The sequence below is a fragment of the Camarhynchus parvulus genome, unplaced genomic scaffold (genome assembly GCF_901933205.1).
Source record: "Camarhynchus parvulus unplaced genomic scaffold, STF_HiC, whole genome shotgun sequence".
NCBI lineage: Eukaryota > Metazoa > Chordata > Aves > Passeriformes > Thraupidae > Camarhynchus > Camarhynchus parvulus.
The window spans coordinates 15240-86606 of record NW_022148457.1 but is presented as its reverse complement, the minus strand read 5'-3'; the positions used below and the strand labels follow the sequence as shown (position 1 = coordinate 86606).

General features: G+C 56.1%; 2 protein-coding genes across 2 annotated transcripts; both read right to left on the bottom strand.

The window, feature by feature from the left end:
* Positions 1-6490: 6490 nt before the first annotated feature.
* On the bottom strand, positions 6491-14850 carry GIPC1 (GIPC PDZ domain containing family member 1). The gene is made up of 6 exons (XM_030970519.1): positions 14532-14850; positions 12988-13173; positions 10086-10191; positions 8926-9041; positions 7901-7982; positions 6491-6758 (listed from the first exon to the last, which is right to left on the bottom strand). The coding sequence occupies exons 1-6, from the start codon at positions 14799-14801 to the stop codon at positions 6607-6609; spliced, it is 912 nt and encodes a 303-aa protein (XP_030826379.1). The 5' UTR covers positions 14802-14850; the 3' UTR covers positions 6491-6606.
* A 5956-nt stretch (positions 14851-20806) lies between these two features.
* EVI5L (ecotropic viral integration site 5 like) lies at positions 20807-66520 on the bottom strand. Its single transcript, XM_030970518.1, has 24 exons — positions 66406-66520; positions 58999-59101; positions 55128-55211; positions 54963-55032; positions 54615-54725; positions 52613-52837; positions 51905-51979; positions 50087-50212; positions 48683-48826; positions 46386-46475; positions 43173-43270; positions 42483-42543; positions 41969-42022; positions 40202-40234; positions 34535-34666; positions 31032-31160; positions 28867-29043; positions 28157-28217; positions 27538-27659; positions 26593-26651; positions 24887-24947; positions 22775-22870; positions 21853-21948; positions 20807-21035 (listed from the first exon to the last, which is right to left on the bottom strand). The coding sequence occupies exons 2-24, from the start codon at positions 59091-59093 to the stop codon at positions 20841-20843; spliced, it is 2394 nt and encodes a 797-aa protein (XP_030826378.1). The 5' UTR covers positions 59094-59101; positions 66406-66520; the 3' UTR covers positions 20807-20840.
* Between the last annotated feature and the right edge of the window lie 4847 nt (positions 66521-71367).

Below are 71367 nucleotides of genomic sequence, written 5' to 3'. Positions count from 1 at the left end.
GGGGGGGTGGGGGTCCACATTTCTGTGCCCCAAAATCACCCTTAGGGACCCCCCACCAAAAATGGGGGCCTGGCCCCCAAAATGGGGTCTGGGACCCTAAATGGGGTCTGGGACCCCTCCCCCAAAATGGGGTTTGGGATCTGAAATGGGGTCTGAGACCCCTCCCCAAAATGGGGTTTGGGATCTGAAATGGGGTCTGGGACCCCTCCCCAAATAGGGGTTGATAACCCCCAAAATGGGGGCATGGAGACCCCTCCCCAAATGGGGTTTGGGATCTGAAATGGGGTCTTAGGGACCCCTCCCCAAATAGGGGTTGATAACCCCCCAAAATGGGGGCATGGAGACCCCTCCCCAAATGGGGTTTGTGACACTAAATTGGGTCTGAGACCCCTCCCCAAATGGAATCTGTGACCCCAAATGGGGTTTGGGACCCTAAATTGGGTTTGGGACCCCTCCCCAAAATGGGGTTTGGGATTCGAAATTGGGTTTGGGACCCTCCCCAAATGGGGTTTGGGACCCTAAATGGGGTCTGAGACCCCTCCCCAAATAGGGGCTGATAACCCCCCAAAATGGGGATATGGAGACCCCTCCCCAAAATGGAATTTAGGACACTAAATGGGGTCTGGGACCCCTCCCCAAATGGGGTCTGCGCCCACTTTGGGGTCTGTCCCCACCCCCTCCCCAAATGGGGTCTGCGACCCTAAATCGGGGTGGGACCCCTCCCCAAATGGGATTTGGGACCCCAAATGGGGTCTGGGACCCCTCCCCAAATAGGGTTTGCAACCCTAAATGGGGTTTGGGACCCCAAATGGGGTCTGAGACCTCTCCCCAGTGGGCTTTGGGACCCCTCCCCAAATGGGGGCTGTGCCCCTATTTCGAGTCTGGGACCCCTCCCCAGTGACCCCCAGGGGTTTGTTCCTTCCCCCCCTCCCCAAATGGGGGCTGGGACCCTAACTCCGTGTCCCCAGGTGTGCCCAGGTGTGTCCCAGGTGTGTCCCAGATGTCCCAGGTGTGCCCCAGGTGTGTCCCAGGTGTGCTCTGGTGTCCCCAGGTGTGTCCCAGGTGTGCCCCAGGTGTGTCCCAGATGTCCCAGGTGTCCCCAGGTGTGCTCTGGTGTCCCCAGGTGTGTCCCAGGTGTCCCCAGGTGTGCCCAGGTGTCCCCAGGTGTGTCCCAGCTGTGCCCCAGATGTGCCCAGGTGTCCCCAGGTGTGTCCCAGATGTGTCCCAGCTGTGCCCCAGATGTCCCAGGTGTCCCCAGGTGTGTCCCAGGTGTGTCCCAGGTGTGTCCCAGGTGTCCCCAGGTGTCCCCAGGTGTGCTCTGGTGTCCCAGGTGTGTCCCAGGTGGCCCAAGGGGTCCATGTGGGCTGGACATGGTGGCCCGGGGGGTCCAGGAGGGCTCCAGGAGCTGTCAGGGGTCTCAGGATGGACCCAGGTGCTCAGGTCCAGGTGGGCCCCAGGTGTGCAGGTCCTACCAAAGGTCCAGGCGATGACCCAGGACCTGTCAGGTGTCTCAGGACAGACCCAGGTGTCCAGGTCCAGGTGCTCAGGTCCTTCCAAAGCTCCAGAACGTCACCTGGACCTCTCAGGGGTCACTCAGGTGTCCAGGCCCAGGTGGGCCCCAGGTGTCCAGGTCCTACCAGGGGTCCTGGAGGTCACCTAGGACCTGTCAGGTGTCTCAGGACAGACCCAGGTGTCCAGGCCCAGGTGCCCAGGTCCCACCAAAGCTCCAGGAGGTCACCTGGACATTCCAGGTGTCCCCAGGGTGGCCCAGGTGTCCATGACCTATGGTGGGGATACCCAGGACATCCAGGAGACCCCATCCAGGCCCCAAAACCCATCCACTGTCCCCGGGTCACCTGTCATTCTGGTGTCCCCAGTGTGCCCGGTCCTGCTGTCACTCATGACCACCCCCCCCAAAACCCATCCCCCAATGTCCCCAGTGTCCCCAGTGTCCCCCTCTGTCACTCATGCCACCCCCAGTGTCCCCTCAATGTCCTCAATGTCCCCAATGTCCCCAATGTCCCCTCAATGTCACCCCAATGTCCCCAATGCCCTCCCAGTGTCCCCAATGTCCCCTCAATGTCCCCAATGTCCCCAATGTCCCCAGTGCCATCCCAATGTCCCCAGTGCTATCCCAGTGCCATCCCAGTGTCCCCGTCCCCAGTGTCCCCAGTGCCATCCCAGTGTCCCCAGTGTCCCCAGTGCCACCCCAGTGTCCCCAGTGTCCCTTCCCTGTCCCTCGGGCCATCCCCAGCTCTCTCCCCTCTGTCTCTGCTGTCCCCTGCTGTCCCCTGATGTCCCCAATGTCCCCCGTGTCCCTGCTGTCCTCTGATGTGCCTGCTGTCCCCCAGTGTCCCCACAATGTCCCCAATGTCCCCACTGTCCCCAGTGTCCCCCCACCCCCCCTGTCCCCCGTGTCCCCTGCTGTCCCCCCAGTGTCCCCAATGTCCCCAATGTCCCCAGCCCCCCCCCGCCCCCCGGTGTGTCCCCTCGTGTCCCCAATGTCCCCAGTGTCCCCTCAGTGTCCCCAATGTCCCCGGTGTCCCCTCAGTGTCCCCAATGTCCCCAGTGTCCCCTCAGTGTCCCCAATGTCCCCCTCGCCCGCCCCTTCCCCGCAATGAGCCCCCGTCCCTTCCCAGTCCCTCCTGACTCCCCTCAGCTCCTCCCAGCGCTCCCAGTTTCTCCCAGTCTGGCCCAGTTCCCCCATTTCCTTCTCAGTGTCTCTTCATCTCCTCCCAGTGCTCCCAGTTTGGCCCAGTTCCCCCCTCAGTCCCTCCCAGTAACCCCGCCCTGCTCTCTCCCAGTGCTCCCAGTTTGGCCCAATCGCTTCCAGTCCCTCCAGTTCAGCCCAGTCTGGCCCAGTTCCCCCAGTAACCCCGCCCGGCCCTCTCCCAGGCCCTCCCAGTGCTCCCAGTTCGGTCCAGTTCAGCCCAGTCTGGCCCAGTCTGGCCCAGTTCCCCCAGTCACCCCACCCCCCCTCTCCCCCAGGCCCTCCCAGTTCCCATTTCCCATTCCCAGTCCATCCCAGTTCCCATTTCCCATTCCCAGTCCATCCTCCCAGTCCATCCCAGTCCATCCTCCCAGTCCATCCCAGTTCCCATTTCCCATTCCCAGTCCATCCTCCCAGTCCATCCCAGTTCCTCCCAGTCCATCCCAGTTGCTCCCAGTAACATTTTTAACCCATTCCCAGTTTGACCCCGCCGGCCCCCAGGTGCTGTCCCAGTGCTCCCAGTTTAACCAGTTTAACCCTTGCAGTCCCAGGTGCTGTCCCAATTTGACCCTTCTCAGTTTAACCAGTTTAACCCATTCCAGTCCCTGGCACTGTCCCAGTTTAACCCAGTTTGACCCTTTCGGTCCCAGTTGCTCTCCCAGTTTGACCCCAGGTGCTGTCCCAGTGCTCCCAGTTTAACCCTTCCCAGTGCTCCCAGTTTAACCCATTCCAGTCCCAGTTTAACCAGTTTAACCCTTCCAGTCCCAGTTGCTGTCCCAGTTTAACCCATTCCAGTCCCAGTTTAACCCATTCCAGTCCCAGTTGCTGTCCCAGTTTAACCCATTCCAGTCCCAGTTTAACCAGTTTAACCCTTCCAGTCCCAGTTTAACCCATTCCAGTCCCAGTTGCTGTCCCAGTTTAACCCATTCCAGTCCCAGTGCTCCCAGTTTGACCCAGTATCCGTTTGTATTTTGGGTATTCAACACCTGTACAGATCAACGGGCTCTGGGATCACCTGGAAACTGCAGTGAGTGCCCCAGCTGTGCCCAGGTGTGTAATGGGTGTGCCCAGGTGTGTAATGGGTGTGCCCAGGTGTGCCCTATGTACCCCCCAGGTGTGCCCAGGTGTATCCAGGTGTGTCTGAGATGCACCAGGTGTGCAATGGGTGTGCCGTGTGCCAACTGTACCCAGGTGTGTCCCAGCTGTGCCCCAGGTGTGTAACGGGTGTACCCAGGTTTATCCAGATGTCCCAGGTGTGCCCTACGTACCCCCCAGGTGCCCCCAGGTGTGTCTGAGATGTCCCAGGTGTGCCCAGGTGTATAATGGGTGTGCCCAGATGTCCCCAGGTGTGTCCGAGATGTCCCAGGTGTATCCCAGGTACACCCTAGGTGCGTCCAGGTGTGTTTGAGATGTCCCAGGTGTGCCCCAAGTGCCCCTGGGTGTCCCCAGGTGTGTCTCAGGTGCCCCCAGGTGTATCTCAGGTGTGCAATGGGTGTGCCCAGGTGTGCCCAGGTGTCCCCAGCTGTGCCCAGGTGTACAATGGGTGTGCCCAGGTGTGTCCCAGGTGCCCTCAGCTGTCCCCAGGTGTGCCCAGGTGTGTCCCAGGTGCCCTCAGGTGTGTCCCAGGCATGCCCAGGTGTGTCTCCAAGTGTGCCCCAGCTGTGTCCAGGTGTGTTCCCGGTGTCCCCAGCTGTCTCCAGGTGTCCCCAGGTATGTCCCAGGTGTGCCCAGGTGTCCCCAGGTGTCCAATGGGTGTGCCCAGGTGTCCCCAGGTGTCTCCCAGGTGTGCCCAGGTGTACAATGGGTGTGCCCAGGTGTGTCTCAGGTGTGTCCCCAGTTGTGTCCCAGGTGTCCCCAGGTGCGTCCCTCCCCTCCCCCACAGCCGTTCCCGTTTCTCTGGTTTTTTATCTCCAAATCTTTCCCACGAAAATACAAAAATATCCCGGGGGGGGGAGGGGAGGGGAGGGGCCAGCAGGTGACACGGACAGGTGACAGTGACAGTGACACCCACAGGTGACACCGACAGGTGACAGTGACACCCATAGGTGACACGGACAGGTGATACCGACAGGTGACAGTGACACCGACAGGTGACAGTGACACCCACAGGTGACACCGACAGGTGACAGTGACACCCATAGGTGACACGGACAGGTGACACCGACAGGTGACAGTGACAGTGACAGTGACAGGCTCAGACGGCACTGGGGCCACGCCCAATTTTGGGGGGTCCCAAAAACGCCCCTTGGGGGGGGGGGAGGGGACGCCCGGTCCTGCCCCTGGGGGGGTCCCCAAAGATTTTCGGGGGGGGTCCTAAAAATTGAGGGGGGGACCCCAGGATGCTTGGAAGGGGTCCCCAAAAATTTGGGGGGGTCCCTGATGAGAGGGGGATCCCAAAAATTGAGGGGAGGGCCCAGGATGCTTGTGGGGGGTCCCTGGAGGATTTTGGGGGTCCCTGGAGGATTTTGGGGGTCCCAGTGGTTTTTGGGGGTCCCAGTGGTTTTTGGGCTCCCCATTCAGGAGGTGTCCCGGGGTTTTGGGGGTCTCGAGTTTTGGGGTCCCCATTTGGGGGTGTCCCAGGGTTGTGGGGTCCCAGCGGTTTTTGGGGTCTCAGGGTTTTTGGGGTCCCCATTTGGGGTCCCAGTGGTTTTTGGGGTCCCCATTTGGGGTCCCAGTGGTTTTTGGGGTCCCGGGGTTTTGGGGTCCCCATTTGGGGTCCCAAGGTTTTGGGGATCCCAGGGTTTTGGGGTCCCGGTGGTTTTTTGGGTCCTGGTGGTTTTGGGGCGTCCCAAGGTTTTGGGGTCCCCATTCAGGGGATGTCCCGGGGTTTTGGGGTGTCCCAGGGAGTTTTGTAGTGTCCCGCGGGTTTTGGGGTCCCGGGGTTTTGGGGTCCCCATTTGGGAATGTCCCAGGGTTTTGGGGTCCCGAGGTTTTGGGGTCCCAGTGGTTTTTGGGGTGTCCTGGGGTTTTGGGGTTCCCATTCGGGAGTATCTCGCGGTTTTGGGGTCCCAGTGGTTTCAGGGTGTCCCAGGCTTTTGGGGTCCCCATTTGGGGGTGTCCTGGGATTTTGTGGGTTCCAGTGGTTTTGGGGGTTCTGGGGTTTTGGGGGTCCCGGGGTTTTGGGGTCCCAGTGGTTTTTGGGGTCCCAAGGTTTTGAGGTCCCCATCAGGAGGAGTCAAGGGGTTTTGGGGTCCCCATTTTGGGGATCCCAAGATCTTGGGGATCCTGGGGTTTTAGGTTGCCAGTGGTTTTGGGGTCCCAGGTGGGTTTTGGGGATCCTGGGGTTTTGGGGTCCCCATTCAGGGGGTGTCCCAGCCTTTTGGGGTCCCAGCAGTTTTTGGGGTCCCAAGGTTTTGGGGTCGCAGTGGTTGTTGGGGTCCTGGGTTTTGGGGTCCCATCCAGCTGGGTTTTGGGATCCCAGTGGTTTTGGGGTCACAGTGATTTTGGGGCTCTGGGGTTTTGGGGTCCCAGTGGTTTGGGACCCACCCAGGCGGGTTTTGGGGTCCCACCCAGGTCGTTTTGGGGTTCTGGGGTTTTGGGGTCCCACCCAGGTGGTTTTGGGGGTCCCAGCGGTTTTGGGGTCCCATCTAGGTGGGTTTTGGGGTTCTGGGGTTTTGGGGTCCCAGCCAGGTGTTTTTGGGGGGGGTCCCACCCAGGCGGGTTTTGGGGTCCCAGCGGTTTTGGGGTCCCACCCAGGTGTTTTTGGGGTCCCAGTGTTTTGGGGGTCCCAGTGTTTTTGGGGCCCCCCCCAGGTGTTTTGGGGGTCCCAGTGTTTTTGGGGTCCCCCCCAGGTGTTTTTGGGGTCCCAGTGTTTTGGGGGTCCCAGTGTTTTTGGGGTCCCCCCCAGGTGTTTTTGGGGTCCCCCCCAGGTGTTTTGGGGTCCCAGTTTCGGGGGCTCAGCAGCGCCCGGCCTTGGCGTCGCCGATGGCGCCCCAGACGTCGAACACGAACTCGTCGGGGAAGGCGAAGTCGCCGAGCTGAGCGTCCAGAGCCTCGGCCAGAGCGTCGGGGTCACGCGCGTCGCGGCCCAGCTCCACCATGGTGGCCGCTGTGGGGACATCGGGGACATTGGGGACATCGGGGACATTGGGGACTTCGGGGACATTGGGGACATTGGGGACATCGGGGACATTGGGGACAATGGGGACATTGGGGACATCGGGGACATTGGGGACATTGGGGATATCGGGACATTGGGGATATTGGGGACATTGGGGACATCGGGGACATTGGGGACATTGGGGACATTGTCAGGGACATTGGGGACATCGGGGACATTGGGGACACTGGGGACATCGGGGACATGGTCAGGGACATCGGGGACACGTCGGGGACATCGGGGACATCGGGGACATTGGGGACATCGGGGACATTGTCAGGGACATCGGGGACATCGGGGACATCGGGGACATCAGGGACATTGGGGGGACATTGGGGACACTGTCAGGGACATTGGGGACATCGGGGACATTGGGGACACCGGGGACATCGGGGACATGGTCAGGGACATCGGGGACACGTCGGGGTCACGGGCGTCTCGGGCCAGCTCCACCATGGTGGCCGCTGTGGGGACATTGGGGACATTGGGGACATTGGGGACATCGGGGACACGGGGGACATCGGGGACATTGGGGACATTGGGGACATCGGGGACATTGGGGACATTGGGGACATTGTCAGGGACATTGGGGACATTGTCAGGGACATTGGGGACATTGGGGACATCGGGGACATTGGGGACATCAGGGACACGTCGGGGTCCCAGGCATCGTGGCCCAGCTCCACCATGGTGGCCGCTGTGGGGACACTGGGGACACATTGGGGACATGGTCAGGGACATCGGGGACACCATCAGGGACACGAGGACAGAGATGGGGACATCAGGGGACAGTCCAGGTGTCCCAGGGGGTTTTTTGGGGTCCCGGATTTTGGGGTCCCCGATTTTGGGGTCTCAGATTTTGGGGTCCCGGATTTTGGGGTCCTGGATTTTGGGGTCCCCCGGGATTTTGGGGCTCACCCAGCTCGCTGTCCCGGATGCCCATGGAGCTCTCCAGCAGAGCCCAGGGGGTTTGGGGTGATCCCATGGGGATTTTTGGGGGTTCTCTCAGGATTTTGGGGTTCCCCGGGATTTTGGGGTCCCGGATTTTGGGGTCCCCGGGGTTTTGGGGTCCCCGGGATTTCGGGGCTCACCCAGCTCGCTGTCCCGGATGCCCATGTAGCTCTCCAGCAGATCGTCCACCTTGGCCACGGCGCGCTCCTCGAACGCCGACGGCTGCGGGGGTTCGGGGAGTTTGGGGGAGTTTGGGGGTCCCGAGGGGATTTTGGGGCATCCCTGAGGGTCCCAAGGGGATTTTGGGGCATCCCTGGGGGTCCCAAGGGGGTTTTGGGGATCCCCAGGGGTCCCAAGGGGATTTAGGGGGTCCCAAGGGGATTTTGGGGGATCCCCGGGGGTCTCAAGGGGATTTTTGGGGTCCCAAGGGGATTTTGGGGGTCCCGAGGGTGATTTTCAGGGGTCCCGGTGGGATTTTGGGGGGCTCCCAGGCGATTTTGGGGTCCCAGGACATTTTGGGATTGCATGGGATATTTTGGGGTCCCCAGTGGGTATTTTGGGGGTTCCCAGGCTGGTTTCGGGGTCTCTAGGGGATGTTTTGGGCGTTTTTGGGGCTGTTTGGGGCCGTACCTGCTCCTGCAGTGTGGCCCATTTTGGGGTCACTAGGGGACGTTTTGGGGGTCCCCAGGCTGTTTTAGGGTCTCCAGGGGATGTTTTGGGGTTCCCATGGACACTTTGGGGTTCCCATGGATATTTTGGGGTTCCCATGGATATTTTGGGGGGGTTTTCGGGACGATTTTGTGCTGTTTTGGGTCCCTACCTGCTCCTGCAGCGTGGCCTGTTCTGGGGTGGTCTTGGGGTGACTTTGGGGTGTTTTTGGGGTGATTTTGGGCTGTTTTTGGGGTGTTTTTGGGGTCTTTTGGGGCTACCTGCTTCTGCGTGTGGCTTTTGTGCGGTAGTTTTGGGGTGCCTTTCGGCTGCTTTGGGCCCGTTTTTGGGGAGTTTTGGGGTGTTTTGGGGGTGTTTTTGGGGTGATTTTGGGGTGTTTTTGTGCCATTTTTGGTCCCTACCTGCTCCTGCAGCGTGGCCTGTTCTGGGGGTGTTTTTGGGCTGTTTTTGGGGTGATTTTGGGCCGTTTTGGTCCCTACCTGTTTTTGTTCCCTACCTGCTCCTGCAGCGTGGCTGGGCCCCTCGAGCGCAGCCTCAGCGTCCCCCGGCCCGAGAAGCCCTGGGGGGGCCCCCCCCGGGCTGAGACCCCCCCGGAGCGGGGCCCGACCCCGTCTGGGGACACAGAGGGGTCACACGGGGTCACACGGGGGTCACAGGGGTCACAGGGGTCACAGGGGTCACAGGGGGTCACAGGGGTCACAGGGGTCAGAAAGGGGACACAGAGGGGACACAGGGGACAGAGGGGTCACACAGGGGACACGGAGGGTCCTTATTGTGGCGGGCACCTTGGGACCCCCCCCAGTACAGCCCAGTGCTCCCAGTACAGCCCAGTACAGCCCAGTTCAATCCCGGTCCCTCCTGGGCCATCCGAGTTCGAGCCCCAACTGGTGCAAGCGCCCAGCTCCATTGACCCCAGTTCAATCTCGCTCAATCCCAGTCCCTCCCAGTTCAATCCCAGTTCAATCCCATTGATTCCCAGTCCCCCCCAGTATAACCCACTTCCCCCCCAGTCCCTCCCAGTCCCCCCCAGTCCCTCCCAGTCCAATCCCAGTCCAATCCCAGTCCCATTCCCAGTTCCATCCCAGTCCCTCCCAGTCCCTCCCAGTCCCCCCAGTCCATCCCAGTCCCCCCCAGTCCCTCCCAGTTCCCCCCAGTCCCCCCAGTCCATCCCAGTCCCTCCCAGTCCCCCCCAGTCCCTCCCAGTCCCCCCCAGTCCCTCCCAGTTCCCTCCCAGTCTATCCCAGTCCCTCCCAGTCCATCCCAGTTCCCTCCCAGTCCCTCCCAGTTCCCCCAGTCCCCCCCAGTCCCTCCCAGTCCCCCCAGTTCAATCCCAGTCCCTCCCAGTCCCCCCCAGTCCCCCCAGTCCCTCCCAGTCCCCCCAGTCCCCCCAGTCCATCCCAGTCCCCCCCAGTCCCCCCCAGTCCCCCCAGTCCCCCCAGTGCATCCCAGTGCCCCCAGTTTTCCCAATCCAGTCCCCCAGTCCCCCCCAGTCCCTCCCAGTCCCCCCAGTCCCCCCAGTCCCCCCCAGTCCCCCCAGTCCCCCCAGTCCCCCCGCCCCCAGTCCCCCCAGTCCCCCAGTCCCCCCAGTCCCCCCAGTCCGCCCCCCAGTCCCGTCCCAGTTCCATCCCAGGCCCCGCCAGTCTCTCCCAGTCCAGCCCAGTCCCCCTCGAAGTGCGCTGCCCAGGCTGCGCCCGTCCAGCGCCTCCAGCACGTCCCCCCGCCCACCCGCCAGTCGCGCCATCACCGAGCCCTCCCGGATCCGCTGGGGAACACCCAGGTCCCACCTGGGACACCTGGGCACACCTGGGGACACCTGGGGACACCTGGGACACACCTGGGCACACCTGGGACACACCTGGGGCACACCCAGGTCACACCAGTCACACCTGGGACACACCTGGGGACACCTGGGACACACCTGGGTCACACCTGGGTCACACCTGGGGACACACCTGGGTCACACCTGGGGACACACCTGGGTCACACCTGGGGACACCTGGGACACACCTGGGTCACACCTGGGTCACACCTGGGTCACACCTGGGTCACACCTGGGGACACCTGGGACACACCTGGGACACACCTGGGTCACACCTGGGGATACCTGGGTCACACCTGGGGCACACCTGGGACACACCTGGGTCACACCTGGGGATACCTGGGTCACCTGAGTCACACCTAAACCACCTGGGTCACACCTGGGGATACCTGGGACACACCTGGGTCACACCTGGGACACACCTGGGGATACACCTGGGGATACCTGGGACACACCTGGGGACACCTGGGTCACACCTGGGTCACACCTGGGACACACCTGGGGACACACCTGGGTCACACCTGGGGACACCTGGGACACACCTGGGTCACATCTGGGACACACCTGGGGACACACCTGGGTCACACCTGGGTCACACCTGGGGACACCTGGGGACACCTGAGTAACACCTAAACCACCTGGGTCACACCTGGGTCACACCTGGGTCACACCTGGGGACACCTGGGACACACCTGGGGCACACCTGGGTCACACCTGGGGATACCTGGGACACACCTGGGGACACCTGGGACACACCTGGGTCACACCTGGGGACACCTGGGACACACCTGGGGACACCTGGGACACACCTGGGTCACACCTGGGGACACACCTGGGGACACCTGGGACACATGGTCACATCTGGGCACTGGGACACACCTGGGTCACACCTGGGGACCCTGGGCCCCTGGTCACTCTGGCTGGGATTGCACACACTGGGGACACTGGGGACACCTGCACAACTGGGTCCACCTGGACACTGGGTCACACTGGGGACAGGGCACTGGGTCACACCTGACTGGATACCTGGCACCCTGGGACACCTGGGTCACACCTGGGACACACCTGGGGACACCTGGGACACACCTGGGGACACCTGGGACACACCTGGGTCACACCTGGGGACACACCTGGGGACACCTGGGACACACCTGGGTCACATCTGGGACACACCTGGGGATACCTGGGACACACCTGGGTCACGCCTGGGGACACCTGGGACACACCTGGGGACACCTGGGACACACCTGGGTCACACCTGGGACACACCTGGGGACACCTGGGTCACACCTGGGTCACACCTGGGGACACCTGGGTCACACCTGGGTCACACCTGGGTCACATCTGGGGACACCTGGGGACACCTGGGTCACACCTGGGTCACGCCTGGGTCACACCTGGGTCACACCTGGGGATACCTGGGTCACACCTGGGACACACCTGGGTCACACCTGGGACACCTGAGTCACACCTAAACCACCTGGGTCACACCTGGGGCGTGCGCGCCATCACCGAGCCCTCCCGGATCCTCTGGGGGGGGAACACACCTGAGTAACACCTAAACCACCTGGGTCACACCTGGGACACACCTGGCTCACACCTGGGACACACCTGGGGACACCTGGGGACACCTGAGTAACACCTAAACCACCTGGGTCACACCTGGGACACACCTGGGTCACATCTGGGGATACCTGGGACACACCTGGGGACACCTGGGACACACCTGGGTCACACCTGGGACACACCTGGGTCACACCTGGGGATACCTGAGACACACCTGGGGACACCTGGGACACACCTGGGTCACACCTGGGGGCACTCGGGGTCATCTGGGGTCACCTCAGTCACCTGGGGTCACCTGTTGTTGGTAATGGTGAGCCCCAGCACTGTCCCACTGCCCCCATCCTGCTGTCCCCAGGTGTGTGTCACCTGTCCCAGGTGTGTCCCACGTGTGTGTCACCTGTCCCAGGTGTGTCCCAGGTGTGTCCCAGGTGTGTCCCCAGGCGTGTGTCACCTATCCCAGGTGTGTCTCACCTTGATGAAGGCGTATCCTGCTGCATTGTCAGTGATGGTGAGCCCCATTGCCCCCACCCAGGGGTGTCTCACCTGTCCCAGGTGTGTCCCCAGCTGTCCCCAGGTGTGTGTCACCTGTCCCAGGTGTGTCCCCAGGTGTGTCTCACCTTGATGAAGGCGTATCCAGCGCCGTTGTCGGTGATGGTGAGCCCCATTGCCCCCACCCAGGTGTGTGTCACCTGTCCCAGGCGTGTCTCACCTATCCCAGGTGTGTCCCAGGTGTGTCTCACCTGTCCCCAGCTGTCCCCAGGTGTGTCTCACCTATCCCAGGTGTGTCTCACCTGTCCCAGGTGTGTCCCAGGTGTGTGTCACCTGCCCAGGTGTGTGTCACCTGCCCAGGTGTGTCTCACCTTGATGAAGGCGTATCCTGCTCCATTGTCGGTGATGGTGAGCCCCATTGCCCCCACCCAGGTGTGTGTCACCTGCCCAGGTGTGTCTCACCTGTCCCAGGTGTGTCCCACGTGTGTGTCACCTGCCCAGGTGTGTGTCACCTGCCCAGGTGTGTCTCACCTTGATGAAGGCGTATCCTGCTCCATTGTCGGTGATGGTGAGCCCCACTGCCCCCACCCAGGTGTGTGTCACCTGCCCAGGTGTGTCTCACCTGTCCCAGGTGTGTCCCAGGTGTGTCCCAGGTGTGTCTCACCTGTCCCAGGTGTGTCTCACCTTGATGAAGGCGTATCCTGCTCCATTGTCGGTGATGGTGAGCCCCAGCGCCTCCTCAGACTTCAGCACCTGCACGTCCTTCTGGCGGCCGCGCGTGTGCGCGAAGATGAAATCCTCGAGCCCGATCTGCCCCCCCAGCAGCTTCTCCATGTCCACCTGGGGCGTGTTCAGCGTGCAGAACAGCACCTGCAGGTGGGGACAGGTGGGGACATCACCTGGGGGGCAGAACAGCACCTGGGCCAGGGGACAGCATCAGGGGACAGAACAGCACCTGGGGACAGGTGGGGACATCACCTGGGGACAGGGGACATCACCTGGGGCAGGGGACAGCACCTGGGGACAGGTGGGGACATCACCTGGGGGGCAGAACAGCACCTGGGGCAGGGGCCAGCACCCGGGGACATTGGGGACACTGGGGACAGCACCTGGGGACACTGAGGACAGGGGACATGGGGACATTGGCATGTTCAGTGTGCCATCCCAGTCTAACCCAGTATATCCCAGTATATCCCAGTCCCTCCCGGTACATCCCAGTGCATTCCCAGTATAACCCAGTATAACCCAGTCTGTCCCAGTATAACCCAGTATAACCCAGCCCATTCCCAGTATAACCCAGTATAACCCAGTGTAAGTCTCACCTCGCTGGGGGGGATGCCGAACGCCTCCCCGATTTTCCCGTACAGCTCCCGCACGTTCCCGAACCCCTCCCAGCCCATCCCAGTATAACCCAGTATAACCCAGTATAACCCAGTATAACCCAGTGTGTCTCACCTCGCTGGGGGGATCCCGAACGCCTCCCCGATTTTCCCGTACAGCTCCCGCACGTTCCCAGTATAACCCAGCCTATCCCAGTATAACCCAGTATAACCCAGTATAACCCAGCCCATTCCCAGTATAACCCAGTATAACCCAGTGCATTCCCAGTATAATCCAGTCCATCCCAGCCCATTCCCAGTATAACCCAGTCCATCCCAGTCTCACCTCGCTGGGGGGGATCCCGAACGCCTCCCCGATTTTCCCGTACAGCTCCCGCACGTTGCCGAACCCCTCCCAGTGCATTCCCAGTATAACCCAGTGCATTCCCAGTATAACCCAGTATAACCCAGTATATCCCAGTATAACCCAGTATAACCCAGTCTCACCTCGCTGGGGGGAATCCCGAACACCTCCCCGATTTTCCCGTACAGCTCCCGCACATTCCCAAACCCCTCCCAGCCCCATCCCAGTATAACCCAGTATAACCCAGTATAACCCAGTGTGTCTCACCTCGCTGGGGGGAATCCCGAACGCCTCCCCGATTTTCCCGTACAGCTCCCGCACGTTCCCGAACCCCTCCCAGCCCATCCCAGTATAACCCAGCCCATTCCCAGTATAACCCAGTATAACCCAGTATAACCCAGTGTGTCTCACCTCGCTGGGGGGGATCCCGAACGCCTCCCCGATTTTCCCGTACAGCTCCCGCACGTTGCCGAACCCCTCCCAGCGCATTCCCAGTATAACCCAGTATAACCCAGTATAACCCAGTATAACCCAGTGTGTCTCACCTCGCTGGGGGGAATCCCGAACGCCTCCCCGATTTTCCCGTACAGCTCCCGCACGTTGCCGAACCCCTCCACGCGGCCGGTGGCGCTGCCGTGCGCCAGCTGCGTGTGGAACACCAGGCGGGGCCGCAGCGGCTGCGGGGGGGGCGCCGCCCCCGGGACCCCCCCCGGGGCCCCCCCGGGCTCCCCCGGGGCCCCCCCGCGCCCCCCGGCCCCCTCCTCGTTCTCCACCAGCGGCGGCGGCTTCTTGCGGCGGCCGAGCCCCAGCGGCATCGGCACGGAGCGGGGACGGGACTGGCGCCTGGGGGGGCCGGAGGGGTTTGGGGGGGCTGGGGGGGGCTGGGGGGTCTGGGGGGGGGCGGGGGGTCTAGAAGGGATTGGGAGGGGTCTAGGAGGGGACTTGGGGGGAGGTTGGGGGGTCTAGGAGGGATTTGGGGGGAGCTAGAAGGGGATTTGGGAGGTCTGGGGGGATTTGGGGGAGCTAGGAAGGATTTGGGGGGTCTGGAGGGGCCTTGGAGGAGTCTAGGAGGGGATTTGGGGGGTCTAAGAAGGATTGGGGGGGTTTAGGAGGGGATTTGGGGGGTCTAGGAGGGATTTGGGGGGTCTAGGAGGGGATTTGGGGGAAGCTAGAAGGGGATTTGGGGGGGTCGAGGAGGGATTTGGGGGTCTGGAGGGGATTTGGGGGGGTCGAGGAGGGGTCTTGGGGGATCTAGGAGGGGATTTGGGGGGGATTTGGGGGGGTCGAGGAGGACTGGGGGGTCTGGGGGGGTTAGGATGGGGTTTTGGGGGGGTCTTGAGGGGTCTGGGAGAATTTGGGGGGCTCCAGGAGGGGGTTTGGGGTGGAATCTCGGGGGGTCTTGGAGGGGATTTTGGGGGGTTTGGGGGGTCTGGTGGGGGCTTTGGGGGGGTTTGGGGGGGTTCGGGGCTTTCTGGGGGGGTTAAGTTGGTCTGGGTGGGCTCCCGGTGTTCCGGGGGGGTCCCGGTGTCCCCGGGGGGCTCTTTTGGGCTCCCGGTGTCCCCGGGGGTCTCTCGCTGCCCCCACCCCGGTGCTCCGGGGGGGTCCCGCTCTGCTCCGCTGGGGGCTGAAAGGCGAGAGGGGAAACTGAGGCACGCGGGGGGGTCCCCGAGCCCCGGTTCCTCCCGGTTCCCCCCGGTTCCGCCCCGGTTCCTCCCGCTCCCCGGGCCCGGCCCCCCCGCGGGACCCCCGGCCCCGCCCGGCTCCGGTTCCCGCCGGCCCCGCCCCCTCCCGCACGCGGTCCCGGCCCCCCCGAGCTCGGTCTCGGTCCCGGTTCCGTTTCCGGTTCCGGTTCCGGTTTCGGTCCCGGTTCCCCCTCACCGGCCGGGCGCTGCTGCCGGAGCGGCACTTCCGGGAGGGCGTGGCCAAGTCCCGCCCACACCAATCAGCGCCACCGCCCCGCCCCGCGCGGACCAATCAGTGCAGCCGCCCCGCCCCGTCCGGACCAATGGGAGGCGGGAGGGGCAGGAAAGGGCGTGGCCGCTCCCTCCTTCCCCCCTCCAGCGCCGCCGGCAATGGGCGCGCCCGCGCGCGCAGCCAATCAGGAGCCAGCACGGAGCGTTGTGAGGGCGGGGCCAGGAAGGGGAGGGGCTAAGAGGGGCGTGGCGCGAAGGGGCGGGGCCAAGAGCGCGTAGAAGCGGGGGGCGGGGTGGTGCCGAAAGGGGCGGAGCTCAGATCCCCAAAAGGGCGGGGCCAAACCCAAAGGGGCGGGGCTGAGACCCCAAGGGGGGCGGGGCAGGGATGGAGCCGGGGAGGGGATTGGGGGCGGGGTCACACACCCGTTACACACCTGTGCACACACATGACACACCTGTACACACCTGTGCACACCTGTTACATGGTACACACATGCACACACCCATTACACACCTGTGCACAGCTGGGACACAGCACTTACACACCTGTACACACCTGTGCACACCCATTACACACCTGTGCACAGCTGGGTCACAGCCCTTACACACCTGTGCACATCTGTGCACACACATTACACACCTGTTATACACCTGCCACACCTGTGCACACACATTACACACCTGTGCACACCTGGTTCCTGCTATACAGCCCTTACACACCTGTGCACACCTGTGCATACCTGTACACACCTGTGCACACCTGTGCACACACATTACACACCTGTGCACACACCTGTGCACACCTGTACACACACATTACACAGCTGTTATACACCTGCCACACCTGTGCACACACATTACACACCTTTACATACCTGTACACAACTGTGCACACACATTACACACTTGTCACACCTGTGCACACACATTACACACCTGTACAAACCAGTACACACCTGTTACACACCCGTGACACACCTGTTACACACCTGGGACACACCCAGTACACACCTGTGCACACCTGGGACCGAGCGCTCATTGGGCTCCCCCAGGCGCATTTTGGGGTCAATCCCGAAGGTTTTGGGGCCAATCTTGGAGATTTTGTGGTCACAGAAATTTGGGGGCAAATTCCTGAGGATTTTGGGGTGAATTCCTGAGGATTTTGGGACAAATTCCCGAGGATTTTGGGACAAATTCCCAAGGATTTTGGGGTGAATTCCCGGAGGATTTGGGGACAAATTCCCAGGATTTGGGGTGAATTCCCGAGGATTTTGGGATCACTCAGGGGGACCTGGGGGTCCCGGGCGCGGTTTTTGGGGTCACTCCAAGGAATTTTGGGCTCGACTCGAGGCTTTTTGGGGATCCTGTATTTCTGTACAGCGGGGGAGGGGCGCGGGGGGGTCCCCGCAATTGTCCCGGCCTGGGATCCGCCCGGGGGATCCATTTGGGGTCCGGGATCCATTTGGGATCTCAGATCCATCCAAGGGGATCCAGAATCGACCCAGGAGATCCATTTGGGATTCGGGATGATCCAGGGGGGTCCAGGATCCATTTGGGATCCAGGATCCATCCAGGGGCCCCACTTGGGGTCCAGGATTTGTCTGGGGCTCTGGGATCCATCCAGGGCTTCCATTTGGCATTTGGGATCCATCCGAGTGGTCCAGAGGGGGTCCAGGATCCATCTGGGATCTGGGATCCATCCAGGGGGCCCAGAATCCATCCAGGGGATCCATTTGGGATCTGGGATCTGCCCAGGGGCCCAGAGGGGTCTGGGATCCATCCGAGTGGTCCAGGGGGATCCGGGATCCATTTGGGATCCATAATTCAGGGTATTTGGAGGGGGCAGGGGTGGGATCCATCCAGGGGTCCATTTGGCATCTGGAATCCGCGATCCATTTGGGGGTCCAGGATCCATCCAAGGGGTCCAAGGGGATCCGGGATCCATTTGGGAGGTCCAGGATCAATCCAGAAGATCCAGGGGGATCCGGGTCCATCCGGGGGTCCAGGGGGATCCGGGATCCATCCGGGAGGGGTTCAGAGTCCAGGATCCATCCCAGAGACCCACAGAGGCCCAGGATCCATTTGAAGAGTCTGGGATCCATTTGGGGGATCTGGGATCCGCCCAGAGAGGTCCAGGATCCATTTGGGGGCTCCAGGGGGACCCAGGATCCGCCTGGTGAGTCCAGGGGGTCCAGAATCCATTTGAAGAGTCCAGGATCCATGTGGGGGTCTGGGATCCATCTGGGGGTGTCTGGGATCCATTTGGGGGGGTCTGGGATCCATCTGAGGGGTCCAGGACCCACCCGGGGGTGTCCAGGTGGATCCGGTCACGTCCTTGTTGGTCCCGCAGCATCCAGGAGGGAACCGAGCCTGGGATGAACAGCCCCGGATCCGGCCGTGTCCAGTGTCCAGGGCTGTCCTGGGATCTGTCCCTGTCCTGGGTCTGTCCCTGTCCTGTCCCTGTCCCTGTCCTGGGAGTGTCCCTGTCCTGGGTCTGTCCCTGTCCTGGGAGTGTCCCTGTCCTGGGTCTGTCCCTGTCCCTGTCCTGGGTCTGTCCCTGTCCCTGTCCTGGGAGTGTCCCTGTCCTGGGAGTGTCCCTGTCCTGGGTCTGTCCCTGTCCTGGGTCTGTCCCTGTCCTGGACCTGTCCCTGTCCTGGGTCTGTCCCTGTCCTGGACCTGTCCCTGTGCCAGGATCTGTCCCTGTCCCTGTCCTGTCCCTGTCCCTGTCCTGGGTCTGTCCCTGTCCTGGGTCTGTCCCTGTCCCTGTCCTGGGTCTGTCCCTGTCCTGGATCTGTCCCTGTCCTGGGTCTGTCCCTGTCCTGGGTCTGTCCCTGTGCCAGGACCTGTCCCTGTCCCTGTCCTGTCCCTGTCCCTGTCCTGGGTCTGTCCCTGTCCTGGGTCTGTCCCTGTCCCTGTCCTGGGTCTGTCCCTGTCCTGGATCTGTCCCTGTCCTGGGTCTGTCCCTGTCCTGGGTCTGTCCCTGTGCCAGGATCTGTCCCTGTCCTGGATCTGTCCCTGTCCTGGGTCTGTCCCTGTCCCTGTCCTGGGTCTGTCCCTGTCCTGGATCTGTCCCTCTCCCTGTCCTGGGTCTGTCCCTGTGCCAGGACCTGTCCCTGTCCTGGATCTGTCCCTGTCCCTGTCCTGGGAGTGTCCCTGTCCTGGGTCTGTCCCTCTCCCTGTCCTGGGTCTGGATCTGTCCCTGTCCCTGTCCCTGTCCTGGATCTGTCCCTGTCCTGGGTCTGTCCCTGCTCCTGTGTCCAGTTGTGTCCTGGGCTCTGGCCATGTCCAGTGTCCAGCAGTGTCCCTGTCCCTGTCCCTGTCCCTGTCGTGTCCAGGGGTGCCCCGAGATTGTCCCCAACCCCATCCCTGTTCCAGGTGTGTCCCTGTCCCAGATCCAGCTGTGCCCTGGGATTGTCCCTGTGCCAGATGTGTCCCCATCCCTGTCCCTTCTGTCCCTGTCCCCATCCCTGTCCCTGTCCCCGTCCCTGTCCCCTCTGTCCCCGTCCTGGGATCTCCATGTGCGGGATCAGCCAGGCCAGGGCTGTCCCTCGGTGTCCCCTCGCTGTCCCTCAGGTGTCACATGTGTCCCTCAGTGTCCCCCGACTGTCCCTCGGTGTCCCCTCGCTGTCCCTCGGGTGTCACATGTGTCCCTCAGTGTCCCCCGACTGTCCCTCGGTGTCCCCTCGCTGTCCCTCGGGTGTCACAGGTGTCCCTCAGTGTCCCCCGACTGTCCCTCGGTGTCCCCTCGCTGTCCCTCAGGTGTCACAGGTGTCCCTCAGTGTCCCCCGACTGTCCCTCGGTGTCCCCTCGCTGTCCCTCGGGTGTCACAGGTGTCCCTCAGTGTCCTCGGTGTCCCTCCAGGTCCCCTGATGTCCCCGAAGTGCCACAGGACCCACAGGTGTCCCACTGTCCCCAATGTCCCTGTGGGTCCCTGGGGTGGCCCCGGCCTGTCCCCAATGTCCCCTCAGGTCACGGTGCTGCGTGTGGCACCTCAGGCTTGGTGTCACTGCTGTCCCCAGTGTCCCCGATGTCCCCTGTGTGTCACGGTGTCGTCGGTGCCACCTCGGGCTCGCTGTCCCCGGTGTCCCCGGTGTCCCCGGTGTCCCCGATGTCCCCTGGGTGTCACGGTGCCGTCGGTGCCACCTCGGGCTCGCTGTCCCCGGTGTCCCCGATGTCCCCTGGGTGTCACGGTGCCGTGGGTGCCACCTCGGGCTCGCTGTCGCTGCTGTCCCCGGTGTCCCCGGTGTCCCCGATGTCCCCTGGGTGTCACGGTGCCACTGGTGCCACCTCGGGCTCGCTGTCGCTGCTGTCCCCAATGTCCCCAATGTCCCCGATGTCCCCTGTGTGTCACGGTGTCGTCGGTGCCACCTCGGGCTCGCTGTCGCTGCTGTCCCCGGTGTCCCCGGTGTCCCCGATGTCCCCTGGGTGTCACGGTGCCACTGGTGCCACCTCGGGCTCGCTGTCGCTGCTGTCCCCGGTGTCCCCGGTGTCCCCGATGTCCCCTGGGTGTCACGGTGCCGTCGGTGCCACCTTGGGCTCGCTGTCCCTGGTGTCCCCGGTGTCCCCTGGGTGTCACGGTGCCACTGGTGCCACCTCGGGCTCGCTGTCGCTGCTGTCCCCGGTGTCCCCGGTGTCCCCGATGTCCCCTGGGTGTCACGGTGCCGTCGGTGCCACCTCGGGCTCGCTGTCGCTGCTGTCCCCGATGTCCCCTGTGTGTCACGGTGCCGTGGGTGCCACCTCGGGCTCGCTGTCCCCGGTGTCCCCGGTGTCCCCTGGGTGTCACGGTGCCACTGGTGCCACCTCGGGCTCGCTGTCGCTGCTGTCCCCGGTGTCCCCGGTGTCCCCGGTGTCCCCAATGTCCCCGATGTCCCCTGTGTGTCACGGTGCCGTGGGTGCCACCTCGGGCTCGCTGTTGCTGCTGTCCCCGGTGTCCCCTGGGTGTCACGGTGCCACTGGTGCCACCTCGGGCTCGCTGTCGCTGCTGTCCCCGGTGTCCCCGGTGTCCCCGATGTCCCCCGGGCTCAGGGCGAAGGGCGGCGGCAGCTCCTCGTCCGAGGAGCCCAGCGAGTCCTCGTCCCCCAGGCGCGTCCCCAGGGCCACCGCGCCGAAGGACAGCGGCCCCCGCAGCAGCCGGATCTGGGACGGGGACAGAGGGGACAGTGAGGGACATCCAGGGGACAGCAGGGGACAGGGGACAGTGAGGGACAGAGAGGGGACAGGGGACAGCAGGGGACAGTGGCGACAGCGCAGGGGACAGCAGGGGACAGTGAGGAGACGGGACAGAGGGGACAGTGAGGGACATCCAGGGGACAGAGGGGACAGTGGGGACAGAGAGGGGACAGTGGGGACAGAGAGGGGACAGCAGGGGACAATAGGGACAGAGAGGGGACAGCAGGGACAAGGGACAGCAGGGACAGGGACAGAGAGGGGACAGGAGAGGGGAGGGGACAGGGGAAAGGGAAGGGAAAGGACAAGGACAGGGACAGGGAGGGGACAAGGACAGGAATGGGGATGGGGACAGGGACAGCAGGGGACAGGACGGGGACAGAGACAGGGGACAGGAGGGGACAAAAGCCAACAGAGAAGGACAGGAGGGAGGGCACAGGGGGAACACGCTGTCACCAGCTGTCCCCAGGCCGTGTGGCACTGAGGGGACATCACCGGTGGCACTGGCAATGCCACCAGTGGCACTGAGGGGACACGGCTGGTGGCACCTGGGGATGTCACCAGCGGCACTGAGGGGACACGGCTGGTGGCACCTGGGGATGTCACCAGCGGCACTGGGGCCAGACTGGGGGTCCCTCAGTACCTGTGGGTGCCACCTGGGTGTCCCCAACCCCTGTCACCTGCCCCAGCCCCCCTGGGTGCCACCTGGGTGTCCCCCCATGTCCCCGACCCCCCAATGTCCCCAGCGATGTCCCCAACGTCCCCAGCGATGTCCCCAGCGTCCCACCTGGGCCTTGAGCTGCCGGATGTGGCCCTGCAGGTGCCGGATGTACTGCGCCGCGTCCGAGTGCTCCAGCTGGCCCTGCAGCCGCCCCTCCTCCCGCTGGGGACATTGGGGGACACTGAGGGGACACTGAGGGGACACTGAGGGGACACTGAGGGGACACTGAGGGGACACCACGGCCGCCTGGCCCCTCCCGTGCCCCCCATGTCCCCTGTGTCCCTCCATATCCCCACATCCCCATCCCCTCCATGTCCCCAGTGTCCCCCATGTCCCCAAGGTCCCCCATCCTCTCCATGTCCCCATGCCCCCCCCATATCCCCAATGTCCCTGATGTCCCCATGTCCCCTCCATGTCCTCATGCCACCCCCATGTCCTCATGCCACCCCCATGTCCCCCCAGTGTCCCCCATATCCCCATGTCCCTCATGCCCCCATGTCCCCCCCAAGTCCCCAATGTCCCCCCAGTGTCCCCAACGTCCCCATGTCCCCATGTCCCCAGTGTCCCCAGGTCCCCCTGATGCTCCCATTGTCCCCGATGTCCCCATCCCCTCCATGTCCCCCATCCCCTCCATGTCCCCATGTCCTCGATGTCCCCAGTGTCCCCATGTCCCTGCCATGTCCCAATGTCCCTGATGTCCCCAATGTCCCTGATGTCCCCATGTCCCCCCAATGTCCCCATGTCCCCAATGCCCCCAGTGTCCCCAGTGTCCCCATGTCCCTGCCATGTCCCGATGTGCTTGATGTCCCCAATGTCCCTGATGTCCCCATGTCCCCCCAGTGTCTCCCATGTCCCCCACATGCCCCAATGTCCCCATGTCCCCCTGATGTCCCTGTGTCCCAATGTCCCCATGTCCCCAATGTCCCCAGTGTCCCCATGTCTCCAGTGTCCCCGATGTCCCCCCGGTGTCCCCTCAGTGTCCCCGTACCTGGATCTCCAGCTCGGCCACGCGCTGCCTCATCTCGGCCAGGGCGGCCATGCTGTCGGCCTCGCGCAGCCGCACGGCCATCACCTCCTCCTTGCTCTGGGGACAGCGCTGTCACCCCGGGGACACCCGGGGACAGCCAGGGACACCGCGGGGACACCCAGGGACAGCCCTGCCACCCCAGGGACACCGCGGGGACAGCCAGGGACAGCCCAGGGACAGCCAGGGACACCACGGGGACAGCCCTGCCACCCCCAGGGGACAGCCCAGGGACACCCAGGGACAGCCCTGCCACCCCAGGGACACCGCGGGGACAGCCCTGCCACCCCCAGGGACACCACGGGGACAGCCCTGCCACCCCCAGGGACACCACGGGGACACCCAGGGACAGCCCTGCCACCCCCAGGGACAGCCCAGGGACACCCAGGGACAGCCCTGCCACCCCAGGGACACCGCGGGGACAGCCCTGCCACCCCCAGGGACACCACAGGGACACCCAGGGACAGCCCTGCCACCCCCAGGGACAGCCCGGGGACACCGTGGGGACAGCCAGGGACACCGCGGGGACACCACAGGGACACCCAGGGACAGCCCTGCCACCCCCAGGGACACTGCGGGGACACCCGGGGACAGCCCTGTCACTGTGGGGACACTGTGGGACACCCAGGGACAGCCCCAGCACAGCGGGGACAGTGTGGGGACACCCAGGGCCACCCAGGGCCAGGCCTGTCACTGTGGGGACACCCCCAGGGACACTCAGGGACACCCAGGGACATTTGGGGACACCCAGGACAGCCCAGGGACACCCAGGGCCACCCAGGGCCAGGCCTGTCACTGTGGGGACACCCCAGTGACACCCAGTGACATTAAGGGACAGCCCTGTCACCACAGGGACAGCCCCAGGGACACCCAGTGACACTCAGGGACACTCAGGGACACCCAGGGCCACCCAGGGACATTTGGGGACACTCAGGGACACCCAGGGCCACTCAGGGACAGCCCTGTCACTGCAGGGACACCCCCAGGGACACCCCGGGGACACCTCGGGGACACAACAGGGACAGCCAGCGACACTCTGGGGACACTTCAGGGCCACTGGGGACATCCCTGTGTGTGTCCCAAAGGTCCCCAAGTGTCCCCAATGTCCCAAATGTTCCCAACACCCCCAATGTCCCCAGGCTCCCCAATGTCCCCAAATGTCCCCAATGACCCTGATGATGTCCCCAATGTCCCCCAATGCCCCAAGTGTCCCCAATGTCCCTGATGTCCCCAATATCCCTAATATCCCAATGTCCCCAACATCCTCAAGTGTCCCCAACGTCCTCAAGTGTCCCCAATACCCCAATGTCCCCAATACCCCAATGTCCCTGATGATGTCCCCAATGTCCCAAATGCCCTCAATGTTCCAAATGTCCCCAATACCCCCAACGTCCCCAATGTCCCCAGTGCTGTCCCCAATGCTGTCCCCCATGTCCTCCCAATCTCTAAGGTCCCCTGTCCCCAACGTCCCCCAATGTCCTCAATGTCCCCAACGTCCCCAATGCCCCCAATGTCCCCAGTGTCTCTGATGTCCCCAGCTGTCCCCAACTTCCCCAATGTCCCTGATGATGTCCCCAGTGTCCCCAGTGTCCCCAATGTCCTCATAGTCCCCAGTGTCCCAAATGTCCTCATTATCCCCAGTGTTCCCGATGTCCCCGCTGTCCCCAGTGTCCCCACTGCTGTCCCCAGTGTCCCCAGTGTCCCCGTGGCTGTCCCCAGTGTCCCCAGTGTCCCCAGGCTGTCCCCAGTGTCCCCAGGCTGTCCCCAGTGTCCCTGATGTCCCCAGTGTCCCCATGGCTGTCCTCAATGTCCCCAGTGTCCCCGTGGCTGTCCCCAGTGTCCCCAGTGTCCCCAATGTCCCCAGTGTCCCCAGTGTCCCCAGTGTCCCCGTGGCTGTCCCCAATGTCCCCAGTGTCCCCAATGTCCCCAGTGTCCCCAGTGCTGTCCCCAGTGTCCCCAGTGTCCCCGTGGCTGTCCCCAGTGTCCCCAGTGTCCCCAGTGTCCCCAGTGTCCCCGTGGCTGTCCCCAGTGTCCCCGATGTCCCCAGTGTCCCCAGTGTCCCCAGGCTGTCCCCACCTTGCACTGAGCCTCGGCGTGTTTCCGGTGGCTCTCGCTGAGCTGGGCCTGCAGCCCCTGGCTGTCCCCAGTGCTGTCCGAGTGTCCCAGGCTGTCCCCAGGCGGCCCCAGTGCCCCTCGGCCCGGCCCAGCACCGACCGCTGGATCCGCCCCTAGACCGGGATAAACCGGGGTTATCCCGGGATAAACCTGGGATTAACCCGGGATTAACCTGGGATTAACCTGGGATTAACCGGGATAGACCCAGCACAAACCCAGCCCTGCTCCCGGCCTGCTCGGCCCGGCCCTGCACCGACCGCTGGATCCGCCCTTAGACCGGGATAAACCGGGATAAACCTGGGATAAACCTGGGATAAACCTGGGATAAACCTGGGATTAACCCGGGATTAACCCAGCCCTGCTCCCGCAGGCCTGCTCGGCCCAGCCCAGCACCGACTGCTGGATCGGCCCCTAGACCGGGATAAACCGGGGGCGATAAACTGGGATAAACCGGGATTAACCTGGGATAAATGGGATTAACCGGATAACCCAGGAAACCCACGTGACACGCACACCCCTCCGCTTAACCGGGATAAATGGATAAACTGGGATAAACCTGGGATAAACCTGGGATAAACCTGGGATTAACCGGGATTAACCCGCCCTGCTCCCGGATAAACCGGTGCCTGCATAAACCTGGGATTACCCCTGGGATAAACCTGGGATTAACCGGGATAAACCTGGGATAAACCTGGGATTAACCTGGGATAAACCTGGGATTAACCTGGGATAAACCTGGGATAAACCTGGGATTAACCCGGGATGAACCTGGGATGAACCAGCATTAACCGGGGATAAACCTGGGATAAACCTGGGATAAACCTGGGATAAACCTGGGATTAACCTGGGATTAACCTGGGATTAACCTGGGATTAACCTGGGATTAACCTGGCACTAACCCAGCCCTGCTCCCGCAGGCGGCCCAGCACCGACCGCTGGATCCGCCCCTAGACCGGGATAAACCTGGGGTTGCCCGGGATAAACCTGGGATAAACCCGGGATTAACCTGGGATTAACCTGGGATAAACCGGGATAAACCTGGGATTAACCCGGGATTAACCGGGATAGACCTGGGATTAACCTGGGATTAACCGGGATAAACCTGGGATTAACCCGGGATAAACCTGGGATTAACCTGGGATTAACCTGGGATTAACCTGGGATTAACCGGGATTAACCCGGGATTAACCGGGATAGCCTGGGATAAACCTGGGATTAACCTGGGATTAACCTGGGATTAACCTGGGATGAACCTGGGATAAACCTGGGATTAACCTGGGATAAACCTGGGATTAACCTGGGATTAACCTGGGATTAACCTGGGATTAACCTGGGATTAACCTGGGATTAACCGGATAAACCCGGATTAACCCGGGCCTAACCTGGGATTAACCCGGGATTAACTTGGGATTAACCTGGGATTAACCCGGGATTAACCTGGGATAAACCTGGGATGAACCTGGGATGAACCTGAGATAAACCTGGGATTAACCTGGGATTAACCCGGGATAAACCTGGGATTAACCTGGGATTAACCCGGGATAAACCCGGGATTAACCCGGGATAAACCTGGGATTAACCTGGGATTAACCTGGGATTAACCCGGGATTAACCTGGGATAAACCTGGCATTAACCTGGGATTAACCGGGATAGACCCAGCACAAACCCAGCCCTGCTCCCGCAGGCCTGCTCGGCCCGGCCCAGCACCGACCGCTGGATCCGCCCCTAGAACGGGATGAACCCGGGATTAACCCAGATAAACCCGGGATTAAACCTGGGATTAAACCTGGGATTAACCTGGGATAAAGCCAGGATTAATCCAGATAAACGCGGGATAAACCTGGGATTAACCCATCAAAATCCTGGGATGAACACAAAATTAATCTGGGGTTAACCTGGGATTGATCTGGGATTAACCTGGGATAAACCCGGCACAAACCCTGGTCCCTGCTCTCCCAGTGCTCCCAGTTCAGTTCCCAGTATCCCCAGTCCATCCCAGTCTGTCCCAGTCCATCCCAGTCCCTCACCTGTGTCTCCAGGTGCAGCACCCGCTGTCTCAGTGCCCTCAGCTCCATTCCCAGTTTGTCCCAGTCCATCCCAGTCCATCCCAGTTTGTCCCAGTCCATCCCAGTGTCTCACCTGTGTCTCCAGGTGCAGCACCCTCTGTCTCAGCGCCCTCAGCTCCATTCCCAGTCTGTCCCAGTCCATCCCAGTGTCTCACCTGTGTCTCCAGGTGCAGCACGCGCTGTCTCAGCGCCCTCAGCTCCATTCCCAGTTTGTCCCAGTCCATCCCAGTCCATCCCAGTCCATCCCAGTTTGGTACCTGAGCCTCACCTGTGTCTCCAGGTGCAGCACTCGCTGTCTCAGCGCCCTCAGCCCCATTCCCAGTCCATCCCAGTCCATCCCAGTCCCTCACCTGTGTCTCCAGGTGCAGCACTCGCTGTCCCAGTCCATTCCCAGTTTGTCCCAGTCCATCCCAGTCCCTCCCAGTCCATCCCAGTCCCTCACCTGTGTCTCCAGGTGCAGCACGCTGCTGTCTCAGCGCCTTCAGCCCCATTCCCAGTTTGTCCCAGTCCATCCCAGTCTGTCCCAGTCCATCCCAGTGTCTCACCTGTGTCTCCAGGTGCAGCACGCGCTGTCTCAGCGCCCTCAGCTCCGCCTGGGCCTGGCTCTCGCGGAGCTGCACCCCCAGCACGGCCTCGTGCAGCCGCCGCCCTCGCACACTGGACACACCTTCTCAGGCGGCCCCCGCACACCTGGGGACACACCTGCTCAGGTACGGGGACACCGGGACACCTGGGGACACACCTGGGGACACACCTGGGGACACACCTGCTCAGGTATGGGGACACCTGGGGACACACCTGGGGACACACCTGGGGACACACCTGCTCAGGTACGGGGACACCTGGGGACACCGGGGACACCTGGGGACACCTGGGGACACACCTGGGGACACAGCTGGGGACACACCTGCTCAGGTATGGGGACACCTGGGGACACACCTGGGGACACACCTGGGGACACACCTGGGGACACACCTGCTCAGGTATGGGGACACCTGGGGACAGCTGGGGACACACCTGCTCAGGTATGGGGACACCTGGGGACACCTGGGGACACACCTGGGGACACACCTGCTCAGGTACGGGGACACCTGGGGACACCTGGGGAACACCTGGTCAGGTATGGGGACACCTGGGGACACACCTGCTCAGGTACGGGGACACCTGGGGACACCTGGGGACACACCTCGTCAGGTATAGGGACATCTGGGGACACTGGGGACATCTGGGGGACACACTTGGGACACCTGGTCAGGTATGGGGACACCTGGGAGACCTAGGACACCTATGGGCAGCTACAGGGACACTTGGGGGACACCTGGTCAGGTATGGGGACATCTAGGGACAGCTGGGACACCTGGGGACATCTGGGGATACACCCTGGGACACCTGGCCAGGTATGGGGACACCTGGGGACAGCTGGGGACACATCTGGTCACAGCTGGGGACACACCTGGTCAGCTACGGGGACACCGGGGACATCTGGGGACCCACCCTGGGACACCTGGTCACACCTGGGGACACACCTGGTCAGGCATGGGGACACCTGGGTGCTCACGTGGGACAGCCAGGGACAGCTGGGACACCTGCCAGGCATCCCCCAGCTGTCCCTGATGTCCCCATGTCTCACCGGCCAGCTGTCCCCCATGTCCCTGATGTCCCTCAGGTGTCCCCGATGTCCCCAGTGTCCCTGTCTCACCTGCCCCTGTGTCTCCAATGTCCCCGATGTCCCCAATGTCCCCAGTGTCCCTGTCTCACCTGCCAGGTGTCCCCGATGTCCCCTATGTCCCCAATGTCCCCAATGTCCCCGATGTCCCCGATGTCCCTGTCTCACCTGCCAGGTGTCCCCAATGTCCCCAGTGTCCCCGTCTCACCTGCCAGGTGTCCCCGATGTCCCCATGTCTCACCTGCCAGGTGTCGCCGATGTCCCCATGTCTCACCTGCCAGGTGTCCCCCATGTCCCCGATGTCCCCGATGTCCCTCAGTGCCAGCTCCTGCAGCTCCTCCTGCAGCCGAACCACGCTGGAGTCATCCGGGAGCAGCGGCTGCCGCTGATGGGACACAGGGGCACACCGGGGACAGGGGGCACAGAGGGACAGAGGGGACATGTCGCCAGGACAGAGGGACAGCAGGGACAGCAGGGGACAGCCGCAGGTTCACAGAGGGACAGAGGGACAGAGGGACAGGGACAGGGACACAGGTCAGGGACAGGGACAGAGGGGACATCAGGGACACAGGGGACAGCAGGGACAGGGACACAGGGACAGGGACAGAGACAGAGGGACATCAGGGGACAGAGGGACAGAGGGGACAGCAGGGGACAGAGGGGACAGAGGGGACAGCAGGGACAGAGGGGACATCAGGGACAGAGGGGACAGAGGGGACAGCAGGGGACAGAGGGGACAGAGGGGACAGCAGGGACAGAGGGACAGCAGGGACAGAGGGGACAGAGGGGACAGCAGGGGACAGAGGGGACAGAGGGGACAGCAGGGACAGAGGGGACATCAGGGACAGGGGGGACAGAGGGGACAGAGGGACAGAGGGGACAGAGGGGACAGCAGGGACAGAGGGACAGAGGGGACAGAGGGGACAGCAGGGACAGAGGGGACAGCAGGGACAGAGGACCAGAGGGACAGCAGGGGACATAGGGGACAGAGGGGACAGCAGGGACAGAGGGGACATCAGGGACAGGGGGACAGAGGGGACAGAGGGGACAGAGGGGACAGCAGGGACAGAGGGGACAGCAGGGACAGCAGGGGACAGCAGGGACAGAGGGGACAGAGGGGACAGGGACAGGGACACAGGGGACAGGGACAGGGACAGAGGGGACATCAGGGACACAGGGGACAGCAGGGACAGGGACACAGGGGACAGGGACAGAGACAGAGGGGACATCAGGGGACAGAGGGGACATCAGGGACAGAGGGGACAGCAGGGACACAGGGGACAGAGGGGACATCAGGGACAGGGACAGGGACAGAGGGGACAGGGACACAGGGGACATCAGGGACACAGGGGACAGAGGGGACAGCAGGGGACATCAGGGACAGAGGGGACATCAGGGACAGAGGGGACAGCAGGGACAGCAGGGGACAGCAGGGACAGAGGGGACAGAGGGGACAGGGACAGGGACACAGGGGACAGGGACAGGGACAGAGGGGACATCAGGGGACAGAGGGGACATCAGGGACAGAGGGACAGCAGGGACACAGGGGACAGAGGGGACATCAGGGACAGGGACAGGGACAGAGGGGACAGGGACACAGGGGACATCAGGGACAGAGGGGACAGAGGGGACAGCAGGGGACATCAGGGACAGAGGGGACATCAGGGACAGAGGGCACAGGGACAGAGGGGACAGAGGGGACAGAGGGCACAGGGACAGAGGGGACAGAGGGGACAGAGGGGACAGCAGGGACAGGGACAGCAGGGACAGGGACAGCAGGGGGGACATGGGGACATCAGTGGGGACAGACAGAGGGACCTTCACAGGCCACCCACAACAGCTCCTGTCCCCAAGGCCACCCATGGGACCCTCCTGTCCCCTCCCTGTCCCCAGGGTCACCCATGGGACCCTCCCTGTCCCCAAGGTCCTTCCATGTCCCCCAAGGCCACCCATGGGACCCTCCCCATCCCATTGGGACCCTGCCACCCCCAGTGCCACCCCAGTGCCACCGCGGTGTCCCTGTGTCCCCGTGGTGTCACCTTCTCCATGTCCAGGACCTTGTCCTGCATGTCCTGGAACTCTCCCTGTCCCCAAGGTCCCTCCATGTCCCCAGTGCCGCTCATGGGACCCTGTCTGTCCCCAGTGCCACCCCAGTGCCACCCCGGTGTCCCCGGTGTCCCCCTGGTGTCACCTTCTCCACGTCCAGGACCTTGTCCTGCATCTCCTGGAACCTTCCCTGTCCCCAAGGTCCCTCCATGTCCCCAAGGTCACCCATGGGACCTTCCTTGTCCCCAGTGCCCCTCCCACCCTAGTGTCACTCCAGTGCCACCCCGGTGTCCCCCCGGTGTCCCCGTGGTGTCCCCCTGGTGTCACCTTCTCCATGTCCAGGACCTTGTCCTGCATCTCCTTGAGGGCCCCCAGGGTTTCGCTCTCGCGCAGCCGCGACCGCTCCAGCTCCGTCTCCAGGTGCGCCACGAACTCCTCGCTCAGCCGGGGGTTAGCCTGGCCCCAAATGTCACCAAATGTCCCCAAATGTCACCAAATGTCACCAAATGTCACCTCCCAACCACCACGAACTCCTCGCTCAGCCAGGGGTTAGCCTGTCCCCAAATGTCCCCAAAGGTCCCCAAATGTCACCAAATGTCCCCACCAAATGTCCCCAAAGGTCACCTCCCAACCACCAAGTCACCCCCGCTGCTCAGACGGAGGTTAGCCTGTCCCCAATGTCCCCAAATGTCCCCAAAGGTCACCTCCCATCATCCCCACCTGCCATGAGCTGCTCTACAATGGAGTTACAAATGTCCAAATGTCCCCAAGTGTCACCTCCCCAATCCACCCACCACGAGCTCCTCGCTCAGCCGGGGGTTAGCCTGTCCCCAATGTCCCCAAATGTCCCCAAATGTCACCTCCTGACTGCCACCAACTCCTCCTTCAGCCGGGGGTTACCCTGCCCCAAAATGTCCCCAAATGTCCCCAAATGTCACCTCCCCATCGTCCCCACCTGCCATGAGCTGCTCTGAGAGACAGGAGTCACCAAATGTCCCCAAATGTCACCAAATGTCCCCAAAGGTCACCTCCCAACCACCACGAACTCCTCGCTCAGACGGGGTTAGCCTGTCCCCAATGTCCCCAAATGTCCCCAAAGGTCACCTCCCCATCGTCCCCACCTGCCATGAGCTGCTGTGACAGATGGGAGTCACCAAATGTCACCAAGTGTCCCCAAATGTCACCTCCCCATCGTCCCCACCTGCCACGAACTCCTCGCTCAGACCGAGGTTACCCTGTCCCCAAAATGTCCCCAAATGTCCCCAAATGTCCCCAAATGTCACCAAATGTCACCTCCTGACTGCCACCAACTCCTCCTTCAGCCGGGGGTTACCCTGTCCCCAATGTCCCCAAATGTCACCTCCCCATCATCCCCACCTGCCATGAGCTGCTCTGAGAGACAGGAGTCACCAAATGTCCCCAAATGTCACCAAATGTCCCCAAAGGTCACCTCCCAACCACCACGAACTCCTCGCTCAGATGGGGGTTACCCTGTCCCCAATGTCCCCAAATGTCCTCAGATGTCCCCAAATGTCCCCTCCCCATCATCCCCACCTGCCATGAGCTGCTCTGACAGATGGGAGTCACCAAATGTCACCAAGTGTCCCCATGTGTCACCTCACCATTGTCCCTGCCCACCACGAGCTCCTCGCTCAGCCGGGGGTTACCCTGCCCCAAAATGTCCCCAAATGTCCCCACGTGTCACCTCCCCATCGTCCCCACCTGCCATGAGTTGCTCTGAGAGACAGGAGTCACCAAATGTCCCCAAATGTCCCCACGTGTCACCTCCTCATCGTACCCACCGGCCACAAGCTGCTCTGACAGATGGGAGTCACCAAATGTCCCCAAATGTCCCCAAATGTCACCTCCCCATCGTCCCCACCTGCCATGAGCTGCTCTGAGAGACAGGAGTCACCAAATGTCCCCAAATGTCCCCAAATGTCACCTCCCCATTGTCCCCACCTGCCACGAACTCCTCGCTCAGACCGAGGTTACCCTGTCCCCAAAATGTCCCCAAATGTCCCCAAATATCACCAAAGGTCACCTCCCGACTGCCACCAACTCCTCCCTCAGCCAGGGGTTAGCCTGTCCCCAAATGTCCCCAAATGTCCCCAAATGTCACCTCCCCATCGTCCCCACCTGCCATGAGCTGCTCTGACAGATGGGAGTCACCAAATGTCACCAAGTGTCCCCAAATGTCACCTCACCATCGTCCCTGCCCACCACGAGCTCCTCGCTCAGCCGGAGGGGTTAGCCTGTCCCCAATGTCCCCAAATGTCCCCAAATGTCACCTCCCCATTATACCCACCCGCCACAAGCTGCTCTGAGAGATGGGAGTTACCAAATGTCACCAAGTGCCGCCAAATGTCACCTTCCAACTGCCACGAGCTCCTCGCTCAGACGGGGGTTAGCCTGTCCCCAATGTCCCCAATGTCCCCAGTGTCCCCAATGTCCCCAAAGGTCACCTCCCCATCGTCCCCACGTGCCACGAAATTCTCGTTCAGGCAGGCGTTACCTGTGCCACCAAATGCCACCAAATGTCACCTGCGGTGCTGTCAGCAGGGTAGTGACACACACAGGTGACAGTGACACACAGGTGATGATGACACACACAGGTGACACAGAGGTGACACACAGGTGATAATGACACACAGGTAACACAGAGGTGACACACAGTGACACACAGTGGGACAGTGACAAACAGGTGACACACAGGTGACAGTGACACACGGGTGACACACAGTGGGACAGTGACACAGAGGTGACAATGACACACAGTGACACACAGTGACACACAGTGACACACAGTGACACACAGGGACACACAGGTGACAATGACACACAGGGACACACAGTGACACACAGTGACACACAGTGACACACAGGTGACACACAGTGACACACAGTGACACACAGTGGGACACTGACACAGAGGTGACAATGACACACAGTGACACACAGTGACACACAGTGACACACAGTGACACAGTGACACACAGTGACACACAGGGACACACAGGGACACACAGGTGACAATGACACACAGGGACACAGGGACACACAGTGACACACAGGTGACACACAGTGACACACAGTGACACACAGTGACACACAGGTGACAGTGACACACGGTGACAGTGACACACAGGTGACAGTGACACACAGTGACACACAGGTGACAGTGACACACAGTGACACACAGTGACACACAGGTGACACACAGGTGACAATGACACACAGGTGACAGTGACACACAGTGACACACAGTGACACACAGGTGACAGTGACACACAGTGACACACAGGTGACAGTGACACACAGGTGACAGTGACACACGGTGACACACAGGTGACAGTGACACACAGTGACACACAGTGACACACAGGTGACAGTGACACACAGGTGACAGTGACACACAGGTGACACACAGGTGACACACAGTGACACACAGTGACACACAGGTGACACACAGGTGACACAGTGACACAGTGACACACAGTGACACACAGTGACACACAGGTGACACAGTGACACACAGTGACACAGTGACACACAGTGACACACAGTGACACACAGGTGACACACAGTGACACACAGGTGACACAGTGACACACAGTGACACACAGTGACACACAGGTGACACAGTGACACAGTGACACACAGTGACACACAGTGACACACAGGTGACACACAGTGACACAGTGACACACAGTGACACAGTGACACACAGTGACACACAGGTGACACAGTGACACAGTGACACACAGGTGACACACAGTGACACACAGTGACACACAGGTGACAGTGACACACAGGTGACAGTGACACACCTGCAGCTCGCGGATGGTGCTCTGTGCCCGCCTCAGGCTCTCGGTGGCCGAGCTGCAGCGCTGCCTCACCAGCGCCAGCTCCCGCCGGATGACGTCGTTCTCCTCGGCCTCCTGCGCCCGCGTCACCTGGCCCTGGGGACAGTGGGGACATTGGGGACACCTTGGGGACACTGACACCTCCTGTGCCCGTGTCACCTGGCCCTGGGGACAGTGGGGACATTGGGGACACCTTGGGGACACTGACACCTCCTGTGCCCGCGTCACCTGGCCCTGGGGACACGGGGGACATTGGGGACAGTGTCACCTCCTGCGCCTGCGTCACCTGGCCCTGGGGACAGTGGGGACAGTGGGGACATTGGGGACACCTTGGGGACACTGACACCTCCTGAGTCACCTGGCCCTGGGGACAGTGGGGACATTGGGGACAGTGTCACCTCCTGCGCCCGCGTCACCTGGCCCTGGGGACACGGGGGACATTGGGGACACCTTGGGGACATTGGGGACACTGGGGACACTGACAATGTGTCACCTGTGTGACCTGCGCCCACGTCACCTGGCCCTGGGGACAGTGGGGACATTGGGGACAGTGTCACCTCCTGCGCCCGCGTCACCTGGCCCTGGGGACAGTGGGGACATCTTGGGATACTGACACCTCCTGTGCCCGTGTCACCTGCCTGGCACAGGGGACATTGGGAATTGGGGACTTGGGGCTGCACCTCCCTGTGCCCGTGTCACCTGGCCCTGGGGACACAGGGCACATTGGGGACATTGGGGACACCTTGGGGTCACTGACACCTCCTGCGCCTGCGTCACCTGGCCCTGGAGACAGTGGGGACGTTGGGGACATCTTGGCGACACTGGGGACACTGACACCTCCTGTGCCTGTGTCACCTGGCCCTGGGGACACTGGGGACATTGGGGACATCAGGGACAGTGTCACCTGGCCCTGGGGACAGTAGGGACACTTTGGGGACATCAGGGACAGTGTCACCTGGCCATGGGGACAGTGGGGACATTGGGGACACAGGGGACACCTTGGGGACACTGGGGACACTGGCACCTCCTGTGCCTGTGTCACCTGGCCCTGGGGACAGTGGGGACACCTTGGGGACACTGACACCTCCTGCGCCCGCGTCACCTGGCCCTGGGGACGTTGGGGACACAGGGGACAATGGGGACACGACACCTTGTTGCCCTGGGGAGTTGGGAACAGGACATGGGGACACTGACACCTCCTCACCCACCTGGCCCTGGGGACACAGGGGACATTGGGGACATCTTGGGGACACCTTGGGGACACTGACAATGTGTCACCTGTGTGACCTGCACCCGCGTCACCTGGCCCTGGGGACAGCAGGGACAGTGGGGACATTGGGGACACCTTGGGGACACTGGGGACAGTGTCACCTGGCCCTGGGGACAGTGGGGACAGTGGGGACATCTTGGGGACACCTTGGGGACACTGACACCTCCTGTGCCTGTGTCACCTGGCCCTGGGGACAGGGGGGACAACAGGGACATTGGGGACACCTTGGGGACACTGGGGACACCTTGGGGACAGTGTCACCTGGCCCTGGGGACAAGGGGGACAACAGGGACAGTGTCACCTCCTGCGCCTGCGTCACCTGGCCCTGGGGACAGTGGGGACGTTGGGGACATCTTGGGGACACTGGGGACACTGACACCTCCTGTGCCTGTGTCACCTGGCCCTGGGGACACGGGGGACATTGGGGACATCAGGGACAGTGTCACCTGGTCCTGGGGACAGTGGGGACATTGGGGACATTGGGGACACAGGGGACACCTTGGGGACACTGGCACCTCCTGCGTCTGTGTCACCTGGCCCTGGGGACGTTGGGGACACAGGGGACAATGGGGACACTGACACCTCCGAGCGCCCGTGTCACCTGGCCCTGGGGACAGTGGGGACAGAGGGGACACCTTGGGGACAGTGTCACCTGGCCCTGGGGACACAGGGCACAGAGGGGACATTGGGGACACCTTGGGGACATCAAGGACATTTTTCACCTCCTGCACCTGCGTCACCTGGCCCTGGGGACAGTGGGGACATTGGGGACACCTTGGGGACAGCAGGGACAGTGTCACCTGGCCCTGGGGACATCGGGGACATCGGGGACATTTGTCACCTCCTGTGCCTGTGTCACCTGGCCCTGAGGACACTGGGGACACAGGGGACATTGTCACCTCCTGCCACCAGGGCGAGCCAGCGCGGCTGCGGACAGGGGTGTCCGCCACAGTGGCACTGGGGGGACAGGAGGTGACAATGGGGACACAGAGGTGCCACCAGCCCAGGGAGGTGACACTGGGGACAGGAGGTGACAATGGGGACACAGAGGTGACACTGGAGGTGCCACCAGCCCCGTGGGAACCTCCAGGGCCGTTTGTCCCGTCCCCCACCCCAAATTCCACCCAAACTCCTCCAATCGCTGCTTTCCGCCCCAAATCCCAAAATCCCCCCAAATTCCCCCCAAATTCCTCAGAATTCACCCGAATTCCCCCCAAAATTCCCACCCAAATTCCCCAAATTGCCCCAAAATTTCCCCCAAATACTCCAAATTTCAAGATCCCCTCAAATCCCTCAATCCCCAAAACTTCCCCCAAATTCACCAGAATTCCCCCAAAATTCCCCCAAATTACCCTAAAATTCCAAAAACCCCCCCAAATCCTCCAAATTCCCCCAAATTTTCCTTAAATTCCATCAAAATTGCCCCAATTCCCCCAAAATTCCATCAAAATTTCCCCCAAAATTTGAAATTCCCCCCAAATCCCCCAAATTTCCCCCCAGTTCACCAGAATTCCCCCAAAATTCCTTAAAATGTCCCCCAAAATTTCCCAAATTACCCCAGAATTTTAAAAAATCCACCAAAATTCCCCCAGGCCCCCCAAATTCCCCATAATTTCCCCCAAAATTCCATCAAAATCCCCAAAATTCCAAGTTCCCCCAAAATCTCCCAAAATTCCTCAATAAATCCCCCCCAAATCTGCCAAATGCCTCAAAATCCCCCCAAAAATTCACCAAAATTCCCCCAAATTTCTTCAAAATTCCCAGAATTCATCAAAATCTCCCTGAATTGTCCCAAAATCCCCCAAATTCCCCCCAGGATGCGCGGGAGCCTCCGGAGAAGCAGAAAAAAAAGGTGGAAAAAAAGGCAGAAAAAAGGAAAATCCCCCAAAAGTGGGGCTGGGGTAAGGGAGGGAGGAGAAGGAGGAAAATGGGGAAAATAAATCGGGAAAATTGGGAAAAAATCGGGGGAATTGGGGGAAAAATTGGGGAAATAAATCAGGAAAATCAGAGAGGAAAATTGGGAAAATAAATCGGGAAAATCTGGGAAACAAATCGGGAAAATGGGGAATAAAATCGGGAAAAACAATTGGGAAAAGGAAGAAAATATCAGGGAAAATCAATGGGGAAAATCAAGGAGGAAAATTGGGGGGAAATCAAGAAAATAAATCAGGAAAATACTGGGAAAATCGGGGGGAAATTGGGGGAAAAAATCAGGGAAAAATTGGGGAAAAATAGGGAAAATAAATCAGGATAATAAATTGGGAAAATCGGGAAAAAATCGGGATAATCAATTGGGAAAATCAGGGAAATCGGGAAAATCAGTTGGGAAAATTGGGGGAAAAATCAGGAAAATTGGGGAAATATCAGGAAAGTATCAGGGAAATATCGGGAAAATTGGGGAAATATCGGGAAAATATTGGGAAGGTATTGGGAATATTGGGGAAATATTGGGAAAATCTCAGGAAAATCTCAGGAATATTGGGATTATAACAGGAAAGTATTGGGAGAATTGGGAAAAAATCGTGAAAATATTGGGAAAGTATCGGGGAAATATCGAGAGAATATCGGGAAAATATTGGGAATATTGGGAATATATTGGGAAAATATCGGGATTATTGGGAAAATATTGAGAATATTGGGAAAATATTGGGAATATTTGGAATATATTGGGGAAATATCGGGATTATTGGGAACATATTGGGAATATTGGGAAAATATTGGGAATATTGGGAAAATAGGGAAAATATTGGGGAATATATCGGGAAAGTATCGGGAAAACCTTGGGAATATCGAGAAAATTGGGAAAATATCAGGGAAATATCGGAGAAATAAATCGGGAAAATTGAGGGAATTGGGAAAATCGGGGAAATAAACTAGGGGAAAAAAAATTGGGAAAATCAACCGGGAAAATGGGGGAAATCAATTGGGGAAATGGGGAAATCAATTGGGGAAATGGGGGAAATCAATTGGGGAATGGGGAAATCAATTGGGGAAATGGGAAATCAATTGGGGAAATGGGGAAATCAATTGGGGAAATGGGGAAATCAATTGGGGAAATGGGGAAATCAATTGGGGAAATGGGGGAAATCAATCGGGAAAATGGGGAAATCAATTGGGGAATGGGGAAATCAATTGGGAAATGGGGAAATCAATTGGGGAAATGGGGAAATCAATTGGGGAATGGGGAAATCAATTGGGGAAATGGGAAATCAATTGGGAAATGGGGAAATCAATTGGGGAAATGGGGGAAATCAATTGGGGAAATGGGGAAATGAATTGGGGAAATGGGAAAATCAATCGGGGAAATGGGAAATCAATCGGGAAAATGGGGAAATCAATTGGGGAAATGGGGAAATCAATTGGGGAAATGGGGAAATCAATCGGGAAAATGGGGAAATCAATTGGGGAATGGGGAAATCAATCGGGGAAATGGGGAAATCAATCGGGGAAATGGGGAAATCAATTGGGGAAATGGGAAATCAATTGGGAATGGGAAATCAATCGGGAAATGGGAAATCAATTGGGGAAATGGGAAATCAATTGGGAAATGGGGAAATCAATTGGGGAAATGGGGAAATCAATTGGGGAAATGGGAAATCAATTGGGGAAATGGGGAAATCAATTGGGGAAATGGGGGAAATCAATCGGGAAAATGGGGAAATCAATTGGGGAAATGGGGGAAATCAGCTGGGGAAATGGGGAAATCAATTGGGGAATGGGGGAAATCAGTTGGGGAATGGGGGAAATCAATTGGGGAAATGGGGAAATCTCAGGGAGATGGGGGAAATCAATTGGGGAAATGGGGGAAATCAATTGGGGAAATGGGGGAAATCAATCGAAAAGGGGAAAAATGGGGAAATCAATTGGGGAAATGGGGAAATCAATTGGGGAAATGGGGAAATCAATTGGGGAAATGGGGAAATCAATTGGGGAATGGGGAAATCAATTGGGGAATGGGGAAATCAATCGGGGAAATGGGGAAATCAATTGGGGAAATGGGGAAATCAATTGGGGAAATGGGGGAAATCTTGGGGAAATGGGGGAAATCTCAGGAAGATGGGAGAAATCAGCTGGGGAAAATGGGGGAAATCTTGGGGAAATGGGGGAAATCTTGGGAAGATGGGGGAAATCTTGGGAAAATTGGGAAATGTCAGGGAAATGGGGGAAATCTTGGGAAGATGGGGGAAATCAGCTGGGGAAAATGGGGGAAATCTCGGGGAAATGGGGGAAATCAGCTGGGGAAATGGGGGAAATCTTGGGGAAATGGGGGAAATCTCGGGGAGATGGGGAAATCTCGTGGAGATGGGGAAATGTCGGGGAGATGGGGAAATGTCGGGATTCTCGCGACAGTCGGGCAGTACCTGGATGAGGCGATCGGCCAGGGCCGCGCTCTCCTGGGGAAGGGGACAGAGACAGAGCCGGGTCAGCGACAGAGACAGTGACAGTGACGGTGACAGTGACAGTGACAGAGACAGAGCCGGGTCAGCGACAGCGACAGTGACGGTGACGGTGACAGTGACAGTGACAGAGACAGTGACAGTGACAGTGACAGTGACAGAGACAGAGCCGGGTCAGCGACAGCGACAGTGACAGTGACGGTGACAGTGACAGTGACAGAGGCAGAGGCAGAGCCGGGTCAGGACAGCGACAGTGACAGAGGTAGAGCCAGATCAGCGACAGTGACAGTGACAGTGACAGAGACAGTGACAGTGACAGTGACAGTGACAGAGCCGGGTCAGGACAGCGACAGCGACAGAGGCAGAGGCAGATCGGCGACAGTGACAGAGACAGACGAGGCAGGCAGAGACAGCACAGCAAAGAGCCAGACTCAAGTGACAGAGACAGAGCCGGACAGGGGGCAGAGACAGCGGCGACAGCAACAGAGCCAGACCGGCGACAGTGACAGAGACAGAGCCGGGACAGGACAGCGACAGAGACAGAGACAGACCGGCGACAGTGACAGAGACAGAGCCGGGGCAGAACAGCGACAGAGACAGCGGTGACAGTGACAGAGCCAGAGGCAGATCGGTGACAGCGGTGACAGTGACAGAGCCGGGGCAGGACAGCGACAGAGCCAGATCGGCGACAGTGACAGAGCCAGAGGCAGATCGGCGACAGCGGTGACAGTGACAGAGCCAGAGGCAGAGACAGAGCCGGGACAGGACAGCGACAGAGCCAGATCGGCGACAGTGACAGAGCCAGAGCCAGATCGGTGACAGCGGTGACAGTGACAGAGCCAGAGGCAGATCGGCGACAGCGGTGACAGTGACAGAGCCAGAGGCAGATCGGCGACAGCGGTGACAGTGACAGAGCCGGGGCAGGACAGCGACAGAGCCAGATCGGCGACAGTGACAGAGCCAGAGCAGATCGGTGACAGCGGTGACAGTGACAGAAGCGGTGACAGCGGTGACAGTGACAGAGCCAGAGCCAGATCGGCGACAGCGGTGACAGTGACAGAGCCAGAGGCAGATCGGCGACAGTGACAGAGCCAGAGGCAGATCGGCGACAGCGGTGACAGTGACAGAGCCGGGGCAGGGACAGCGACAGAGGCAGCGCCGAGCCGGCCCCGACACTCCCGGCATTCCCCAATTCCCCAATTCCCAAGGATTTGGGGTTTTAAGGCGGAAAATGAGGGGTTTGGGATGGAAAATGGGATTTTTGTTTTTTGGTCCTTAATGGAGGGAATTTGGCCCAAAATGGGATTTTTTGGTGTCTAAATGGGGGGTTTGGGCTCAAAAAGGGGGGGTTTGGGCCCTAAAGGAGGGGTTTGGGTTTGGATTTTGGGTTCCATGCAGAGTTTTGGGGTTTTTGGGGTTCCATGCAGTGCTTTGGGGTCTGGTTTTGGGGTTTTTGTGGAGTATTTTGGATTTTTGGGGGGTTTTATGGGTTCCATGCAGTGCTTTGGGGTGTTTTGGGTGGTTTTTTTTTTTGTTTTGGGGTTCCATGTGGTGTTTTAGGGGGTTTTTTTTTTGGTTCCATGCAGTGGTTTGGGTCTGGTTTTGGGGTTTTTTTGGGGTTCCATGTGGTGTTTTAGGGGGGTTTTTTTGGGTTCCATGCAGTGGTTTGGGTCTGGTTTTGGGGTTTTTTTGGGGTTCCATGTGGTGTTTTAGTTTTTCTGGGGTCCTCACCTTCTCCAGGGTCTCGATGCGCTGCTTGAGCAGGCGGTTCTCAGAGCGGAGCCGCTGAGGGGACAAAGGGGACACAGAGGGGACAGGGAGGGGACAGGGAGGGGACAGGGAGGGGACACAGAGGGGACAGAGAGGAGACAATGAATGGTGATCCAAGTGTCCCCATGTTCCCCAAGTGTCCCCCAGGTGTGCCCAGCTGTCCCCAGGGATGTCCCCAGGTGTCCCTGCAGTGTCCCCAGGTGTGTTTAGATGTCCCCAGGTGTCCCCATGTGTCCCTGCAGTGTCCCCAGGTGTGTTCAGGTGTCCCCAGGTGTCCCTGGAATGTCCCCAGGTGTCCCCAGGTGTCCCTGCAGTGTCCCCAGGTGTGTTCAGGTGTCCCCAGGTGTCCCCAGGTACCCCTGCAGTGTCCCTGCAGTGTCCCCAGGTGTGTTCAGGTGTCCCCAGGTGTCCCTGGAATGTCCCCAGGTGTCCCCAGGTGTGTTCAGGTGTCCCCAGGTGTCCCCAGCTGTGTCACCTTGATCTCGATCTGCTCCTCCATCTCTTTGCTCTTGAGGGCGCCGTATTCCTTCTCCAGCCTGGGGACACACGGACAGCTGGGGACAGCTGGGGACAGAGGGGACAGGGACAGAGGGGACAGAGGGGACAGGGACAGGGAGAGGGGACACAGGGACAGGGACAGCTGGGGACAGCTGGGGACAGGGACAGAGGGGACACAGGGACAGGGACAGCTGGGGACAGAGGGCACAGGGACAGGGACAGAGGGGACAGAAGGATAGGGGACAGGGACAGAGGGACAGGGACAGCTGGGGACAGGGATGGGGACAGAGGGGACAGAGGGACACAGGGATGGGGATGAGGACCGGGATGGGGACAGGGTGGGGACATGGACAGGGGACAGGGAGGACAAGAACAGGGACGGGGGAGGGCCAGAGATGAGCATGGGACAGGGACAGGGTGGGGACAGAGGGGACAAGGAGAGGGGACAGAGGGGACAGAGGGGACAGAGGGGACAGAGACAGAGGGGACACAGGGACAAGGACACAGGGACACAGGGACAGGGGGACAGGGGGACAGGGACACACTGACACAGGGGACAGAGACAGAGGGGACACAGGGACACAGGGACAGAGGGGACACAGGGACACAGAGACAGGGAGAGGGACACAGGGACCCAGGGGACACAGGGACAGGGCTGTCCCCTGACCTCTTCATCTTGCGGGGGTTGTACTTGACCTGGCAGGCGCGCAGGATCAGCTTGTCCGGGCACGAGTCGAACTGGTGAGGGATCACCTTCTGGAAGTACTGCGGGGGCAGCACGGGGCATCCCCCAAATCGGGGGAATTCACCCCAAAACGGGGAGTTCAGACCAAATCGGGGACAGTTCACCCCAAAACGGGGACAGTTCACCCCAAAATGGGGAACTCGCCTCAAAATGGGGACAGTTCACCCCAAAATGGGGACAGTTCACCCCAAAATGGGGAACTCACCTCAAATTGGGGACAGTTCACCCCAAAATGGGGACAGTTCACCCCAAAATGGGGAACTCACCTCAAATTGGGGACAATTCACCCCAAAATGGGGACAATTCACCCCAAATCAGGGACAATTCACCCCAAAATGGGGACAGTTCACCCCAAAATGGGGACAGTTCACCCCAAAATGGGGAACTCGCCTCAAAATGGGGACAATTCACCCCAAAATGGGGACAATTCACCCCAAATCAGGGACAATTCACCCCAAAATGGGGACAGTTCACCCCAAAATGGGGGAATTCATCCCAAATCAGGGACAGTTCACCCCAAAATGGGGACAATTCACCCCAAAATGGGGGAATTCATCCCAAAATGGGGAATTCACCCCTAATTGGAGACAGTTCACCCCAAAATGGGGACAATTCAGACCAAAAATGGGGGAATTCAGACCAAAATGGGGTAATTCACCTCAAATGGGGAATTCACCTCAAAATGTGGAATTCAGCACAAAAATGGGGACAATTCACCCCAAAATGGGGGAAAAAACGGCACAAAATGGGGGACAACCAGGGCAAAACGGGGATGAACTCAACCTGCTGGCCAAACCCACCCCAAACCCACCCCATGGACCAAACCCATCCCATTACCCAAACCCACCCCAAACCCACCCCATGGACCAAACCCACCCCAAATCCACCCCATGGACCAAACCCATCCCATTACCCAAACCCACCCCAAACCCACCCCAAATCCACCCCATGGACCAAACCCATCCCATTACCCAAACCACCCCAACCCCCCCCCAAATCCACCCCATGGACCAAACCCACCCCAAATCCACCCCATGGACCAAACCCATCCCATTACCCAAACCCACCCCAAACCCACCCCATGGACCAAACCCACCCCAAACCCACCCCAACCCCACCCCACTGCCCAAACCCACCCCAAATCCACCCCATGGACCAAACCCATCCCATTACCCAAACCCACCCCAAAGCTCACCCCAAATCCACCCCATGGACCAAACCCATCCCATTACCCAAACCCACCCCAAATCCACCCCATGGACCAAACCCATCCCATTACCCAAACCACCCCAAACTCACCCCATGGACCAAACCCACTGCCCAATCCCACCCCCAAATCCACCCCATGGACCAATCCCACCCCAAATCCACCCCATGGACCAAACCCATCCCATTACCCAAACCACCCCAAACCCACCCCAAATCCACCCCATGGACCAAACCCACTGCCCAATCCCACCCCAAACCCACCCCATGGACCAAACCCATCCCATTACCCAAACCACCCCAAACCCACCCCAAATCCACCCCACTGCCTGACCGCACTGCCCAACCCCACCCCAAACTCACCCCAAGGCGACCCCAAGCCCATCCCATTGACCAACCCGACCCCAACCCTGCCCCAAACCCATCCCAAGGCCACCCCACTGACCAACCCCAAGACCACCCCAACCCCACCCCATTGCCCAAGGGAACCCCAAGCCCACTCCACTGACCAAGGCCACCCCAAACCCACCCCAAGCCCACCCCATTGCCCAACCCCACCCCAAACCCACCCACTGACCAACCCTGCCCCAAGCACACCCCATTGCCCCAAACCCACCCCATTGCCCAAACCCACCCCACTGACCAAACCCACCCCAAGGCCACCAAGCCCACCCCATTGACCAACCCTGCCCCACTGACCAAACATGCCCCATGGTCACCCCATTGCCCAACCCTGCCCCACTGACCAACCCCGCCCCACTGACCAACCCTAACCCAACCCCACCCCATTGCCCAAGGGAACCCCAAGCCCACCCCACTGACCAAGTGCAACCCCAACCCATCCCAAACCCACCCCATTGCCCCAAACCCACCCCACTGACCAAACCCACCCCAAGGCCACCAAGCCCACCCCATTGACCAAGTGCAACCCCAACCCATCCCAAACCCACCCCACTGACCAAACATGCCCCACTGACCAAACATGCCCCATGGTCACTCCATTGCCCAACCCCGCCCCACTGACTAACCCCGCCCCACTGACCAACCCTAACCCAACCCCACCCCATTGCCCAACCCCACCCCACTGACCAACCCTAACCCAAGCCCACCCCACTGACCAACCCCACTGACCAACCCCGCCCCACTGACCAACCCTAACCCAACCCCACCCCATTGCCCAACCCCACCCCACTGACCAACCCCGCCCCACTGACCAACCCTGCCCCACTGACCAACCCCGCCCCACTGACCAACCCTGCCCCACTGACCAAACATGCCCCACTGACCAACCCCACTGACCAAGCCCACCCCAAGGCCACCAAGCCCACCCCATTGACCAAACATGCCCCATGGTCACCCCACTGCCCAACCCCGCCCCACTGACCAACCCCGCCCCACTGACCAACCCCACCCCACTGACCAACCCTAACCCAACCCCACCCCATTGCCCAACCCCACCCCACTGACCAACCCTAACCCAACCCCACCCCATTGCCCAACCCCACCCCACTGACCAACCCCGCCCCACTGACCAACCCTGCCCCACTGACCAAACATGCCCCATGGCCACCCCACTGACCAACCCCACCCCACTGCCCAACCCTGCCCCATTGACCAACCCCACTGACCAACCCTGCCCCACTGACCAACCCCACCCCCCTGACCAACCCCACCCCACTGACCAACCCTGCCCCACTGACCAACCCCACCCCACTGACCAAACATGCCCCATGGCCACCCCACTGACCAACCCCACCCCAAACCCATCCACTGACCAACCCCACCCCAAGCCCACCCCCACTGACCAACCCTGCCCCACTGACCAACCCCACCCCAAGCCCACCCCACTGACCAAGGCCCCCCCAAGGTCTCCAAGGCCCCCCCAAGGTCCCCAAGGTCCCCAAGGCCCCCCCGCTGCGGGGCCGGTACCTGGGACATGCCCTCCATGTCCAGCTGCACCAGCTCGGCCTGGTTGAACTGCAGCAGGGCCATCCCCACGCGGAACACGATCTCCAGACCCTGCCACCACCCGCCCGCCCGGTCAGTGTGGCCACCATGGCCACCACGGGGCCACCACGGGGCCACCACAGCCCTGCCACCACCCGCCCGGTCAGTGCGGCCACCATGGCCACCACGGGGCCACCACGGGGCCACCATGGGGCCACCATGGCCACCCCACCTCTGCCACCACCCACCCGCCCGGTCAGTGCGGCCACCACGGGGCCACCATGGCCACCCCACCTCTGCCACCACCCGCCCGCCCGGTCAGTGTGGCCACCATGGCCACCACGGGGCCACCACGGGGCCACCACAGCCCTGCCACCACCCGCCCGGTCAGTGCGGCCACCATGGCCACCACGGGGCCACCACGGGGCCACCATGGCCACCACGGGGCCACCACCCACCCGCCCGGTCAGTGCGCGCCACCATGGCCACCACGGGGCCACCACGGGGCCACCATGGCCACCACGGGGCCACCACCCACCCGCCTGGTCAGTGCAGCCACCATGGCCACCATGGGGCCACCATGGGGCCACTATGGCCACCTCACCCCTGCCACCACCCGCCTGGTCAGTGCGGCCACCATGGCCACCATGGGGCCACCATGGGGCCACCACGGGGCCACCACCCACCCACCCGGTCAGTGCAGCCACCATGGCCACCACAGGGCCACCATGGCCACCACGGGGCCACCACGGGGCCACCATGGCCACCCCACCCCTGCCACCACCCTATGCAGTCAGCGCAGCCACCATGGGGCCACCCTGAGTCATTGGGGCCACCCCACAGCCACGCCGGGGCCACGCTGGGTCATCAGGGCCATGTCATGGCCACTCCAGGGCCACCTTGGGTCATTGGGGCCACCCCACCCCTGTGACAGCCCCGCCTGGTCACCGTGGCCACCACGAGGCCACCATGGCCACTCCAGGGCCACCTTGGGTCATTGGGGCCACCCCAGAGCCACCCTGGGTCATCCCAGATCCCCATGGCCACCACGGGGCCACCATGGCCACCCAGGGCCACCTTGGGTCATTGGGGCCACCCCAGAGCCACCCTGGGTCATCCCAGATCCCCATGGCCACCACGGGGCCACCATGGCCACTCCAGGGCCACCTTGGGTCATTGGGGCCACCCCACCCCTGTGACAGCCCTGCCTGGTCACCGTGGCCACCATGAGGCCACCATGGCCACTCCAGGGCCACCTTGGGTCATCGGGGCCACCCCACCCCTGCCACCACCCACCTGCTCAGCATGGCCACCACGGGGCCACCTCAGGTCACCGGGGCCACCCCAAAGCCACCCTGGGGCCACCTCAGGTCATCCCTGGGTCACGTGGGTCACCTTGGGGCCACCTCAGGTCATCCCTGGGTCACCCTGGGGCCACCTCAGGTCATCCCTGGGTCACCGGGGGCACCGGGGTTTGATCCACCCCAAAACCATTTCTGAGGGATTTGGTTTCACCTCAGATTTTAAAGGATTTGGTCAAACCCAAATGCATTTCTGAAGGATTTAATCCACCCCAAACCCATTTTTGAAGAATTTGATCCACCCCAAACCCATTTTTGAGGGACTTCATCAAACCAAATCCATTCTTGAGGAATTTGGTCAAACTCAACCCATTCTTGAGGAGCTTGATCCACCCCAAACCCGTTTTTGAAGGATTTGATCCACCCCAAACTCATTCTTGAGCGACTTCATCAAACCCAACCCATTTTTGAGTGATTTGGTCAAACCCAAACCCATTTTTGATGAATTTGGTCAAACCCAAACCCATTTTTGAGGGGTTTGATCCACCCCAAACTCCTTCTTGAGGGACTTCATCAAACCAAATCCATTCTTGAGGGACTTGGTCAAACCCAAACCCATTTTTGAACATCTCGATCCACCCCAAACTTGTTTTTGAGGAATTTGGTCAAACCCAAACCCATTTTTAAGGGGTTTGCTCCACCCCAAAACCATTCCGGAGGGATTTGGTTCCACCCCAAATTCTGAGGGATTTGGTCAAACCCAAACCCATTCTTGATGAGTTTGATCCACCCCAAACTCCTTCTTGAGGGACTTCATCAAACCCAACCCATTTTTGAGTGATTTGGTCAAACCCAAACCCGTTTTTGAGGAATTTGGTCAAACCCAAACCCGTTTTTCTGGACTTTAACCCAACCCAAACCCATTTTTTTGGGATTTTTTCCCCCCCAACCCCAGTTTTGGGGCGGATTTGGGGCTACCTCGTACATGAAGATGTCGAAGACGCGCGTGGCCACGGGCAGGGGGAAGGTGGTGAGGAAGAGCGTGAGGAACCAGGACGAGGCGTACATGGAGGTGAGGAAGCTCTGCGAGCGGAAATGCACGTTCAGCTCCGGCAGCTGCTCCTGAGGGACAGCAACGGGGATTTGGGGAGAAAAACGGCGATTTGGGGTCAGACAAACATGGGAATTTGGCCAAACCCAAACCCGTCTGGGGGTCGGACAAAAATGGGAATTCGAAGTTGGGCAAAAACGGGAATTTGGGGTTGGATTTGGGGAGAAAAATGAGAATTGGGGGTTGGACAAAAATGGGAATTTGGGGTTGGATTTGGGGAGAAAAATGAGAATTGGGCGTCGGACAAAAATGGGAATTTGGGGTTGGATTTGGGGAGAAAAATGAGAATTGGGCGTTGGACAAAAATGGGAATTTGGGGGGGGGGGGGGGGGGGGGGTTGATTGGGGAGAAAAAGAGAATTGCAAAAAATGGGGTTTTGGGGAGAAAAATGAGAATTGGCACAAAAATGGGTTGGGTTGATTGGGGGAAAATAGTTTGAAAAAAGGAATTTGGGGTTGGATTTGGGGGGGAAAAATGGGTTTGGGGGATTTGTGGTTGGAAAAAACTGGAATTTGGGGTTGGATTTGGGGATAAAAATGGGATTTTGGGTTCAGACAAAAAACAGGAATTAGGCATCTGATTCAGGGATAAAAAAGGGAATTTGGGGACAAAAACGGGAACTTGGGGTTGGATTCAGAAATAAAACCAGGAATTTGGGGACAGAGAAAAATGGGAATTTGTGTTCAGATGAAAACGGGAATTTGGGGTTGGATTTGGGGAGAAAAACGGGAATTTGGGGTCAGGCAAAAATGGGAATTTGGGGTCAGGCAAAAATGGGAATTTGGGGTTGGACAGAAATGGGAATTTGGGGTTGGACAGAAATGGGAATTTGGGGTTGGATTAGGGGAGAGAAACTGGAATTTGTGGTCAGACAAAAATGGGAATTTGGGGTCAGATTTGGGGAGAAAAACAGGAATTTGGGGTCAGATAAAAACAGAAATTTGGGGTTGGATTTGGGGAGAAAAAGGGAATTTGGGATTGGATTTGGGGACAAAAATGGGAATTTGGGATTGGATTCAGGGAGAAAAATGGTAATTCGGGGTCAGACAAAACGAGGAATTCGGGGTTGGATTTGGGGAGAAAAAGGGAATTTGGAGTTGGATTTGGGGAGAACAATGGGGATTTGGGGTTGGATTTGGGGAGAAATATGGGGATTTGGGGTTGGACAAAAAATGGGAATTCGGGGTTGGACAAAAATGGGATCTGGACATGGGGACAAAACGGGGACTGTCCCTGTCCCTGTCCCCTCCGTGTCGCCGTCCCTGTCCCACCTGCAGCAGGAACTCGAACTGGTAGATGCAGAGCCCCAGCTCGGCCATGCTGGGCTTGAAGAGCTCGCGCAGCCGGTACTCCTGCATCAGGCGCACGAAGACGCTGAACGCCTCCTCCTCCGGCATCTGCGCGGCAACGGCACGGGGTTCCCCGAAAAAATGGGAATTCCCATCAAAATCCACAGAACTCCCAGCAAAAAAACCGCAAAATTCCCATCAAAACCTCAGAATTCCCACCAAACGCTGAACGCCTCCTCCTCCGGCATCTGCGCGGCAACGGCACGGGGTTCCCCGAAAAAATGGGAATTCCCATCAGAATTCACAGAATTCCCAGCAAAAAACCCGCAAAATTCCCATCAAAACCTCAGAATTCCCACCAAACGCTGAACGCCTCCTCCTCCGGCATCTGGGGCGGGAACGGCACGGGGTTCCCAGAAAAATGGGAATTCCCTTCAGAATCCCCAAATTCCCATCAAAAAACCACAAAATTCCCATCAAAACCTCAGAATTCCCACCAAACGCTGAACGCCTCCTCCTCTGGCATCTGTGGTGAGAAAAACCCAGAATTCCAAAAAAAAAGGAATTCCCATCAAAATCCCCAGAATTCCCATCAGAATCCACAGAATTCCCAGCAAAAACCACAAAATTCCCATCACAACCTCAGAATTCCCACCAAACGCTGAACGCCTCCTCCTCTGGCATCTGGGGCGGGAATGGCACGGGATTCCCAGAAAAAATGGGAATTCCCATCAGAATCCACAGAATTCCCAGCAAAACCCACAGAATTCCCATCGGAATCCACAGAATTCCCAGCAAAAAATGTGAAATTCCCATCAAAACCTCGGAATTCACATCAAACGCTGAACGCCTCCTCCTCCGGCATCTGCGGTGGGAAAATCCCAGGATTCCCAGAAAAAATGGGAATTTCCATCAAAATCCCAGGAATTCCCAGCAAAACCCCAGAATTCCCAGCAGAATCCACAGAATTCCCAGCAAAAAACCGTGAAATTCCCATCAAAACCTCGGAATTCACATCAAACGCTGAACGCCTCCTCCTCCGGCATCTGGGGTGGGAAAAACACGGGATTCCCAGAAAAAATCGGAATTCCCATCAGAATACCAGGAATTCCCATCAAAATCCACAGAATTCCCAGCAAAAAATGTGAAATTCCCATCAAAACCTCAGAATTCACATCAAACGCTGAACGCCTCCTCCTCTGGCATCTGTGCGGGAACGGCACAGGATTCCCAAAAAAAATGGGAATTCCCATCAGAATCCCAGGAATTCCCATCAAAATTCTGGAATTCCCATCAGAATCCACAGAATTCCCAGCAAAAAATGCGAAATTCCCATCACAACCTCAGAATTCACACCAAACGCTGAACGCCTCCTCCTCCGGCATCTGCGGTGGGAGAAGCCTGGGATTCCCAAAAAAACCCCGTGAATTCCCATCAAAAACTCTGGAATTCCCACCAAAAACCGCCATAATTCTCATTGAAACCCCCAGAATTCCCATGGAATTGATGGAATTCCTGTCATAATCCCAGAATTCCCACCAAATGGTGAACATCTCCTCCTCTGGCATCTGGAGTGGGAAAAGCCCTGGATTTCCAAAAAAACCTGGGAATTCCCATCAAAATCCCCGGGAATTCCCATCAAAACAACCAAAATTCCCACAAAAACCCCCGGAATTCCCAAAAAACCTCTGGAATTCCCAAAAAACCCCAGAATTCCCCAAAAAACCTCTGGAATTCCCCAAAAACCTCGGAATTCCCAAAAACCTCTGGAATTCCCCAAAAAACCTCTGGAATTCCCACCTGCATGAGCAGCAGTCCCACGATGAAGGCGCTGCCCTGGCAGTAACCGACCTCCCGGTCCACCAGAGAGTAGGCCTGGAAAAGTGTCCCCAATGTCACCTCCTGAGTCCCCAGTGTCACCTCCTGAGTCCCCAGTGTCACCCCTGAGTCCCCAGTGCCACCTCCTGTGTCCCCAGTGCCATCCCTGCATCCCCAGTGTCACCTCCTGTGCCATCTCCTGTGCCACCTGCTGTGCCAGTGCCACCCCTGTGTCCCCAGTGTCACCTCCTGTCCCAGTGTCACCTCCTGTCCCACTGCCACCTCCTGTGTCCCCAGTGTCACCTCCTGTGCTATCTCCTGTGCCACCTGCTGTGCCAGTGCCACCCCTGTGTTCCCAGTGTCACCCCTGTGTTCCCAGTGTCACCTCCTGTGTCCCCAGTGCCATCCCTGTGTCCCCAGTGCCACCTCCTGTGTCCCCAGTGCCACCTCCTGTGCCAGTGCCACCTCTGTGTCCCCAGTGTCACCTCCTGCTCCTGTGTCCCCAACGTCACCTCTGTGCCACCTCCTGTCCCTGTGTCCCTAATGTCACCTCCTGTGCCACCTCCTGTCCCAGTGCCACCCAGGTGTCCCCAAGCTGTCACCTTCATGACGTTGAAGAGCACCTCCTGGCCCTGTCCCACCCCTGATCCCTGTCCCAGTGCCACCCCAGCAGTGTCCCCAAGCTGTCACCTTCATGACGTTGAAGAGCACCTCCTGGCCCAGGCTGTCCTGGCCCTTGAAGAAGTCGTGCTCGGGGTAGGTGCGGGCGATGTCCCGGCGGATCAGGCGCTCGCAGGGGGAGCTCATGCGCAGCAGCTCCGAGTACTGAGCCTTGAGCGGCAGCTCGGCCGCGCTGCACAGCAGCTGCCACACGATGGCGCGGAAATGGTGCGGGATCCCCTTCCGGATCAGCTCCTGGGGGGACAGAGAAATCCTAAATGTGATATCAAACCCCAAACGTGATCCCAAATCATCCCATTGCTGCTCTCAGGGCACAGCAGCTGCCACACGATGGCGCGGAAATGGTGCGGGATCCCCTTCCGGATCAGCTCCTGGGGGGACAGAGACCCCAAATGTGATCCTAAATGTGATATCAAACCCCAAACGTGATCCCAAATCTGCTGCTCAGGGCACAGCAGCTGCCACACGATGGCGCGGAAGTGGTGCGGGATCCCCTTCCGGATCAGCTCCTGGGGGGACAGAGAAATCCTAAATGTGATAAATGTGATATCAAACCCCAAACGTGATCCCAAAGTCATCCCATTGACTCCAAACATGATCCCAAATCTGCTGCTCCCGAAGGATCCTTCCTCCTCCACACAAAATAAAATGTTCACCTCTAAAGGGCACCAAAGCAGCCATTGCCCCAAATTTCCCCAGAGCTGCCACACGATGGCGCGGAAATTGGTGCGGGATCCCCTTCCGGATCAGCTCCTGGGGACACAAAAATCCTAAATGTGATCCTAAATGGGACCCTAAAATCCTAAATGTGACACCAAAGTCATCCCATTGACCCCAAATGTGTCCCCAGAGCTGCCACACGATGGCGTGGAAGTGGTGCGGGATCCCCTTCCGGATCAGCTCCTGGGGGGACAGAAACCCCAAATGTGACACCAAACGCCAAATGAGATCCTAAATGGGACCCCAAACTCATCCCATTGATCCCAAATGTGTCCCCAGATCTGCTGCTCCACACGATGGCCTGGAAATGGTGCAGGGGTTCCCTTCTGGATCAGCTCCTGGGGCCAGTGGGGTCAGTGGGGTCAGGGTGACCCCAAACGTGGTCAAAATGTGGGGTGGTCACAGCAGGACCCAAGCTGTGTCCTCCTGCTGGACAAACCCACCCCAAACCTCGTCCCATTGGACAAACCCACCCCAAAACTCATCCATTGGACAAACCCACCCCAAAACACAACACACTGGACAAACCCATCCCAAAACACCACAACTGCACAAACCCACCCCAAAACACAACACACTGGACAAACCCACCCCAAACCTCATCCCATTGGACAAACCCACCCCAAACCTCATCCCATTGGACAAACCCACCCCAAAACACCACAACTGGACAAACCCACCCCAAAACACAACACACTGGACAAACCCACCCCAAAACTCATCCCATTGGACAAACCCACCCCAAAATCACCACAACTGGACTAACCCACCCCAAAACTCATCCCATTGGACAAACCCACCCCAAAACTCATCCCACTGGACAAACCCACCCCAAAATTCACCCCATTGGACAAACCCACCCCAAAATACATCCCATTGGACAAACCCACCCCAAAACACCACAAACTGGACAAACCCACCCCAAAAACACAACACACTGGACAAACCCACCCCAAAACTCATCCCATTGGACAAACCCACCCCAAAACTCATCCAACTGGACAAACCCACCCCAAAACACACCAACTGGACAAACCCACCCCAAAACACATCCACTGGACAAACCCACCCCAAAACCCCAGGAAACTGGACAAACCCATCCCAAAACACCACAACTCCTTCTTACTCTCCCCAAAACACAACACACTGGACAAACCCACCCCAAACCTCATCCCATTGGACAAACCCACCCCAAAACTCATCCCATTGGACAAACCCATCCCAAAACACCACAAACTGGACAAACCCATCCCAAAACCCAAGGAACTGGAGAATTCGAGCCCAACCCCACCTTGAGCAGCTTCTCCTTCTTCTTCCTCCACGGGGGCACAGAATGGGCACAGTGGGCACAATGGGCACAGAATGGGCCCAAAAGGATCCAAGATGTGCTCCTCCAGGTGGGCTGAAGTTGGGCACGAGGGCAGAGAAGTGGACACCAGAGTGGGCCGAAATTGGCACAAAAGCGGGCCAGTATGGGCACCGAAGGGCACAGAATTGGCACATCGGCCCCAAGCAGCCCTGAGTGGACACAAACCGGGCAGAAATCACCCAAAATGGGCACAGAATGGGCACAGAATGGGCACAAAATGGGCACAAAATGGGCACAGAGGAGGTGGCAGTGACACGAGGAGCTGGACACCAGCGAGGAGCCGCTGTTGCGCCGAGAGCTGTTCACCGAGCGCATCGACTTGGAGTCGGCCTCCAGCAGCCTGGGGAGACAAACTGGGCCAAAAATCACCCAAAATGGGCACAGAATGGGCACAAAATGGGCACAAAATGGGCACAGAGCAGGTGGCAGTGACACAAGGAGCTGGAGACCAGCGAGGAGCCGCTGTTGCGCCGAGAGCTGTTCACCGAGCGCATCGACTTGGAGTCGGCCTCCAGCAGCCTGGGGGACAAACCGGCGCAAAAATCACCCAAAATGGGCACAAAATGGGCACAGAATGGGCACAGAATGGGCACAAAATGGGCACAAAATAGGCACAGAATGGGCACAAAATGGGCACAAAACGGGCACAGAATGGGCACAGAATGGGCACAAAATGGGCACAGAATGGGCACAGAATGGGCACAGAATGGGCACAAAATGGGCACAAAACGGGCACAAAATGGGCACAAAATGGGCACAGAATGGGCACAAGAGCGGTTCAAAATGGGCACAGAATGGGCACAAAACGGGCAGAATGGGCCAAAATGCCAGCAGGCACCTGGGGACAAAACGGGCACAAAATCACCCAAAATGGGCACAAAACGGGCACAGAATGGGCACAGAATGGGCACAGAATGGGCACAGAATGGGCACAAAAGGGCACAGAATGGGCACAAAACGGGCACAAAATGGGCACAGAATGGGCACAAAAGGGGCACAAAATGGGCACAGAATGGGCACAAAACGGGGCACAAAATGGGCACAAAATGGGCACAAAATGGGCACAGAATGGGCACAGAATGGGCACAGAATGGGCACAAAACGGGCACAGAATGGGCACAAAACGGGCACAAAATGGGCACAGAATGGGCACAGAATGGGCACAAAATGGGCACAGAATGGGCACAAAATGGGCACAAAATGGGCACAAAATGGGCACAAAATGGGCACAAAATGGGCACAAAATGGGCACAAAATGGGCACAAAATGGGCACAAAATGGGCACAGAATGGGCACAGAATGGGCACAAAATGGGCACAAAATGGGCACAGAATGGGCACAAAATGGGCACAGAATGGGCACAAATCGGGCACAGAATGGGCACAGAATGGGCACAGAATGGGCACAAAATGGGCACAGAGCAGGTGGCAGTGACACAAAACGTGCCCAGGGCAGGTGGGTGTGACACAAAACTGACCTGGAGCGAGGGACCCAAAATTGACCCAAAACTGATCTAAAAATTACCCAAAATGTGCCTGGAGTAGGTGGGACTGCCCCAGAACTGACCCAAAACGAAATATTGCCCCCAAAACTACTGCAAAAATGGAAATATTCCCCCCTAAATGACCAAAAAATTGAGATACAGCCCCAAAATGACTCCAAAGATTGAGATATTTTCCCCAAAAATGGCCCCCAAAAGGGAGATATTCCCCTCAAAATGACCCCAAAAATGACTCAAAAAATTGAGGTATTTTCCCCAAAATCACCTTAAAAATGGGGCCATTGCCCCAAACCCACATGAAATCAATTCCAATCCCAATTCCTGCCCAAATAAAGAGCAGAAATCAATAAAATCTTGTTTCTCCCTCACTGGTTCTGCTCCTCGGGCTTGGCCAGGAGCTGCAGCCTCTCCAAATATCCCCAAAAATGGGGATAAATCCACCCAAAAATGGGGATAAATCCACCCAAAAATGGGGATAAATCCACCCAAAAATGGGGATAAATCCACTAAAAATGGGGATAAATCCACCCAAAAATGGGGATAAATCCACTAAAAAATGGGGATAAATCCACCCAACAATGGAGCTGAATCCACCCAAAAATGGGGATAAATCCACCCCAAAATGGGGATAAATCCACCCAAAAATGGAGATCAAGCCACCCAAAAATGGAGATCAAGCCACCCAAAAATGGAACTGAATCCACCCAAAAATGGGGATAAATCCACCCAAAAATGGAACTGAATCCACCCAAAAATGGGGATAAATCCACCCAAACATAGGGATAAATCCACCCAAAAATGGGGATAAATCCACCCAAAATGGGGATAAAGCCACCCAAAAATGGAGATAAATCCACCCAAAAATGGGGATAAATCCACCCAAAAATGGAGATAAATCCACCCAAAAATGGAGATAAATCCACTCAAAAATGGGGATAAATCCACCCAAAAATGGAGATAAATCCACTCAAAAATGGGGATAAATCCACCCAAAAATGGAGATAAATCCACCCAAAAATGGAGCTAAATCCACCCAAATGGGCTAATCCACAAAAATGGAGCTAACCACCCAAAAATGGATAAATACCCAAAAAGGTACCCAAAAATGGGATTACAAAAGGAGATAGCACCCAAAATGGTAACCCAAAACTAATCCACCAAAAAGGGGATAAATCCACCCAAAAATGGAACTGAATCCACCCAAAAATGGGGATAAATCCACCCAAACATAGGGATAAATCCACCCAAAAATGGGGATAAATCCACCCAAAATGGGGATAAAGCCACCCAAAAATGGAGCTGAATCCACCCAAAAATGGGGATAAATCCACCCAAAAATGGGGATAAAGCCACCCAAAAATGGGGATAAAGCCACCCAAAAATGGAGCTGAATCCACCCAAAAATGGGGATAAATCCACCCAAAAATGGAGATATTCCACCCAAAATGGGGATAAATCCACCCAAAAATGGGGAAAAATCCACCCAAACATGGGGAAAAATCCACCCAAACATGGGGATAAATCCACCCAAAAATGGAGCTGAATCCACCCAAACATGCGGATAAATCCACCCAAACATGGAGATCAAGCCACCCAAAAATGGGGATAAATCCACCCAAAATGGGGATAAATCCACCCAAAATGGGGATAAATCCACCCAACAATGGAGCTGAATTCACCCAACAATGGAGCTGAATCCACCCAAAAATGGAGATATTTCCCCCAAAATGACCCCAAAAATGGAGATATTTCCCCCAAAATGACCCCAAAAATGGAGATATTTTCCCTAAAACGTACGATATTCCGCCAAGCCCACAGAGAATGGATTTAATCCCAATGTTTCCCTGAATAAAGAGCAGAAATCAGTAAAATGTGATTTCTCTCTCACCGGTTTTGCTCCTCGAGCTTGGCCAGCAGCTGCAGCCTCTCCAAATATCCCCAAAAATGGGGATAAATCCGGGGATATCACAAAAATGGGGTAATCACCCAAAAGGTAAAAATGGGGTAAAAAGGTTCACCAAAAGGGGATAATCCACCCAAAAATGGGGATAAATCCACCCAAAAAGGGGGGATAAAAAATGGGGATAAATCCACCCAAAAATGGGGATAAATCCACCCAAAAATGGGGATAAATCCACCCAAAAATGGAGATAAATCCACCCAAAAATGGGGATAAATCCACCCAAAAATGGGGATAAATCCACCCAAAAATGGGGATAAATCCACCCAAAAATGGGGATAAATCCAAAAATGGGGATAAAAAAAAGGACACCACATGGACCAAAGGGCACCAAAGACCACCCAAAACGGTCACCAAAAATGGAGCTAATCCACCCAAAAATGGGGATAAATCCACCCAAAATGGGGATAAATCCACCCAAAAATGGAGATAAATCCACCCAAAAATGGGGATATTTTCCCCCAAAAAGGCCCCAAAAGTGGTTTCCATCACCTCAAATGTTCTGCTCCTGCGCACAGCGTTGGCCAGCAGCTGCAGCCTCTCCAAATATCCCCAAAAATGGGGATAAATCCACCCAAAAATGGAGATCAAGCCACCCAAAAATGGAGATAAATCCACCCAAAAATGGGGATAAATCCACCCAAAAATGGAGATAAATCCACCCAAAAATGGGGATAAATCCACCCAAAAATGGGGATAAAGCCACCCAAAAATGGGGATAAATCCACCCAAAAATGGAGATAAATCCACCCAAACATGGGGATAAATCCACCCAAAAATGGGGATAAATCCACCCAAAAATGGAGATATTTTCCCTAACCAGCCCAATGTGGTTTGTGTCTCACCGGTTCTGCTCCTCGAGCTTGGCCAGCAGCTGCAGCTCGTCCGGGCTCAGCGCCTCGGGCTCCGCCTGCGCGGCCGGCTCCAGCGGGGACGCCATGGCCCTACCTGCGGGGAATGCACCATGGGGCATCAAACATCCACATTGCAGGGCCAAAAATGCACATTTTATAACCAAAAATTCACATTTTAGTACCAAAAATGCACATTGCAGCGCCAAACATTCACATTGTAGCGCCAAAAATGCACATTGCAGCGCCAAAATTCACATTGCAGCGCCAAAAATGCAAATTGCAGTGCCAAACATTCACATTTTACAACCAAAAATGCACATTGCAGCGCCAAAATTCACATTTTATAACCAAAAATTCACATTTTACAACCAAAAATTCACATTTTAGTCAAAATTCACATTTTACAACCAAAATTCCATTTTACAACCAAAATTCACATTTTATAACCAAAAATGCACATTTTACTACCAAAAATGCACATTTTAGTACCAAAAATGCACATTGCAGCGCCAAAATTCACATTTTATAACCAAAAATTCACATTGCAGCGCCAAAAATTCACATTGTGCCTCCAAAAATTCACATTTCAGTACCAAAAATTCACATTTCAGTGCCAAAATTCCCATTGCAGTGTCAGAAATTCACATTGCAGCACCAAAATTCACATTGCAGCCCAAAAATTCCCATTGCAGTGCCAAAAATTCACATTTTAGTATCAAAACTCCCATTGCAGCACCAAAAATTCACATTGTGCCTCCAAAAATTCACATTTCAGTGCCAAAAATTCACAATTTGGCATCAAAAATTCACATTGCAGCCCAAAAATTCACATTGCAGTGTCAGAAATTCCCATTGCAGCATCAAAAATTCACAATTTGGCATCAAAAATTCGCATTTAGGATCAGAAATTCACATTTCAGTACCAAAAATTCACAATTTGGCACCAAAAATTCACATTTCAGGCCCAAAATTCACATTTTAGTGCCAAAAATTCCCATTGCAGCACCAAAAATTCACATTTTAGTGCCAAAAATTCACAATCTGGCATCAAAAATTCACATTGCAGTGTCAGAAATTCACACTGCAGCACCAAAATTCACATTGCAGCACCAAAAATTCACATTTTAGTAACAAAAATTCGCATTTTAGTACCAAAAATTCACATTGCAGTACCAAAATTCACATTGCAGCACCAAAATTCACATTGCAGCACCAAAATTCACATTTTAGTAACAAAAATTCACATTCAGGATCAGAAATTCCCATTGCAGTGTCAGAAAGTCACATTGCAGCCCAAAAATTCCCATTGCAGCACCAAAAATGCACAATTTGGCATCAAAAATTCACATTCAGGATCAGAAATTCACATTTCAGCACCAAAAATTCACATTGCAGAACAAAAATTCACATTTCAGTACCAAAAATTCACATTCAGGATCAGAAATTCACATTAGGCCTCCACAAATTCCCATTGCAGAACAAAAAAATCACATTGCAGTGTCAGAAATTCACATTTTGCCTCCCAAAATGCACATTTTGCCATCAAAATTCACATTGCACCTCCAAAAATTCACATTGCACCTCCAAAAATTCACATTTTGGCACCAAAAATTCAACATTTCAGCCCAAAAACCCTGTGGGGTTCAGCCCAAAAATCCACACTCAGCAGCAAAAATTCCCATTGCAGCCCCAAAAATTCACATTTTAGCACCAAAATTCACAATGCAGCCCCAAAATCCCACATTTCACCCCAAAAATTCCCATTGCAGCCCCAAAAATTCCCATTGCAGTATCAAAAATTCACATTTTGGCATCAAAAATTCATCATTGCAGCCCAAAATCCTCTGCTTCAGCCCAAAAATTCACATTGCAGAACAAAAATTCCCATTGTGCCTCCAAAAATTCACATTTCAGGCCCAAAAATTCACATTTCAGTGCCAAAAATTCACAATTTGGCATCAAAAATTCACATTCAGGATCAGAAATTCTCATTTCAGTACCAAAAATTCACATTGCAGAACAAAAATTCACATTTCTGCACCAAAAATTCACATTCAGGATCAGAAATTCACATTAGGCCTCCACAAATTCCCATTGCAGAACAAAAAAATCACATTGCAGCCCAAAAAATTCACATTGTGCCTCCAAAAATTCACATTTCGGCACCAAAAATTCACATTTCAGTGCCAAAAATTCCCATTGCAGTGTCAGAAATTCCCATTGCAGCACCAAAAATTCACAATTTGGCATCAAAAATTCGCATTTAGGATCAGAAATTCATTTCAAAATTACTGGCACCAAAAATTCACATTTCAGCCCCAAAATTCACATTTTAGTGCCAAAAATTCCCATTGCAGCACCAAAAATTCACATTTTAGTGCCAAAAATTCACATTGCAGCACCAAAAATTCACATTTTAGTACCAAAAATTCACATTTTAGTAACAAAAATTCGCATTTCAGCACCAAAAATTCATATTTCAGTACCAAAATTCACATTTCAGGCCCAAAATTCACATTGCAGCACCAAAAATTCACATTCAGGATCAGAAATTCCCATTGCAGTGTCAGAAATTCACATTTTGGCATCAAAAATTCCCATTGCAGCATCAAAAAATTCACATTCGGGATCAGAAATTCACATTAGGCCTCCAAAAATTCACATTGCAGAACAAAAAAATCACATTGCAGCCCAAATATTCACAATTTGGCATCAAAAATTCACACTTCAGGCCCAAAATTCAGATTTTAGTACCAAAAATTCACATTGCAGCACCAAAAATTCCCATTGCAGTGTCAGAAATTCACATTTCAGTACCAAAATTCACATTGCAGTACCAGAAATTCACATTTCAGTACCAAAAATTCACATTTTAGTATCAAAAATTCACATTTCAGTACCAAAATTCACATTGCAGTACCAGAAATTCACATTTCAGTACCAAAAATTCACATTTTAGTATCAAAAATTCACATTTCAGTACCAAAATTCACATTGCAGTGTCAGAAATTCACATTTCGGCACTGAAAATTCACATTGCAGCACCAAAAAGTCACATTTTGGCATCAAAAATTCACATTCAGGATCAGAAATTCCCATTGCAGTGTCAGAAATTCACATTGCAGCACCAAAAATTCACATTTCATCATCAAAAATTCACAATTTGGCATCAAAAATTCACATTGCAGCACCAAAAATTCTTATTGTGCCTCCAAAAATCCACATTCAGGCCCAAAAATTCACATTTTAGTGCCAAAAATTCACATTTCAGTATCAAAATTCCCATTGCAGTATCAAAAATTCACATTGCAGTGTCAGAAATTCACATTGCAGCACCAAAAATTCACATTTCAGTGCCAAAATTGACATTGCAGCCCAAAAATTCACATTTTAGTAACAAAAATTCGCATTTTAGTGACAAAAATTCGCATTTTAGTATCAAAAATTCACATTTCAGTACCAAAATTCACATTGCAGTGTCAGAAATTCACATTTCGGCACTGAAAATTCACATTGCAGCACCAAAAAGTCACATTTTGGCATCAAAAATTCACATTCAGGATCAGAAATTCCCATTGCAGTGTCAGAAAGTCACATTGCAGCCCAAAAATTCCCATTGCAGCACCAAAAATTCACAATTTGGCATCAAAAACTCACATTGCAGCACCAAAAATTCACATTGTGCCTCCAAAAATCCACATTCAGGCCCAAAAATTCACATTTTAGTGCCAAAAATTCACATTTCAGTATCAAAATTCCCATTGCAGCATTGAAAATTCCCATTTTAGCACCAAAAATTCCCATTGCCGCCCCAAAATTCAACATTTCAGCCCAAAAATTCCCATTGCAGTATCAAAAATTCACAATTTGGCATCAAAAATTCACATTCAGGATCAGAAATTCTCATTTCAGCACCAAAAATTCACAATTTGGCATCAAAAACTCACATTTCAGTACCAAAAATTCACATTGCAGAACAAAAATTCACATTTCAGTACCAAAAATTCACATTCAGGATCAGAAATTCACATTAGGCCTCCACAAATTCCCATTGCAGAACAAAAAAATCACATTGCAGTGTCAGAAATTCACATTTTGCCTCCCAAAATGCACATTTTGCCATCAAAAATTCACATTGCACCTCCAAAAATTCACATTTTGGCACCAAAAATTCAACATTTCAGCCCAAAAACCCTGTGAGGTTCAGCCCAAAAACCCATACTCAGCAGCAAAAATTCCCATTGCAGCCCCAAAAATTCACATTTTAGTACCAAAATTCACAATGCAGCCCCAAAATCCCACATTTCACCCCAAAAATTCCCATTGCAGCCCCAAAAATTCCCATTGCAGTATCAAAAATTCACATTTTGGCATCAAAAATTCATCATTGCAGCCCAAAATCCTCTGCTTCAGCCCAAAAATTCACATTGCAGAACAAAAATTCCCATTGTGCCTCCAAAAATTCACATTTCAGGCCCAAAATTCACATTTCAGTGCCAAAAATTCACAATTTGGCATCCAAAATTCACATTTTAGTACCAAAAATTCTCATTGCAGCATCAAAAATTCACATTTCAGCACCAAAATTTCACATTTTAGCACCAAAAATTCACATTCAGGATCAGAAATTCACAATAGCCTCCACAAATTCCCATTGCAGAACAAAAAACATTGCGCCAAAACTTCATATTTTGGCATCAAAAATTCCCATTGCAACATCAAAAAATTCACATTAGGCCTCCAAAAATTCACATTGCAGTATCAGAAAATCACATTTCAGCCCAAAAGTTCCCAATTTGGCATCAAAAATCGCAGTTTAGCATCAGAAATTCACATTTCGGTACCAAAAATTCACAATTTGCGCCCAAAAATCTACTTTCAGGCCCAAAATTCACATTTCAGTCCCAAAAATTCACATTGCAGAACAAAAATTCACATTGTGCTTACAAAAATTCACATTTCAGCATCAAAAATTCACATTTTGGCCCCAAAAATTCACATTTCAGCACCAAAATTTCATATTTCAGTACCAAAAATTCACATTTGCAGCACCAAAAATTCACATTCAGGATCAGCCAAAATCCCATTGCAGTGTCAGAAATTCACATTTTGCCTCAAAAATTCACATTCAGCATCAAAAAATTCACATTGGTCAGGCCCCAAAAATTCACATTGCAGAACAAAAAAATCACATTGCAGCCCAAATATTCACAATTTGGCATCAAAAATTCACACTTCAGGCCCAAAATTCACATTTTAGTACCAAAAATTCACATTGCACCTCCAAAAATTCCCATTCAGCATCAAAAATTCACATTTTGGCACCAAAAATTCAACATTTCAGCCCAAAAACCCTGTGGGGTTCAGCCCTAAAATCCACACTCAGCAGCAAAAATTCCCATTTCAGCCCCAAAAATTCACATTTTAGTACCAAAAATTCCCATTGCCGCCCCAAAATCCCACATTTCACCCCAAAAATTCCCATTGCAGCCCCAAAAGTTCACATTTCACCCCAAAAATTCCCATTGCAGCCTTAAAAATCCTGAGGTTCTGCCCAAAAATTGACATTTCAGCAGCAAAAATTCACACTGTGCCCCCAAAAATGTCACATCACAGCCCCAAAATCCCCCATTTCACCCCAAAATCCCACATTTCACCCCAAAATCTCACGTTTCATTCCAAACATTTGACATCTGGTCCAAAAATTTCCCAGTTCAGCCCCAAAATTTCCCATTTCATCCCAAACTGCAGCCCCAAAATCCAACTTGGAAGCCCCCAAATTCCATAATTCACCCCCAAAATCCCACATTTCACCCCAAAAATCCCACATTTCACCCCAAAAATTCCACATTTCACCCCAAAAATTCCACATTTCACCCCCAAATTCCCACATTTCACCCCCAAAAATCCCACATTTCACCCCCAAAATTCCACATTTCACCCCAAAAATCCCACATTTCACCCCCAAAAATCCCACATTTCACCCCAAAATCCCACATTTCACCCCAAAATTGGACTTTTTGGCCCCCAAATTTCACAGTTCAGCCCCAAAATGCCACATTTAATCGCACATCTCATTCCCAAATTTGGACTTTTTGGCCCCCCCAAATCCCACATTTGACCCCCAAATCCAACACTTGACCCAAAATGGGACAGTCTGACCCCAAAAATGCCACATTGAATTCCCCAAATGCCAAATTTTGTCCCAAAATGTCACATTTCAGCCCCAAAATGTCACATTTCAGCCCCAAATTGGACATTTTGGCCCCCAAATTTCACATTTCAGGCCCAAAATCCCAGGTTTCCCACCAAAATCCCACATTTTGTCCCAAAAATTCGCCATTTCAGCGCCAAAATTTGACTTTTTGGCCTCGAAATCTCACGTTGCTCCAAATCCCACACTTTGCCCCCAAAATCCCACATTTCGTTACCAAAATTGGATTATTTTTGGCCCCAAAATGCCACATTTCAACCCCAAATCCCCCATTTCCTTCCCAAAATTTCCCATTTCACCCCCAAATGCCACATTTGAGACCCAAAATTTCACATTTCACCCCAAATTCCCACTTTTCGTTGCCAAAATTCGACTTTTTTGGCCCCAAAATCTCACATTGCAGCCCCAAAACCCCCAAAACCCCAACCCCCTCCAAAAAAACCTCAAAAAAACCCCCATAAAGGGAGAGTTTGCCCCCCAAAATCCAAAAAACTTCCCCCAAAAAACCCCAAAAAACCAAAAAGCCCCCAAAAGGGGGAATTTGACCCCAAAACCACCCAAAAATGGGGGGAGGGTCAGAGCGAGACCCCCCCAAAAATGGGGTGACCCCAAAGCCCCCAACAGAGCGGGGTCAATCCAAATCCCCTAAAATGGGGGGGACCCCAAACCCCCAAAATTGGGGTGACCCTAAAAACCCCACAAAGGGGGGTCAGGCCAAAAAATCCCCAAAAATGGGGCGACCCCAAACTCCCTAAAATGGGGGTGACCCCACAAAAATGAGGTGACCTCAAACCCCAAAAATTGGGGTGACCCTTCAAAAATGGGGTGACCCCAAACCCCCTCACAAAGGGGGGTGACCCCAAAGCCCCTCACAAAGGGGTGACCCCAAAGCCCCTCACAAGGGGGTGACCCCAAAGCCCCTCACAAGGGGGTGACCCCAAATCCCCTCCCAAAGGGGGGTGACCCCAAAGCCCCTCACAAGGGGGGTGACCCCAAACCCCGCTCAGGGCTGTCACCCCCTCACACAAAAAAGGCGGGAACCCCCTCACCCCCATTATGGGGGGGGCGCCTCCATTTTCCCCCTCAGGGGGGCGATGCCCCGCCCCCCCATCGCCCTCATCGCTGAGGGGGAACCCTCCATTGTTCAATGACAGCTCCCTCACGGCCCTCCCGGCCCCTCGTACCTGCGGTCCGTGGCCATGGCGATCCCCGGCCGCCCTCCCGGGGGCGCTCCGCGCCGTTCCCCCCTCACCGGGAGCCCCGCGCCCGCCGCCATCGCGGAGCCGCCGCCGCCGCCCCGGCCGGCACCGACTGACAGCGGGCAAGCACCGCGTCCAATCAGCGCTCGAGTTCCGCGTCTGGGACCGCCCACCTGCAGCGTCTTCGCCAATCACGAGAGGGAGCTTCATTGACAAGCCCCGCCTGCCGCTCCACTAACCAATGGGATTGCGCATTCCCGTTGATGGGCAAGGGGTTTATCCAATGAAAGCCAAGGAGGGGCTCGGCGCCCACACCCCCGTGAGAAGCGGTGGGAAGAGGTGTGGAAGAGACGAATGGAAGGCTCAGGTGCGCAGGGGTGGGAAGCGGTGTGAGAACCGAGGCTCAGGTGCGGATGATTGATGGGTAAATCAGCCAATCAACTACCGCGTCTCGCTTGGAGTGGCACCTGGCTGACAGGAGAGGACAACAAACCGAGCAGCAGCACCTGAAGGCTTGGATGTGATTGACAGGAGTCTCAGCCAATTGCAGGGCAGGAGCTGCTGAGACAGCCAATGGAAGCGCAGGTGCCAGGCGGAGTCCCGCCCTCCAGCGCTGGACCCGCCGTCCTAGGGAGAGTCGTAACTTCTATTGGTCGATGGCTATGATTGACAGGTGTCTGCTCCAATGGGGCGTCGAGGAGCCGAGTGGGGTGGGGGAGCGGCGCCATTGGAGACCGCAGGGGTTGTGGAGAGCGGTGAGGGGTAAGCCGGGATGGAGTGAGGATCGCTCCTTCTCTGAGGGATCTAGAATGGGGTGAGGGCATCCCTCATTCCCTCAGGGATCTGGATATGGGAATGCCCAGGGATGAGGTGAGGGGATCCTTCATTCCCTCAGAGATCTGGGTTGAGGTGATCCCTCATTCCCTCAGGGATCTGGGAATGCCCAGGGATGGGGGTGAGGGGACCCCTGTTCACACAGAATGGGAATATTCCTCCAAATATCAGGAATTTCATCACCTTTCCCTGTTCTTAACAGGAAAACTTCTCTTTTCTGTCCCACATGTCACACAGCTCAGCTCTTCCCAACTGATTCTCTTTCCCAGACTCCGTTCCTTTCATTTCCTGATTCTTTATTTTACTTTTTTTCCAGAAATTCCTAGCAAACTACATCCTAGAGCGCTGGATTTTCTGGTCAAGCGCAAGGATGACAACTGGAAGTCACCTTAGTGCCTCATTTTTGGGATAAATTACTCCCAAAAAATCCAAAATTTAGCTGCTTTTTTTGTTTGTTTGGTTTTTTGTTTGTTTGTTTGTTTGTTTTGTTAAATTACCCCTCAAAATCAGCTTTTTGCTCCTCCAGCCCCCCCCTTTTTTTTTTATTTCTCAAAAAAAGCTCAAAATCGTCATCCATGGGCTCTCGGTTGGTGCTTAAAATCTGCCCTGGCACTGGAAAATTCCTGCCTTTCCCCTCACATTTCCTGCCCTTTCCCCTCACATTTCCCAACTTTTTCACCTCACCTTTCCCACCCTTTTCTCCTCAGCTTTTGGCTCATTTCCCCTCACGTTTTCTGCCCTTTTTCCCCCTCATGTCTCCCACCCTTTCCCCTTCACATTTCCTACCATTTTCCCTCACATTTCCTGCCCTTTCCCCCTCACATTTCCCGCCCCTTTCCCCTCACGTTTCTCACCCTTTCCCTCTCACATTTCTTGCCCTTTTCCCCCTCATGTTTCTCACCTTTTCCCCCTCACATTTCCCTGCACTTTCCCCTTCACATTTCCCACCTTTTTCCCCTCACATTTCCCGCCCTTTTCCTCCCTCATAATTCCCCCTTTTCCCCTCACATTTCCCACCCTTTCCCCCCTCACTTTTTCCCAACTTTTTCCCCTCACGTTTCCCACCTTTTCCTCCTCACATTTCCCAAATTTTCCCCGTCACATTTCTCACCTTTTCCCCCTCATATGTCCCTCCCTTTCCCCCTGACATTTCCCACCCCTTTTCCCCTCACATTTCCCTCTCTTTTCCTCCTCACGTTTCTCACCTTTCCCCCCTCACATTTCCTACCCTTTCCCCCCCTCACAATTCCCACCCTTTTCCTTCACATTTCCTACCATTATCTCCTCACATTACCCTCTTCCCCCTCACGTTTCCTGCCCTTTTCCCCTCACATTTCCCACCCTTTTTTATCACCTTTCCCACCATTTCCCCCTCACATTTCCTGCCCTATTCCCCTCACATTTTCCACCCTTTCCCCTTCACGTTTCCTGCCATTTTCCCTCACATTTCCTGCCCTTTCCCCTCACATTTCCCAACTTTTTCACCTCACCTTTCCCACCCTTTTCCCCTCAGCTTTTGGCTCATTTCCCCTCACGTTTTCCGCCCTTTTCCCCTCACATTTCCCGCCCTTTTCCCTCCTCATAATTCCCCTTTTTCCCCTCACATTTCCCACCCTTTCCCCCCTCACGTTTCCCACCTTTTTCCCCTCACATTTCCCCAAATTTTCCCCCACATTTCTCACCTTTTCCCCTCACATTTCCCCCTTTCCCCCTCACATTTCCCACCCCTTTCCCCTCACATTTCCCTCTCTTTTCCTCCTCACGTTTCTCACCTTTCCCCCCTCATTTCCCCCCCCTTTCCCCCCTCACATTCCCTCCTTTTCCTTCACTTTCCTATCTTTTCTCCTCACATTTCCCTCTTCCCCCCTCCGTTTCCTGCCCTTTTCCCCTCACATTTCCCACCCTTTTTATCACCTTTCCCACCATTTCCCCCCCTCTTTCCGCCCTTCCCCTCACATTTTCCACCCCTTCCTTCACGTTTCCTGCCATTTTCCCTTTCATTTCCCCCCATTTCCCAACTTTTTCCCTCACCTTTCCCACCCTTTTCCCCTCAGCTTTTGGCTCATTTCCCCTCACGTTTCCCCCTTTTCCCCTCCGCTTTCCCTCGCCCTTCCCCTCACATTTCCGCCCTTTTTCCCTCCTCTAAATTCCCCTTTTTTCCCCTTCCCACCCTTTCCCCCCTCACCCCACCTTTTTCCTCCTCACATTCCCAAATTTTCCCCGCCACATTTCCCTCCTTTTCCCCCTCATATGTCCCTCCCTTTCCCCTGACATTTCCCACCCCTTTCCCCTCACATTTCCCTCTCTTTTCCTCCCCTTTCTCACCTTTCCCCCCCACATTTCCTCCTTTCCCCCCCCCCACAATCCACCCTTTCCTTCACATTTCCTATCATTTTCTCCTCACATTACCCTCTTCCCCCTCACGTTTCCTGCCCTTTTCCCCTCACATTTCCCACCCTTTTATCACCTTTCCCACCATTTCCCTCATGTTCCTCCTCCTTTTTCCCCTCCCTTTTTTTCCCCCTTCCCTTTTTCCCCCTCACATTTCCCTTTTTCCCCCTCACGTTTCTCGCCTTTTCCCCTCACGTTTCCCGCCTTTTTCCCCCTCACGTTTCCCACCTTTTTCCCCCTCACATTTCTCGCCTTTTCCCCTCACGTTTCCCACCTTTTTCCCTTCACATTTCTCGCCTTTTCCCCTCACGTTTCCCACCCTTTTCCCCTCACGTTTCCCTCCTTTTTTCCCTCACGTTTCCCATCTTTTTCCCCTTCACATTTCCGTTTTCCCCCTCACGTTTCCCACCTTTTTCCCCTTCACATTTCCGTTTTCCCCCTCACGTTTCTCGCCTTTTCCCCTCACATTTCCCATCCTTTTTCTCATCACCTTTCCCACCCTTTTCCCCCTCATCTTTCCCTTTTTTCCCCTCACGTTTCTCTCCTTTTCCCTTCACATTTCCCGCCCTTTTCCCCCTGATGTTTTCCTCCCTTTTTCCCCTCACGTTTTTTTATAGCTTGCTAATGAAATTAATCACTCTCGCAATTAAGTGATGAATATTGTGTGGATATTAAGACAAGCCTTATTGATATATAATGATGTTATTTTCATTTACACGTCCCCTGTTCTCCCCACCATCCCCTTCCCCCTGGTTTTCCTTATTTAGTCCTTTTGGTGTAATTTTTGTCAAGGTTTAATTCACTTTTTAACATTTTCCAAGGGAGCAGTTGTCTCTCACAAATCCCTTAAAAAATCGGGATTTGTTTTTTGCACAAACTCCTTTAAAAAGTCACTATTGTTTGTACAAATCCCTTAAAAATTGGGATTTTTTTGGCGGGATTTTTGGAACAAATCCCTTACAAAAATGAGGATTTTTGCGGGATTTTTGGCACAAACTGCTTTTAAAAATCATGATTTTTTGTGGGTTTTTTTTGGACACAAACCCCTTTTAAAAAATGGGGATTTTTTGTGGGATTTTTGGCACAAACCCCTGTAAAAAATGGGGATTTTTTTGCACAAATCCCTTTTAAAAATCAGGATTTTTTGCAGGATTTTTTCCACAAATTCCCTTTAAAAATCCTGATTTTTTTGCGGGATTTTTGGCACAAACCCCTTTTAAAAATGGGGATTTTTTTGCGGGATTTTTGGCACAAACCCCTTTTAAAAATGGGGATTTTTTTGCAGGATTTTTGGCACAAACCCCTGTAAAAAAAATGGGGATTTTTGTGCGCAAATCCCTTTTAAAAATGGGGATTTTTTGCGGGATTTTTGGCACAAACCCCTTTTAAAAATGGGGATTTATTTGCGGGATTTTTGGCACAAACCCCTTTTAAAAATGGGGATTTATTTGCGGGATTTTTGGCACAAACCTGTTAAAAAAATGGGGATTTTTTTGTGGGATTTTTTGCACAAACCCCTTTTAAAAATGGGGATTTTTTGCAGGATTTTTGGCACAAACCCCTTAAAAAAATCAGGATTTTCTTCACAAATCCCTTCAAAAATGGGGATTTTTTTGCTCAAATCCCTTTTAAAAATCCTGATTTTTTTGCGGGATTTTTGGTACAAACCCTTTTAAAAATGGGGATTTTTTTGCACAAATCCCTTTTAAAAATCACGATTTT

Excerpts from the sequence above, each read along its gene's own strand:
- GIPC1 (XM_030970519.1), bottom strand. The coding sequence starts at position 14,801 with ATGCCGCTGGGGCTCGGCCGCCGCAAGAAGCCGCCGCCGCTGGTGGAG. Across the intron at positions 13,174-14,531 it reads TCGGGATTCCCCCCAGCGAG|GTGCTGTTCTGCACGCTGAA; the intron begins GTGAGACACACT and ends CCCCACCTGCAG. Across the intron at positions 9,042-10,085 it reads CGCACTTCGAGGGGGACTGG|ACGGGGTCGGGCCCCGCTCC; the intron begins GCTGGACTGGGA and ends CTGTGTCCCCAG.
- EVI5L (XM_030970518.1), bottom strand. The coding sequence starts at position 59,093 with ATGGCGTCCCCGCTGGAGCCGGCCGCGCAGGCGGAGCCCGAGGCGCTG. Across the intron at positions 24,948-26,592 it reads GCCTGCGGGAGCAGGGCTGG|CCAGGGGCTGCAGGCCCAGC; the intron begins GTTTGTGCTGGG and ends CACTGGGGACAG. Across the intron at positions 22,871-24,886 it reads ACGCCGAGGCTCAGTGCAAG|AGCAAGGAGGAGGTGATGGC; the intron begins GTGGGGACAGCC and ends CGCTGTCCCCAG.